Here is a 72089-nt window from a genome sequence, read left to right on the forward strand (position 1 = left end):
CTCTCCCCTTCAAACCCTCAATTGTATTCTAGCCCACAACTCACTAGCGCAGGGATTTTAGATAAGTATCCCTCTATCAGATTCCATTCTGTACTTACCCCATTATAAGGTGGCAGGTAGCATGTCGCTCTACAGCGCCAGTGACTCAGGTTCAAATCTCGCTGCTGTGCGCGTGGATTTCTTCTGAGTGCTCTGGTTTCCTCCCACAGTCCAACAACGTACCGGTTAGTAGGTTAATTGGTCATTGTAAATTGTCCTGTGATTAGGCTGGGGTTAAATAGTGGGCTGCTAGGCGATGTGGCTCATTGGACCAGAAGAGCCTGTTGTGCATAGTATCTCCAAAAAAGTTTTTTTAAACTAATCCATTGCACTCACTCCTGCATCAGTGTCTGTTGTGTTGATACTGTATTGAATAGACTGACCCCAGAATTGTGTCTCCTGTGTTAGGTTCTGTCTGCAGGCGGAGCGTTGCGCACCCTGGCTGCTGAGGACCGCCCAATGGGAGCCGATGGGATGTACAACAAGTTACGGATGTTGAACGTACCACCGGGGAGCTGGGGAGGGCGGTCAGGCTGGTACCAGGGAACCTCAGTGGGAGGACCGGCCAGTGCAGGTAATGCCAGTGACTTGTCACAAGGATATGTCTTCATAAGGTATAAGAGCAGAATTTAGCCATTCAGCCCATTAAGTCTGCCATTCAATCATGGCTGAAATATTTTCCATTTCAACGAACTCCATTTTCTTTCCTTCTCCTCATAACCTCTGATGCCTTTACAAGTCAGAACTTATCAACCTGTGCTTTAGATACACCGATTGTCTTGGCCTCCCTCCACACCCATCTGTGGCACTGAATTCCACAGATTCAACACCCTCCTCCTCATCTCTGTTCTAAAGGGACCGTCCTTGTATTCTGGGGCTGTGCCCTCTGGTCCTAGATTCTCCTGTTATTGGAAACATCCTCACTATGTCCAATCTATCTAGGTCTTTCAATATTCTGTAGGATTCCCTTCATTCTAAGATCCAGCGAGTACAGGTCCAGAGCCCTTAAATACGCCTCTCACGTTAACCCTTTTGTTGCCGAGATAATTATTGTGAAGCCCCTTTGGGCCCTCCAAAGGCCCGCACATCCTTCCTTAGATTATGGGGTCCAAAACTGCTCACAGTACTCCAGATGCAGGCTGTAACTCCTCATCACGTTTAAACAGTTTGAAGAGTGGTGGACCTGAACTTGGGAGGTGGGATTATTGCTGGTTGGAACCTGTTTGCTGGACGTGGGTCTGATAGGCCAGATTATCTCCTCCAGTGATAACATTTCTCTGCTGCCTGTGGACAGAGCAGGTTGTAGTTCTGTTCCTGTTTACTGCAGGTTCATGTCCCATTTCAGAAGCTTGAACTCAAGGTATTTCTCCCTCTCTGTACAGTGCTGTGGGATGCTCCTGTTGGAGATTTAGATGAGAAACAGAGGCCTTGCCTTCTCTCATGGAGGGGGTGGGGGGGGGATCTCCCTGTGTCCTTACCTTCCCCCACAGGGGGAAATCTCCCCGTGTCCTTACCTTCTCCCACAGGAGGAAATCTCCCCGTGTCCTTGCCTTCTCCCACAGGGGGAAAACTCCCGGTGTCCTTACCTTCTCCCACAGGGTGAAATCTCCCGGTGTCCTTACCTTCTCCCATAGGGTGAAATCTCCCGGTGTCCTTACCTTCTCCCACCGGGGGAAATCTCCCTGTGTCCTTACCTTCCCCCACAGGGGGAAATCTCCCCGTGTCCTTACCTTCTCCCACAGGAGGAAATCTCCCCGTGTCCTTGCCTTCTCCCATGGGGTGAAATCTCCCGGTGTCCTTGCCTTCTCCCACAGGGTGAAATCTCCCTGTGTCCTTACCCTCTCCCACAGGGTGAAATCTCCCTGTGTCCTTACCTTCTCCCACAGGGTGAAATCTCCCTGTGTCCTTACCCTCTCCCACAGGGTGAAATCTCCCTGTGTCCTTACCTTCTCCCACAGGGGGAAATCTCCCGGTGTCCTTGCCTTCTCCCACAGGGGGAATTCTCCCTGTGTCCTTACCTTCTCCCACAGGGGTGAAATCTCCCTGTGTCCTTACCTTCTCCCACAGGGTGAAATCTCCCTGTGTCCTTACCTTCTCCCACAGGGGGAAATCTCCCGGTGTCCTTGCCTTCTCCCACAGGGGGAAATCTCCCTGTGTCCTTACCTTCTCCCACAGGGGGGAAATCTCCCTGTGTCCTTACCTTCTCCCACAGGGTGAAATCTCCCAGTGTCCTTACCTTCTCCCACAGGGAGAAATCTCCAGGTGTCCTTACCTTCTCCCAAAGGGGGAAATCTCCCAGTGTCCTTGCCTTCTCCCACAGGGGGAAATCTCCCCGTGTCTTTACCTTCTCCCACAGGAGGAAATCTCCCCGTGTCCTTGCCTTCTCCCACAGGGGGAAATCTCCCAGTGTCCTTACCTTCTCCCACAGGGTGAAATCTCCCTGTGTCCTTACCTTCTCCCACAGGGTGAAATCTCCCCGTGTCCTTACCTTCTCCCACAGGGTGAAATCTCCCTGTGTCCTTACTTTCTCCCATGGGGGGGGGGGGATCTCCCTGTGTCCTTATCTTCTCCCACAGGGTGAAATCTCCCTGTGTCCTTACCTTCTCCCATGGGGTGGGGGGGATCTCCCGGTATCCTTACCTTCTCCCACAGGGTGAAATCTCCCAGTGTCCTTACCTTCTCCCATGGGGTGGGGGGGATCTCCCGGTATCCTTACCTTCACCCACAGGAGGAAATCTCACTGTGTCCTTAACTTCTCCCACAGGGTGAAATCTCCCTGTGTCCTTGCCTTCTCCCACAGGGGGAAATCTCCCTGTGTCCTTACCTTCTCCCATGGGGTGGGGGGGATCTCCCGGTATCCTTACCTTCACCCACAGGGGGAAATCTCCCCGTGTCCTTACCTTCACCCACAGGAGGAAATCTCCCCGTGTCCTTACCTTCACCCACAGGAGGAAATCTCCCAGTGTCCTTACCTTCTCCCACAGGGTGAAATCTCCCGGTGTCCTTACCCTCTCCCACAGGGTGAAATCTCCCTGTGTCCTTACCTTCTCCCACAGGGGGAAATCTCCCTGTGTCCTTACCTTCTCCCACAGGGTGAAATCTCCCTGTGTCCTTACCTTCTCCCACAGGGTGAAATCTCCCTGTGTCCTTACCTTCTCCCACAGGGTGAAATCTCCCGGTGTCCTTACCTTCACCCACAGGGGGAAATCTCCCTGTGTCCTTACCTTCTCCCACAGGGTGAAATCTCCCTGTGTCCTTACCCTCTCCCACAGGGTAAAATCTCCCTGTGTCCTTACCTTCTCCCACAGGGGAAATCTCCCTGTGTCCTTACCTTCTCCCATGGGGTGGGGGGGATCTCCCGGTGTCCTTACCTTCTCCCACAGGGTGAAATCTCCCGGTGTCCTTACCTTCTCCCACAGGGGGAAATCTCCCTGTGTCCTTACCTTCTCCCACAGGGTGAAATCTCCCTGTGTCCTTACCTTCTCCCATGGGGTGGGGGGGATCTCCCGGTGTCCTTACCTTCTCCCACAGGGGGAAATCTCCCTGTGTCCTTACCTTCTCCCACAGGGTGAAATCTCCCGGTGTCCTTACCCTCTCCCACAGGGTGAAATCTCCCTGTGTCCTTACCTTCTCCCACAGGGGGAAATCTCCCAGTGTCCTTACCTTCTCCCACAGGGTGAAATCTCCCGGTGTCCTTACCTTCTCCCACAGGGTGAAATCTCCCTGTGTCCTTACCCTCTCCCACAGGGTGAAATCTCCCTGTGTCCTTACCTTCTCCCACAGGGGGAAATCTCCTGGTGTCCTTACCTTCTCCCACAGGGTGAAATCTCCCTGTGTCCTTACCCTCTCCCACAGGGTGAAATCTCCCTGTGTCCTTACCTTCTCCCACAGGGGGAAATCTCCCTGTGTCCTTACCTTCTCCCATGGGGTGGGGGGGGATCTCCCGGTGTCCTTACCTTCTCCCACAGGGGGAAATCTCCCTGTGTCCTTACCTTCTCCCACAGGGTGAAATTTCCCGGTGTCCTTACCTTCTCCCACAGGGGGAAATCTCCCTGTGTCCTTACCCTCTCCCACAGGGTGAAATCTCCCTGTGTCCTTACCTTCTCCCACAGGGGGAAATCTCCCTGTGTCCTTACCTTCTCCCACAGGGTGAAATCTCCCGGTGTCCTTACCCTCTCCCACAGGGTGAAATCTCCCTGTGTCCTTACCTTCTCCCATGGGGTGGGGGGGATCTCCTGGTGTCCTTACCTTCTCCCACAGGGGGAAATCTCCCGGTGTCCTTACTTTCTCCCATGGGGTGGGGGGGATCTCCCGGTGTCCTTACCTTCTCCCACAGGGGGAAATCTCCCTGTGTCCTTACCTTCTCCCACAGGGTGAAATCTCCCGGTGTCCTTACCTTCTCCCACAGGGGGAAATCTCCCTGTGTCCTTACCCTCTCCCACAGGGTGAAATCTCCCTGTGTCCTTACCTTCTCCCACAGGGGGAAATCTCCTTGTGTCCTTACCTTCTCCCACAGGGTGAAATCTCCCTGTGTCCTTACCTTCTCCCACAGGGTGAAATCTCCCTGTGTCCTTACCTTCTCCCACAGGATGAAATCTCCCGGTGTCCTTACCTTCTCCCACAGGGGGAAATCTCCCTGTGTCCTTACCTTATCCCACAGGGTGAAATCTCCCTGTGTCCTTACCTTCTCCCATGGGGTGGGGGGGTTCTCCCGGTGTCCTTACCTTCTCCCACAGGGGGAAATCTCCTGGTGTCCTTACCTTCTCCCACAGGGGGAAATCTCCCGGTGTCCTTACCTTCTCCCATGGGGTGGGGGGGGATCTCCCGGTGTCCTTACCTTCTCCCACAGGGGGAAATCTCCCTGTGTCCTTACCTTCTCCCACAGGGTGAAATTTCCCGGTGTCCTTACCTTCTCCCACAGGGGGAAATCTCCCTGTGTCCTTACCCTCTCCCACAGGGTGAAATCTCCCTGTGTCCTTACCTTCTCCCACAGGGGGAAATCTCCCTGTGTCCTTACCTTCTCCCACAGGGTGAAATCTCCCTGTGTCCTTACCTTCTCCCACAGGATGAAATCTCCCGGTGTCCTTACCTTCTCCCACAGGGTGAAATCTCCCTGTGTCCTTACCTTCTCCCATGGGGTGGGGGGGTTCTCCCAGTGTCCTTACCTTCTCCCACAGGGGGAAATCTCCTGGTGTCCTTACCTTCTCCCACAGGGGGAAATATCCCGGTGTCCTTGCCCTCTCCCATGGGGTGGGGGGGATCTCCCTGTGTCCTTATCTTCTCTCACAGGGGGAAATCTTCCCATGTCCAATATTTTTCCTTCAGCTGGGAATTGTAAGTACAGATGAATCCAGCCTCCGTCGTGTTTCTGGAAAGCTGCTCTATGCAACAGTCAGAAAAAGATATTGACCGTGGAGTGTTCTCTCTGGGAATGAGAGCATAGGACCTGGAACAGGGCCTTCAGCCCACCGTGTTGAGCTAAACGTATTAAAATAATAAGTAAAGATTTATTTACATCCCTTCTGCCTACACAATGACCACAGCGCTCCATCATCTGCACATTCACGAGCCTATAGAAACATAGAAAACCTCCAGGCCTATTTGATTTTCCAGTTTTGATTTCATATATGTCAAGAGGATCGGAGTTGACGACACTGATGATTTTGTAATTTTGCGAGATATTATAAACAGCCCTTTTTTTCCCTCTTTTTTCTTTTTCTTTTTTTCTCTTTTTTGTTTTTTTCTCTTCTATTAGTTATTAGATTTTTAGATTAGCTTTTTTTGCATAATGATTTTTTTCTTTTTTCCTTTTTCTTTTTTCTTTTTATTTTATATTATGATACACCTAGGTTTGCCTTGTCTATTTGTATATTGTATCATTTACGATGTGGGAATACTCATTTGTACTGTAATCATTGTTCTTGTAATCTTTTATAGTTAGTTGAAATATGTACGTTTGTAATCCCATTATCTATGTACCAATTTTATTTTGTTGTTATTAATAATGATAATAAAAAGATGGGGAAAAAAAAAGAAAACCTGAAGCACAAAACAGTACCTATTGTGGTGAACTACATATACCTGTCTGGACATGCCCCCCCTGCTGACTGCTCCTGTGGCCCCTCCCACAGACCGTCGCTCCTCCCACAGACCCCGGTATAAAGGTGATTGGAGCTTGAGCCCTGCCCTCAGTCTCCAGGATGTAGTATGGTGGTCAACTACTGCTTGTTCCTTCTTCCAGTCAATAAAAGCCGATATCTCACCTCACGTCTCAGAGAGTTATTGATGGTGCATCACCTATCTAAACGTCTCTTAAAAGACCCTATCGTATTCGCCTCCACCACTGTTGCCGGCAGCCCATTCCACGCACTCACCACTCTCTGAGTAAAAAACTTACACCTGACATCTCCTCTGTACCTACTCCCCAGCACCTTAAACCTGTGTCCTCTTGTGGCAACCATTTCAGCCCTGGGAAAAAGCCTCTGACTATCCACACGATCAATGCCTTTCATCATCTGTTACACCTCTATCAGGTCACCTCTCATCCTCCGTCGCTCCAAGGAGAGAAGGCCAAGTTCACTCAACCTATTCTCATAAGGCATGCTCCCCAATCCAGGAAACATCCTTGTAAATCACCTCTGCACCCTTTCTATGGCTTCCACATCCTTCCTGTAGTGAGGTGACCAGAACTGAGCACAGTACTCCAAGTGGGGTCTGACCAGGGTCCTATATAGCTGCAACATTACCTCTCGGCTCCTAAATTCAATTCCACGATTGATGAAGGCCAATACACCGTACACCTTCTTAACCACACAGTCAACCTGCGCAGCTGCTTTGAGTGTCCTATGAACTCGGACTCCAAGATCCCTCTGATCCTCCACACTGCCAAGTGCCTTACCATTAATACTATATTCTGCCATCATATTTGACCTACTTCACACTTATCGGAGTTGAACTCCATCTGCCACCTCTCAGCTCACTTTTGCATCCTATCAATGTCCCGCTGTAACCTCTGACAGCCCTCCACACTATCCACAACACCTCTAAACTTTGTGTCATCAGCAAACTTACTAACCCATCCCTCCACTTCCTCATCCAGGTCATTTATAAAGATCATGAAGAGTAAGGGTCCCAGAACAGATCCCTGAGGCACCCCATTGGTGACCGACCTCCATGCAGAATATGACCCGTCTACAACCACTCTTTGCCTTCTGTGGGCAAGCCAGTTCTGGATCCACAAAGAAATGCCCCCTTGGATCCCATGCCTCTTTACTTTCTCAATAAGCCTTGCATGGGGTATCTTATCAAATGCCTTGCTGAAATCCATATACACTACATCTACTGCTCTTCCTTCATCAATGTGTTTAATCACATCCTCAAAAAATTCAATCAGGCTTGTAAGACATGACCTGCCCTTGACAAAACCATGCTGACTACTCCTAATCATAATACACCTCTCCAAATGTTCATAAATCCTGCCTCTCAGGATCTTCTCTATCAACTTAACAACCACTGAGGTAAGACTCACTGGTCTATAATTTCCTGGACTATCTCTACTGCCTTTCTTGAATAAAGGAACAACATCTGCAACTCTCAATCCTCCAGAACCTCTCCTGTCCCCATTGATGATGCAAAGATCATCACCAAAAGCTCAGCAATCTCCTCACTTGCCTCCCACAGTAGCCTGGGTTACATCTCATCCAGTCCCATTGACTTATCCAGCTTGATGCTATCTGAGAGCCTCTATTGAATTTGTCTCCACCATCATCCCAGGCAAAGCATTTCAGGCACCTCCCACTTTTGGTGGAAAGAACTTTCCTCCCCTACACCCCCAACAGGAAAAATAACTATAAGATTGTTGTCTTTAACAAAAAGTACAAAGAAACTTCACAAGAATGTTGCTGGGTCTTGAGGACCTGAGTTATAGGGAAAGGTTAGGATTTATTTCCTGGAGTGTAGGAGTATGAGGGGATATTTGATAGAGGCGTACAAAATTATGAGGGCTATAAATGCAAGCAGGCTTCTTCAACTCAGGAGGGGTGAGACTAGAACTAGAGGTCATGGGTTAAGGGTGAAAGGGAAACCTGAGAGGGAACTTCTTCACAGAGTGTGGAACGAGCTGTCAGTGGAAGTGGTGGTTGCAGGTTTGATTGCAACGTTTAAGAGAAGTTTGGATAAGTACGTGGAGGAGGTGTATGGAGAGCACTGGTCCAGGTGCAGGTCGATGGGGCTTAGTGGAATAATTTTTCACTTAGTGAAATATTAAGCCGAGGTTAATTTCCCTGAATGTTTCCATGGTGACCCAGCAGCCAATAGAATGTTAGACTGTATGACGTGCCCCTGGACTTCTTTTGCAGCCACAGCTGGACATCACGTGGCCATTAGCTCGATCCACACACCCATCCTCCAGCCTGCCCCTGAATTGTTCAAGAAGCCATTGGACCAGTTCACAGAAACTGCTGGAGACAGAGCAGGGAGCGACGTTGCTACTGGAAACTGGATGATAAGTTCTAATTGTTAATTTTCCAGGTCCTCTGGTTCCAGACTATCTACCACTGTCATTTACAACCCACCTCCCACTTTGCTGCCAAAGGGAGGTGTGGATTATAGTTTGATCGACTTGAGTTATCTGTCCATTCTCCCTCCTATTCTGTATCACAACTTTAAACTATCTTATTTGTCTGGGAGAGGCTGCAACCAGAAACGCTAAACTTTATTTCTTTCTGCACAGATGCGGCCTGACCTGCTGAATGTTCCCAGCATTTTTGTTTTTTTGTTTCAGGTTTCTGGTGTGTGCAGCTTCTTCGTTGTCATTTTAAACTTTGACTAACATTGTCCTGTTGTTTCCTGAATAGTTGCTTTATCTTATTTAGAGATACAGCGTGAAACAGTCCCTTCCAGCCCACCGAGCCGATACCACCCAGCAGCCTGCCTATTTAACCCTCGACTAGTCACAGGACAGTTTACAATGACCAATTAACCTACTAACCAGTGATCGTTTGGACTGTGGGAGGAAACCAGAGCACCTGGAAAAATAACCCACACAGTCATGGGAAGGACCTACAAACTCCTTACAGAGGAAGCCGGAATTGAACTCCTAACTGACGCCCTGAGCTGTAATCGTGTCATGCTACCTGCTGTGTTGCCATGGCGCCCATGGTTACAGGGGTTGTGCTTATTTTGTCTGAGGTTCCTGCACCTTGCGGATGTCCTCTAGCAGTTATACTGTGCACCATGTTGGCCTGAATTGGCTGTCCTGCAGAGGAGTAAGGTGGTCATCTGTGGCCTGACTTTGGCCTCTCCTGCTTTCCCCTGGTCCTGCAGGCTGTGTGTGGTGTGGTGAACTACATATCCCTGTCTGGACATGCCCCCTGATGACTGCTCCTGTGGCTCCTCCCACAGACCCTGGTATAAAGGTGATGGAGGTCTGAGCCCGGCCTCTCAGTCTCCAGGATGTAGTATACATCTTTTATACGGTCACTTTTAGTTCAGTAGGTGACACTCTTACCCCCGAGTGGGCTCCCTCAAGCTTTTCCCAGGGTAGAAATGAGAAGGCATCATTTTAAGGTGATTGGAGGAAAGTACGGGGGTGGGACATCAGAAGTAAATCCTTTACACAGAGAGTGGTGGGTGTGTGGAACACCCTGCCAGAGGTGGTGGTAGAGGCAGATACATTAGGGGCATTTAAGAGACTCTTAGATAAGCACATGCATGATGGACAAGTGGAGGACTACGTAGGAGGGAAGGGTTAGATGATCTTAGAGCTAGTTAAAACATTGTGGGTGAAGGCTAGGAGCTGGACTTGGTTGCCAGAGGCTATTTGAGACACATGCGATTGGGAGCATTCAATAGACACTGGGAGCTTATCCCCACTACTCTCTCCCTGGCTATGACAACATCAAGGAGCCCTAATGTCTGTAATTGTGAAGATTCTGCATGCACAGAAAGAAAAATGGAGGACTACGTGGGAGGGAAGGGTTAGATTGGTCTTGGAGAAGGTCACAACGTCATGGGTCGAAGGGCCTGTATTATTTTGTAACGTTCGGTGCTCTGTGGGACTCTAAAGCCAGAACGCATAGGTTTAAGGTGGGAGTGAGATGATTTAAAAGGAGAACTAGAGGGAAGTTTTTCCACACAGACTGTGATAGTGAGGGCTAAGCTCACAGAGGAAATGGCAGAGGTGGGTACAATTATGTTTAAAAATGTTTGGACGAGGTGCATGCAGAGGGAAGGTTTAGAGGGAAACAGAGGCAAAATGGATTCAGGTAGATAGGTGTCTTGGTCTGCATGGATGAGTTGGGCCGAAGGGCCTGTTTGTGTGCTCTGGGACTCTTTGACTCAAGGGTACACCTTTCATATGTTCATATGTGCAGTTTAAGTCACCCGACTGAAGGTGAATATCTAAAAACAGAGAACACTCGGCAGGTCCGGCAGCATCTGCGGGGTGAGGCAGACAGTCAAAGTTTGGGGTGACCCTTTGTATACATGAGATGTTGAAACTGAGGCTTTCAGGTGGCTGGAAGGCAGTGAACAAGTCATTCTGTAGTGCCCCAGGCCATCTGTATATCTGACGCTCCACTTTGGCAACAGATAGTGCTGCAATCACAACAGTACTCTTAGTGGGATCTTGCTGTGCACACGGTGGCTTCCGTGTTCCCAACTTGGCAACTGAAAGGTTTCAGTGGTGGTGAAGCTCTTTGGAACGTTCTGGGAGGACTTGAGTTACGCTGTTTAAGCACATCTTTCCTTCAGCCAAGGACCAGTATGCTTTAGAGAGCTGCCTTACTTAACCCAAAGGCCAGGGAGCTTCCTGCCAGAAAGACATTGACTCTGCACCCCTCTGTTTTCAAACAGACAGCTGCCAGCAGCTGGAGGTCAGAGGAGAAAGCGGCAGTGGGATCAGCGTGAATGGAGAAGATTCCGATGAGTCCCAGATCCGGCTCCAGCTTAAGAGGAAACTCCAGCGAAACCGCACTTCCTTCACACAGGATCAGATCGAGGCGCTGGAGAAAGGTATGACAGGGCCAAGCGACTCGTGTAGATAAACACAGAGCAAACCTGACCCCAGAACTTTGCCTTTCCCTCGTTGTAGCTTAATCCAAAGCAGTGCATGACCTCACTTCATTCTTCCGAAGATTACAGATTTAAAGACTAGCTTTAACATGTACAGTACATTGAGACATAGAAACATACAGTGAAATGCGTTGTTTGCATCAATGACCAACACAGTCTGAGAATGTGCTGGGGACAGTGCAAATGTTCAGCACCAACAGAGCATGCCCACAACTTACTAACTCCAACTAACCCGTACATCTTTGACCATCTTGGACAACCGAGTCCGCTCTGCCATTTCATCATGGATGATTCATTTTCCCTCTCAACCCCATTCTCTTGGCCTTCTCCTTATAACTTTGCACACCCTGACTAATCAAGAACCTATCGACCTTTACCTTAAATACCCCTAATGACTTGGCCATCACAGCAGCCTGTGGCAATGAATTCCACAGATTTGCCACCCTCTGGCTAAAGAAATTCCTAAATGGACATCCCTCTATTCTGAGGCTATACCCTCTAGTCCTAAACTCCCCCACTATAGGAACATCCTCTCCACATCCACTCTATCTAGGCCTTTCAACATTCAAAATGTTTCAATGAAATCCCCCTCATTCAGGCCCAGAGCCATCAAACACTCCTCATATGAAAACCCGTTCGTTTCCAGAATTATTCTTGTGAACCTGCTCTGAACCCCCTCCAATGTCAGCACATCCTTTCTTAGATAAGGGGCCCAAAACAACTCTCAATAATCCAAGCGAGGCTTCACCAGTGCCTTATAAAGCCTCAACATTACATCCTTGCTTTTATATTCTAGTCCTCTTGAAATGAATGCATTTGCCTTCCTCATCACTGACTCAACCTGAAAGTTAACCTTTAGGGAACATGAGGACTTTCAAGTCCCTTTCCATCTCAGCTTTTTGCATTTTCTTCCCATTTAGAAAATAGACTACACCTTTATTTCTTCTATCAAAGTGCATAACCATACACTTCCTGACACTATATTCCATCTGCCCTTGTTTGCCCACTCACATAATCTGTCAATCTGCTGCCTCAACAGTATCTGCTCCTCCACCAATCTATGTATCATCCATAAACTTGGCCACAAAGCCATCAATTCTGTCATCCAAATAATTGACATACTGTATAATGTAAAAAGAAGCAGTCCCAACACTGAACACCACTGGTCACCAGCGGCCAACCAGAACAGGCTCCCTTTATTCCCACTCTTTGTCTTCTGCCCATCAGTTAATCCTCTTTCCATGCTAATACCTTTCCTGAAATACCATGGGTTCTTATCTTGTTAAGCAGTCTCATGTGCAGCATTTTGTCAAAGGCCTTCTGAAAATCCAAGTATATAACTTCCACTGATTCCCCTTTGTTTAACCTGCTTGTTGTTTCCGCAAAGAATTCCAACAGATTTGTCAGCCAAGATTTTCCCTTGAGGAAACCATGCTGACTTTGGCCTATGTTATCATGTGCCTCTAAGTACCCCAAAACCCCAAAACCACATTCTTAACAATTGACTCCAATATCTTCCCAAACACTGAGGACAGGCGAACAGGCCAATAACTTCCTTTCTGCCCCTCTCCCTTCTTGAAGAGTGGAGTGAAATTTGCAATTTTCCAATCCTCTGGAACCATGCCAGAATCTAGTGATTCTTGAAAGATCATTACTAATGCTTCTATAATCTCTTCAGCCTCTTTCAGAACCATGGGATGTAATCCATATGGTCTGGGTGACGTTTCTGCTTTCTGACTCTTTTAGAACCGTGGGATGTAATCCATATGGTCTGGGTGACGTTTCTGCTTTCTGACTCTTTCAGAACCATGGGGTGTAATCCATATGGTCTGGGTGACGTTTCTGCTTTCTGACTCTTTCAGAACCATGGGGTGTAATCCATATGGTCTGGGTGACGTTTCTGCTTTCTGACTCTTTCAGAACCATGGGGTGTAATCCATATGGTCTGGGTGACGTTTCTGCTTTCTGACTCTTTCAGAACCATGGGATGTAATCCATATGGTCTGGGTGACGTTTCTGCTTTCTGACTCTTTCAGCTTCCCGAGCACCTTCTCTCTAGTAAGAACAACTGCCATCACTTCTGCCCCAACATACTTGAATTTCTGGCATACTGCCAGTGATTTCCACAGTGAAGACTGATGCAAAATGCTTATTAAACTTTTCCACCATTTCCTTGCCTCCTCATTACTACCTCTCCAGTGTTATTTTCCTGTAATCCAACATCTACTCTCAACACTTTCACTCTTTCCATGTCTGCAAAAACTTCTGGTTTCCTCTTTAGAATCTCGAGTGCTGTTTGCCGAAACAGCACCATGTGTTACAGACAGACAGACAGACATACTTTATTGATCCCGAGGGAAATTGGGTTTTGTTACAGTTGCACCAACTAAGAATAGTGTAGAAATATAGCAATATAAAACCATAAATAATTAAATAATAATAAGTAAATTATGCCAAGTGGAAATAAGTCCAGGACCAGCCTATTGGCTCAGGGTGTCTGACACTCCGAGGGGGGAGCTGTAAAGTTTGATGACCACAGGCAGGAATAACTTCCTAGTTTGATGGACACAGGCAGGAATGACTTCCTAATTCTCCATCCACACAAGAGGATAAGCAATTTTCAGCTTAGCGCCTCCACGAGAAGGCAGTACGTTCAGTGGTGCAACACTCCCTCAGTACTGTACTATATTGAAGAGTTAGCTGAAGTTCAGAGTGTTCAAATTTGAGGAGTGGGATTTGAACTCTACTCCCTTCCAACTCAAACTGCAACCGACTGAGCTGTATGCAAAGCACAAGGTGAGAGGCAGAAGGAATGGCTTGAGAAACTGATGATAACCAGTCAGAACAGTCGTGACAGACTCGGGGATAAAGTCCAAGACACTAAAAGAGGGGAGAGGTACTGTAAACACCAAATAGTGTAGTTGCTACGTAACGCTTTACAGCGCCAATTCCCCCTGCAGTTGGTGAGGAGTTTGTACGTTATCCCTGTGACTGTGTGGGTTTTTTTCAGATGCTCTGGTTTCCTCCCACAGTCCAAAGATGTACAGGTGAGGGTTAGGAGTGTGCTACGTTGGTGCCAGAACCTTGCCGACACTTGCAGGCTGCCCAGCACAATCCTTGAAAAACGATGCATCTCACTGCATACTTCAATGTTTTGATTTACATGTGATAAATAAAGCTAAACTTTTAAAAAAATCTTTAAAAATGTAATTGTACCCACCTCTACCACTTCTTCTGGCAGTTCACTCTATGAGTGAAAAAGTTGCCGCTCAAGACCCTTTAATATGTTTCCCCTCTCACCCTAAACCTATGCCCTCTAGTCTTAGACTCCCCTACTCTGGGAAAAAGACAGTGGCCACCCAATTTATCTATGCTGCTCAAAATTTTGTAAACCTCTGTAAGGCCATCCCTCAAGTCTTCTTTGCTCCAGGGACAACAGTTCTAACTGATTCAGTGTCTCCTCACAACTCATAGAATCATAGAGAAGTACAGCACAGAAACAGGCCCTTTGGCCCATCTTATCCATGCCAGAACCAGTTAAACAGCCTACTCCCATTGACCATAGCCCTCTATATCCCGACTATCCAGGTACCTACCCTAACTTCTCTTAAACATTGAAGTTGAGTTCACATGCACCACTTGTGCTGACAGCTTATTCCACACTCTTGCAGCCTTCTGAATGAAGAAGTTTCTCCTCATGTTCCCTTTAAACTTTTCACCTTTCACCCTTAACCCATGACGTTTGGTTGCAGTCCCACCCACCCTCAGAGGAAAAAGCCTGCTTGCTTTTACCCTATCGATACCCGTCTATACTGTAGACAGGCTTTTCCCACTGAGCCTTGGACTTCACTCACCCCCACTACCCAGAAACTCACTTTCAACGACTCTCCATCTCATGTTCTTGATATTTATTATTTACTTATTTTTTATTATTATTTTTCTTTTTGTATTTGTACAGTTTGCTGTCTTTCAGATATTGGTTGTTTTTCCATTGTGTTGTGTGCAATTTTTCATTGATTTTATACTGTTTCTTTGTATTTACTATGAATACCCATCAGAAAATTAATCTCAGGGATATATATGATGACGTAAATGTACTTTGATAATAAATTTACTTTAATTTTGAAGCCCTCCAGTCCCAATAACATCTTTGTGATTCCTTTTTGCTTCTTTCCCAGCTTAACGACATCCTAGAGTAAGTGACTGGAACTGCATGCAATATTTCAAGTGAAGTCTCCCCAATATCATGACATTCCAACTACCTTTAAGACCCTGTTATCTCACTAAGAGCCCTCAATACTCAGTTGTTTACTTGTGTTTAAGTTCCCATCTGTGAGGTTCAACCTCTCACCTCTCAATCAATAGTTCAGCTTTCTGGATAGGAGTCTGTCTTGACTTCTCACTGTCTTGGGTAAGAGGTCAACATAATTAAGGACCCCTTCCACCCTGGTCGTTCTCCCTTGTTCCCTCCTTCCAGAACATGCACTGCCAGCCTTAAGAACAGCTTCTATCCTGCTGTTATAAAACTCTTAAAACGATCTCCCATACGTTAAGAGATGAATTCCCGATCTCTCACTTCACCTTGTCTTGGCCCTTGGACTCTGCTTTCTCTGTAACTCTGGGCAGCATGGCAGTTAGCGCATCATTTTACAAAGCCAGCTCATGATCACCAGTCAGGGTTCAATTCCTGCTGCTGCCTGTAAGGAGTTTGTAGATTCTTCCCATGGCTGTGTGCGCTTCCTCCAGGTGCTCTGGTTTCCTCCCACAGTCCAAAGATGTACAGTTAGAGTTGATGCTCTGAAAATGGCCACACTTGTGGGCTGCCCAGCACAACCCTCACTGATTGGATTTGACACAAACAGTGCATTTCACTGTAAGTTTCAATGTAGATGTGAGAAATAAAGCTAGTCTTTAAAAACCGTAACACTATATTCTGCATTCTGTTAATATTCATTAAGAATACAGAATAGAGTATTACAATTTAAAGATTAAAGAGTATGGGAATTTAAAGAGGATTCTGTTAAGAATACTCTGAAGTCCTTGGGTGTAAGTTTTTCACTGTATCTCCATATATATGATGATAGAAAACCAATTCCATTCCTATTTTCTTTGTGTATTTGAATATGGAATGATCTGCCCGCATGGCACACAAACAAAAAATCTGTACACGTGACAGTAAAAAAACCCCAATTACCAATAGTAAACCAATTCTTTATTTATAAACCAATTAATTAACTTAGCCATGATGCTACAGTAAATTCCTGGACTACAGCTGGATAGGATCTGTGGGAGATGAATCCTAGAGTTAAATGAATTTTACTTTTTCTACAACGGCTCTTGTGCAGGGCACACTGTAAACTTGATTCTCTTTATTTCTTCCTTAAGAATTTGAACGCACTCACTACCCAGATGTCTTTGCCAGAGAAAGGCTAGCGGCCAAAATTGACTTGCCTGAAGCCAGGATACAGGTAACTGGAGAGGGTTGCGTGCCACTTTGAGTATGAATAACTCAGCATTTCTTCAATGAGTTGTCTAATCAAATAAGATCCTTGTTCAAAGTTCGAAATAAATTTATTATCAAAGTACGTAGCTCAGAAGCTACCTTGAGTCCATTTTCTTGCAGGCATTTATAGGAACAAATTACAATAGAATTTACAAAAAAAAGCTATACATTAACAGAGACTGACAAACAACCAATGTATAAAAGAACACAAACTGTGCAAAATAAAAGATAAATACTGAGAAAATAAGTTGTAAAAAGTCCTTGAAAGTGAGTGTGTAGATGGTTCAGATTTGTGGTGGTTGAAGCTATCCACACCAGTTCAGGATGCTGTAGGATTCTGAGCTGCTGAGGATTGTATTTGTTCTACTGTGAATGCCCACAAGAAAATGAATCTCAGAATATGACATATATGTACTTTGCTAATAAATTTACTTTGATCTTTATAAAATGAATACAGGTAACTCTACATTAAATCTTGCCTTGTTATTGTTTTGACCGTGCTGTTAAATCGCCTCCCGTATTAAATGTACCATGCGATGCACGGTCGAGGCAAGTGGAGGTGGAGGTGGGAATGAGGAAAGTCGCGATGTCTGATTGATTTAAGTGCTGGGCTGAAATGTAAAGTTTGGGTACGGGCTGAGTTGTGGCGATGGGATCCAGGCTCCTGAGTAGTCTGAGAGTAAAGACTGACCCAATGTTTTAAGCGCCGGGCTAGATTGAAAAGGCCAGGGTGTCGGGACGGTAGGTGAGGAATGGGCTGCTTCTGCCTGGTTCCAAGATGTTTACTCAGCTCTGTGCTGAACTGAGGCTATGGTCTGCTCCGGCTGCAGTGATGCCCGGCTTTGTGTCTTAAAGCTTCAGTTCTGAACTCTGTTCGCTGGCTTTTATTGTTTGCACGATTTGTGTGCTTTTCCCCCTCTGCTTTGGCAGTCTGTTTTTCAGTCGGTTCTTTTGAGGTTTCTTTGTTTTGTGGCTGCCCGTAAGGAGACAAATCTCAAGATGGTATCATGTATACTGTACAGACTTTGATAATAAATGTACTCTGATGTAAGTGATTTCAGTTTGTAATCCGTGATACACTGCCCATGGGGAGATAGATGCAGTGTAAAGTGAACTGGAATTGGAAAGCATTACAGCAATATGAGGAGACAGGAGAGATACAGCATTGTACGAAATCTTAGGTGCCCTAGATTTTTAAAATAAGTTTTCAGATGGAATGGCCTCCAGAGCCCTGATCTCAATATCATCGAGGATGTCTGGGATTACCTGGAGAGACAAAAGCAAACGAGACAGTCAAAGCCTGCAGAATAACTGTGGCAAAATCTCCAGGATGCTTGGAACAACCCACTAGTCAATTTTCTTATAAAACTGCACAACAGGGAACCCAAGAGGTTGTTACAGTTTGAAAGGAAACGGGTGTTTCACACCAAGTATTGATTTGATTTAGTTTTTCTCTGTTTACTGCTCTTTATAGTAATTTTTTGGTATTTAGAAACTTTTTATTTCATTATTTTTGAAAGCATCGCTTTACAGAATTTCTTTTACATGTGCCAAAGACTTTTGCACAGTACCGTAGGACTGATCAGCTTCCTCTTCAGATGCAGTAAACTTTGCTCAGAGTCTGTCCGAGTGTTAAATAGCTGATCACTCTGTTCAACCATTCATTGAGATTATTATCGATTTTTGCCCTACTCTATCTATCAACTTTAGAACATAGATGTAGGAATTAGCAACAGAATTTCCCCATCTGGCCCTTTGAGTCTGCTTCACTGTTGATGCACCATCAATAACTCTCGGAGACGGAAGGCGAACGATAGGCTTTTATTAGCTGCAAGAAACCACGGTTAGTAGCAAGAGACCACCACACAACATCCTGGAGACTGAGGGAGGAGCCATACCTCCAATCGCCTTTATACCGGGGTCTGTGGGAGGAGCCACAGGAGCAGTCAGCAGAGGGGCGTTTCCAGACAGGTATATGTAGTTCACCACAACTGTCCTACAAGATCATGCCTGATTTTCTGTCAATAAATACCTCAATTCGCATCTTATCCAGAAGTCTATCCATTTCTGTTTTAAATAATCTCAATGAGTGAGTCTGCACAGAGACCCAGGCTAGAGAATTACTAAGGTTCACCAGTCTCTGTTGAAGATATTTCTCCTCCTCAGTTCTTTATGCAAGAGTCCAGACCTGCAGTTAAAAACGTCCACCTGTCACCTCCCAGCTTCTGACATCATTCCCACTCCCCCCCCCCTCACCTGCCTATCATCCTGTCCTCACCTGGATCCACCTATCACTTGGCAGCTCTTGCTCCAGCCCCACCTCAACATTTTATATTTTCTATCCCCCCCCCCACTTCCTTTCCAGTCCAGATGAAGGGTCTCAACCTATTGATTGCTGATTGTTCATCCACAGATGCTGCCTGACCCACTGAGTTCCTCCAACTTTGTGTGCGTGACTCCAGATTTCCAGTAACTGCAGTCTCTGGTGTCAGTGAGTGCGGTCTTGTAACATTACATCTCAATTCTAGTAATCAATGTCCTCAATTCTTCATTCCACAGATTGTCTGCCATATAGCATATATTATAACAATCATTACTCTTCAACACTATCTGCTCAGCTCCCTGGTGTTTTAAAAAGCAGTGAAGAATGATTCAAATATGTGCTAAACCTTTTCAGATTAACCTATGTTACAAAATATTCCTGGCCCTCTTCCTTATTAACTGAGCAATTTAATTCTTTGGGTGACAGGCCGAGAGTCTCTACCAAAGGAGGTGTAAGGTGCTCATTCCCTCTGCTAGCCTGCAGGTCACCCTAGGGCAAGGTATAGCACCTGTTCAGCAAATCCTCACCGATTAGGGTCATGTGAGGCCATGGGAGTAGCCGGTGCAGATCACAAGTCCTGGTTATGCAACCACGGACACCAGGCAGACAATCTCTAAAGAGTATTGAAGTAGTTACGAGGAATGTTGACGAGGGTAAGGCAGTGGATGTAGTCTATATGGACTTCAGCAAGGCCTTTGACAAAGTTCCACATGGAAGGTTAGTTAAGAAGGTTCAGTCGTTAGGTATTAATGCTGGAGTAATAAAATGGATTCAACAGTGGCTAGATGGGAGATGCCAGAGAGTAGTGGTGGATAATTGTTTATCGGGATGGAGGCCGGTGACTAGCGGGGTGCCTCAGGGATCTGTTTTGGGCCCAATGTTGTTTGTAATATACATAAATGATCTGGATGATGGGGTGGTAAATTGGATTAGTAAGTATGCTGATGATACTAAGGTAGGAGGTGTTGTGGATAATGAGGTGGGTTTTCAAAGCTTGCAGGGAGATTTATGCCGGTTAGAAGAATGGGCTGAACGTTGGCAGATGGAGTTTAATGCTGAGAAGTGTGAGGTTCTACATTTTGGCAGGAATAATCCAAATAGAACATACAGGGTAAATGGTAGGGCATTGAGGAATGCAGTGGAACAGAGAGATCTAGGAATAACAGTGCATAGTTCCCTGAAGGTGGAGTCTCATGTAGATAGGGTGGTGAAGAAGGCTTTTGGAACGCTGGCCTTTATAAATCAGAGCATTGAGTACAGAAGTTGGGATGTAATGTTAAAATTGTACAAGGCATTGGTAAGGCCAAATTTGGAATATTGTGTACAGTTCTGGTCACCGAATTATAGGAAAGATATCAATAAATTAGAGAGAGTGCAGAGACGATTTACTAGGATGTTACCAGGGTTTCAGCACTTAAGTTACAGAGAAAGGTTGAACAAGTTAGGTCTCTATTCATTGGAGCGTAGAAGGTTGAGGGGGGATTTGATCGAGGTATTTAAAATGTTGAGAGGGATAGATAGAGTTGACGTGAATAGGCTGTTTCCATTGAGAGTAGGGGAGATTCAAACGAGAGGACATGATTTGAGAGTTAGGGGGCAAAAGTTTAAGGGAAACACGAGGGGGTATTTCTTTACTCAGAGAGTGATAGCTGTGTGGAATGAGCTTCCTGTAGAAGTAGTAGAGGCCAGATCAGTTGTGTCATTTAAGGTAAAATTGGATAGGTATATGGATAGGAAAGGAGTGGAGGGTTATGGGCTGAGTGCGGGTAGGTGGGACTAGGTGAGATTAAGAGTTCGGCACGGACTAGGAGGGCCGGAATGGCCTGTTTCCGTGCTGTGATTGTTATATGGTTATATGGTTATAAAGGCTGGGGTCACCCGTCTTGTAAAGACACTGCCCAGAAGAAGGCAATGGCAAACCACTTCTGTAGAAAAAGTTTCAAAGAACAATCATGGTCATGGAAAGACCATGATCGCCCATGTCATACGACATGGCCCATAACAAACACATTTAATTCTGTTGTTGAAATGTGTTATTTCTTCAACTCTTTCTTTTTGAAGTTCTTTTTGGGATCCGGGCATTGATTGCCTATCTGTATCTGCCACGTTCCAAAGAGATCAGAGGGGAAGGCCAGACTGGTTCAAGCTGACAGTAACTTAAATAACCTCGCATTTCAACAGTGGTGTGCAGAAGATCATCTCTGAGCACACCACATGCCGAACATTGAAGTGGTTGGGCTACAGCAGCAGAAGACCGTGAACAGACACTCAGTGGCCACTTATAAGTTACCTCCTGTACTAAATAAAAATGGCCACTGAGTGTATGTTGTGAAATTTCTTGTTTTGTGGCAGCAGTACAGTGCGAGACATAAAATATACTATAAATTACAATAAGAAATACATAGAAAAATGAAAGAAGTTGTGCAAAAAAGCAGAATTGTTGAGGTAGTGTACATGGGTTCATTGCTGTTCCTGGACTGTTGAGTGTGTGTATTCGGGTCTCTGATGTAGTTATATGAAGAGGGCATTATCACCTCAATGTCCACGAGGCAGACTGCTCACTGGGGCCCCCGTGTTACTCTCCCTTTCTCACCCCGACCAGGTGTGGTTCTCGAACCGCCGTGCCAAGTGGAGAAGGGAAGAGAAGCTTCGGAACCAGCGCAGGCAGGCGTGCAGCGGCCCGAGCCACGTCCCCATCAACAGCAGCTTCTCGCCATCGTTGTACCAGCCAGTCCCGCAACCCACCACCTCAGGTGATTAGACCAGCCCAACCAGTGGGTAAAGGGAGGGGGTGATCATGATAGTAGCACTCTGCTGTTTATAACTGCTCTTACACTCCGCCGGATTCATCCTTCGTATGGATGAGGTGTTCTTGCAAAGGACCCAGCCTGCTTTCAAAATGCAGTCCAGATGAATGGACTCGACTCCAAACCATTTCCCTCCATAGATGAGGTGTGACCTGCTGAGTTCTTCCAGAGATTAAAGATGGCACATCTACATTGAACTATACAGTGAGATGTATTGTTTGTGTCAAATCAAATAGGAAGGATTGTGCAGATCAGCCTGTATTTGTCGTTCCTCTTCTGTTGGCAACATAGCATGCCCACAACTCAGTAACCCGAACCCGTAATGTGCATCTTTGGACTGTGGGAGGAAACCGGAGCACCCGGAGGAAACCCACAGGGTCACGGGGAGAACGTACAAACTCCTTACAGTCAGCGGAGGGAATTGAACAGCTGACGTGCTGTAAAGCGTTGTTCTGGCCGTTATGCTACCGTGAGCAGCTTGGTTTGAGATCCAGATTCCAGCATCTGCAGCCTCTGGTGTGTCCTGTCCGGTAGACAGAGAAAATCGCAGGGCCATTTCGAAGAGGAGTAGACGGCCTCTCACCTCTATCCATCTCTCAGATAGCAACTAAAAACCAACCATTTCTGGAATGTTTTGTGCATGAATAAGCTGGTGTGGATCTTAACTTGCAGGAGTAACTGCTTCATTAGCTAAACAGTGCTCCTGACGTTGTGGAAGGTCTTCCCTCTCTCGAGTGCATTTAATATTCATGCTGATGTTATTTTCTTCACCCCTCCCCGACCCCAGGTCCAATGATGAGCAGGAATGAAGCCTCTCTGACAAACAGCTACAGCGGGCTTCCCCCAATGCCATCTTTTGCCATGGCAAACAATCTCCCTCTCCAGGTAAGCATTACCTTTGCGCGTGGAAGGGTGCCAAATGAGCTTGCTTGACAGCTTGACTGGATAGATGGGAATCTACAGTCCACTCGGACACTTCGTGTAGCTGGGTCTGTGCCTCAGTGCTCCAATCAATGTCCTTACCTTTGGACTTGGAATTAGGAATGGAATCAAATCAGGATCAGGGTTATTGTCACATAATATATAGGTTGTGAAATGTCTTGTTTTGTGACAGCAGCATAGTATAAGATGTGAAAAGGTTGAAAGGCTCATTTTATTATCAAACTATGCAACTTTAAAATTCTTCAATTCTCCGGGTAGCCATGAACCACGTAAGAAAAGAAGAGAAAGGCCCCTTGATCATCAACCCCACCTCCCCACAAAAAAAGAAAGATGCTATAAGTTATAAAAATAATAAATAGTGGAAAGGGTGAAGAATGAGGAAGTGTTCATGGGTTCATAGAGGAGAAGAAGTTGTTCCTAAATCATTGAGTGTGGGTCTTCAGGTCTTCCCGGAGGGTGGTGATAAGAAGGGGGCATGCTCTGGATGGTAAGGGTCTTTAAGAAGCATCTCTTGAAGATGTCCTCGGCGCCAGGAAGCTGGCTGGGTCCACAGCCCTCTTACCATCCTGTGCCTTGGACCAGACAACCATGCCAAAATGCTCTCCACCGTACATCCGTAGAAATTTACCAAAGTCTTTGGTGATAGACCAGACCTCTTCAAACTCCTAATGAACTAGAGTTGCTGACATGCCTCAATGAAAGCAAGCTGATGTCTATCTGGGACACGTCATACAGATAACGATCCATTGGGACCTCTCATGATGTCCAGCATTACTAGAGGTGTGATATTCGATGAATTATCCTGTTTCTTATCACAATTTGCTCACGTACATGGTTCAGCTGTGCCTGTCCCTGCTCTAGCTGGTGACATGCCATTGGATATTTTGACAATGTGACGGATCAAGATACTGTCTGTGTTTAATGATGAGCGATGTGTGAAGTAGTCAAGGTCCGACCGTACCACTGGTAACTGATGGACTTGTCCATCTCATTAACACAAGAGATGCAGGAAATCCACAGTAACACGCAAAACATGATGGAGAAATCAGCAAGTCAGGCACTGATGAAAGGCTTTGGCCCAAAATGTCGACTGTTTATCCATGGCCATAAATGATGCCCAACCTGCTGAGATTCTCCAGAAATTTGTGAGTGTTATCCACTGTTATGTGTAAACTCTTCACTCACATGACAGAAGGTGGGTGACACTGTTGAAGAAATGGAACAAAGGACGACAGTGACCATACACTCGTTTGCTGCTCGCCAGATGATAAATTCCTGCTAACGTGAGAGGGGAGGTTTGGAAAGAAGGGTGGGGGTCGTAGTTCAGAGGATCACCCAGTCCATAATTGACAGAGTGATGCTCCCTCAGCACCGACAGAGTGACTCTCCCTCAGTACCGACAGTGTGACTCTCCCTCGGTACCGACAGTCTGACTCTCCCTCGGTACTGACAGAGTGACTCTCCCTCAGTGTCAACAGTGTGACCCTCCCTCAGTACTGACAGAGTAACTCACTCAGTACTGACAGTGTGACTCACTCAGTACCGACAGTGTGACCCTCCCTCAGTACCGACAGAGTAACTCACTCAGTACTGACAGTGTGACCCTCACTCAGTACCGACAGTGTGACCCTCACTCAGTACTGACAGTGTGACCCTCCCTCAGTACTGACAGTGTGACTCACTCAGTACTGACAGTGTGACCCTCACTCAGTACTGACAGTGTGACCCTCCCTCAGTACTGACAGAGTAACTCACTCAGTACTGACAGTGTGACCCTCCCTCAGTACTGACAGTGTGACTCTCCCTCAGTACTGACAGTGTGACCCTCCCTCAGTACTGACAGAGTAACTCACTCAGTACTGACAGTGTGACTCTCCCTCAGTACCGACAGTGTGACCCTCCCTCAGTACTGACAGTGTGACCCTCACTCAGTACTGACAGTGTGACTCTCCCTCAGTACTGACAGAGTAACTCACTCAGTACTGACAGTGTGACTCTCCCTCAGTACTGACAGAGTAACTCACTCAGTACTGACAGTGTGACTCTCCCTCAGTACTGACAGAGTAACTCACTCAGTACTGACAGTGTGACCCTCCCTCAGTACTGACAGTGTGACCCTCAGTACTGACAGTGTGACTCTCCCTCAGTACTGACAGAGTAACTCACTCAGTACTGACAGTGTGACTCTCCCTCAGTACTGACAGAGTAACTCACTCAGTACTGACAGTGTGACCCTCCCTCAGTACTGACAGAGTAACTCACTCAGTACTGACAGTGTGACCCTCCCTCAGTACTGACAGAGTAACTCACTCAGTACTGACAGTGTGACTCTCCCTCAGTACTGACAGAGTAACTCACTCAGTACTGACAGTGTGACTCTCCCTCAGTACTGACAGAGTAACTCACTCAGTACTGACAGTGTGACCCTCCCTCAGTACTGACAGTGTGACTCTCCCTCAGTACTGACAGAGTAACTCACTCAGTACTGACAGTGTGACTCTCCCTCAGTACTGACAGAGTAACTCACTCAGTACTGACAGTGTGACCCTCCCTCAGTACTGACAGTGTGACCCTCCCTCAGTACTGACAGAGTAACTCACTCAGTACTGACAGTGTGACCCTCCCTCAGTACTGACAGAGTGACTCACTCAGTACCGACAGTGTGACCCTCCCTCGGTACTGACAGTGTGACCCTCCCTCAGTACTGACAGTGTGACCCTCCCTCAGTACTGACAGAGTGACTCACTCAGTACTGACAGTGTGACCCTCCCTCGGTACTGACAGTGTGACCCTCCCTCAGTACTGACAGAGTAACTCACTCAGTACTGACAGTGTGACTCTCCCTCAGTGCCGACAGTGTGACCCTCCCTCAGTACTGACAGAGTGACTTTCCCTCAATACCGACTGTGTGATGCTCCCTCAGTTGAAAGTTCAAAAGTTCTAAGTAAAATTTATTATCAGAGTACATAAACATCACCACCTACAACCCTGAGATTCTTTTTCTGTGGGCATACTTACCAAATCTATGCAACAGTGACTGTAAACGTGATCTGTAAACTGTAAACAAACTCTGCAAATGTAGTTTATAAATAAATAGCAATAAGTAATGAGCATGAAATAACAATATAACACAGTCTTTAACTGAGTACAGTTATCCCCTTTTGTTCTAGAGCCTGCTGGTTGAGGGGTAGGAACTGTTCTTGAACCTGGTGGTGCGTGTCCTGAGGCTCCTGTACTTTCTACCTGATGGCAGCAGTGAGAAAAGTGCACAGCCTGTTACCAGTCATATTCCTGCTGTTTATCTCTGTTCCAGTCCCTTTAGTTTTTCCACAAAGGCAGCTGTATTACAGCTCATTTCAGATCTGTGAGCTCTGGACTTGAAAGTGAGTATTTCCCTCTGTTTTCTTTCAGCAGCCTGTCCAGCCGGTTCCGAGTCAAACCTCGTCATATTCCTGCCTAATTCCAGCCAGCCCTTCGGTCACGGTGCGGAGCTACGACACGTACACCCCACCCCACATGCAGCCACATCTGAACTCCCAGCCCCTGGCTACCACAGGCGCCACCTCCACAGGTGAGGGCCAAAAGCACTCGATGTCGTAAGTGGTTTGGTTATGATGCAGGCTTCAGCAGGACTCCATCTTTAGTGGGAGTTATGAACCGGTGCTGGTAATATGGCTGTCGTTTCTGTGTTTATGTTATGAGCATTTGTATGCTATTCTCCCTTGGAAGGCATTGCACGCGACCTTGTTCACACTAACAACCTCGGACTTCTGAACCAACGTCAGTAATCCCACACGTTTCCTCGTGTAGCTAATACGGGCTGTTGTTGAGCTGATGAATTCACGTGTCTCGAATCGCAAAGTTTTAGGTGTGAACTCTATCTGCTCTGGAGCACACAAGCTGATCTCCATTCCACTGTCATAGAATCAGAGATTAATACAGCATAGAAACAGGCCCTTCGGCCCAACTTGTCCATGCCAGCCCAGGTATGCATCTAAGGTGTCTCACTTGTCAGCATTTGGCCCCTATCCCTCTAAACCTTTCCTAACTGTTGTTAATGTACCTGCCTCTGCCACATCCTCTGGCAGCTCATTCCGTACAGTCTACGTGAAGAAGTTGTCCCTCAGCTCTCTTAAACTTTTACCCTCTCACCTTCAACCTGTTCCCGCTAGACTTTGATTCCTATTCCCTGGGAATAGGATTATGTTATTGATGCACCATCAATAACTCACTCTGAGACGTAAGAAGCGAGATATCAGCTTTTATTGACTGGAAGAATGAACAACACTACATCCTGGAGAATGAGGCTGGGCTCAGGCCTCAATCGCCTTTATACAGGGGTCTGTAGGAGGAGCCACAGGAGCAGTCAGCAGGGGTCTGTGGGAGGAGCCACAGGAGCTGTCAGCAGGGGGTCTGTGGGAGGAGCCACAGGAGCAGTCAGCAGGGGGTCTGTGGGAGGAGCCACAGGAGCAGTCCAGACAGGTATATGTAGTTCACCACAGTTATCACCTCCACAGTTTCGCCCCTCGGTATCCACACTCCAAGAAAGGGAGGATTCGACTGCCAAACCTCTCAGAACTTTGAGCCCTGATAGCTGACTGCAGATGCTGGAAGTCTTCAACAACGTACACAAAATGCTGGAGAAACTCAGCAAGTCAGACAGCGTCTATGGAGAGAAATGACCCCTTGATGTTTCAGGCAGAGACATTCTCATGGATCTTCTTTATATTCTTTTCATCTTAATAACCAAGACTGTGCGCGGTGCACCCTCACCAATGTCTGAGAGGTAGATATGATGTTAATCTACTCAGGCTCACATCTGACAAAGAACAGGGATTTCACTCGTCTCCTGACTAATGGATATTTCTCAGCCATTATCATTGGAAACAGATTATCTGACACTGTTTGTGGGATCTCATTGTGTAACTATGTCAATGGGAAGTTTTCTCACTGGGTCCCTGTGCCCATATCGTCAGCAGTGAGTTGGAGGTGGGGCACGAACAGAGTCTAGGAAAAGAGACCTGCTGAAGGGTTTCGGCCTGAAACATTGACTGCACTCATTTCCTGGATGCTGCTCGGACTGCTGAGTTCCTGCAGCATTTTGTACAAGAGTCTGTTTCAGTAATGCATGGCACCAGAGAGTGATGGAAGTCGTGCACAGCAGCCATCTGAAAACCTGTTTGTGGAATGAATTGCAGAGTCTGTTTGAAATCGTTGGTTTCAGAAAAGAATCCCAGGGTGGAAGAGCACGGGCACAGAGTTGACAAATTTTGTTATATTAGGCCTACTAAAACAAAGATTTAACACCTTCTTAATAGCTTCTTCCCCCAGGCTGTTAATCTGATAGCCCCACCCACCACTATCTATTAATCCTGTCACTGCAATGCGCTGTAAACAGTTTAAATCACCTTACGATACGGTTTACATTGTAAATATATGCTGGTATTTATACATTGATACACATTTTATTCCATATCTGTCAATTAGCCTCTATCTTTATTTTATATAATTCTTTCTTTATTGTTTTTAATTGTTGAATGTTGTTTAAATTGCATGTCAAGCCCTGACCAACACAACACAGCAAGTTCCTCGTGTGTAAATGAATACAGCAAATAGAGTTGGTCCTTGATCCTTGATTTACAGAGAACACAACCAGAGGATGAAACTATGGAAATGTCTCCAAATAACAGCAGGATTATTTCTCCAGCAGTGGAGAATGGAACATAATCAGGTCCAGATCCACTCAGGACCACCCCCCCCGCCCCACCCGATGGCTTGTAACACAGGAGACGTGGAAGATGATTGTTGGACAAAATTAGGCTGTAGTGCTGGTTTTTTGCATCGTCTTTATTGGACTGGTGTTGAACACCAGATCCTGGGTAACTGAGAGACCCAAAAATTGGAGCAAGCACATTTCAGAAAGGAGTTTCCAAGATCAAAGCATTGAGCGTAATGATGAATGAACTAATTCAGAGTAATCACTAATTAATCTGGATTAGTTCCTTCGTTAATACAATGGTTCATTATTCCTTCATTAATTGGCAGGGTGGAGATACATCTCTACCGAAGGAGGTGTTAAGACACTCCTTCCCTCTGCCAGCCTGCAGGTCACCCTTGGGCAAGGTGTAGCAGCTGCTTAGCCCCATGACCAGGAAAATGTGATGCCATGGGAGCAGGTGGTGGGTGGTCATATGAGCAACAAGTCCTGGTTATGTGACCACTGACACCAAGCAGACAATCTCTGAAGAATATTGATAATGGCTGGAGTCACCCATCTTGTAAATTCACTGTCCAGAAGAAGGCAATGGCAAACCACTTCTGTAGAAAGTTTGCCAAGAACAATCATGATCAAAGACCATGATCCTCCACATCATATGACAGGGCACAGAATGATGATGATGAATTAAACTTCGAGAACGATGAAGATACATTATTTTCAAACAGCAATTTGAGGACATTCCACGAAAGATGATTAACATGAGACATTAACTCTGTTTCTCCCTTCACTAGCCTGTTGCGTATTCTCGGAACTTTCTTTTCATGTGTCCTGACTCTCCAGGCCATGTTCGTTTTATTTTATATATTTTGCGTTTTCACACAGGGCTCATCTCCCCTGGAATGTCGGTGCCAGTTCAGGTTCCTGGAGGTGACCAAGAGATGGCTCAGTATTGGCCCCGGCTGCAGTAAGGAGGGGCGGAGGGAGAGCGATGAGTCATGAAGACAAAGTTGAGTTCTCCCCAGATTCTGCCGACAGTGTCTCAGAGGTGTCAGTGCAATATGAATCCACCCAGCTGAGTAAAGTGGAACTCCTTTGGCGTAATCAGGACTGACGGGCTGTTAATTGACAGGACTGTGCAAAAGTCTTAGGCACATATATATATAAGACTTCTGCATCGTACTGTATTTGTCAACGTGGAGCGGAGATCAAGTTTGTAAATCTGGCGGGAGCAAAAGATGTTGGGAATGGCGAGGGTGGAGCACTGCAGGAGGGGTGTGGACAGGTGGCGGAGAAGGAGGCCAAGGGGCGGGTACAGACACACCCAGCCTGAAACGTCAGGCAAGGCCATTCGATTCCAAGCTATTGGTTTATGGATCATTAGTGAATGTCTCTCTGATGCCACCTGCTTGCTCCCCTCTCCCTTCCCCTTCTCCCAACTATGATTCCCCTCTCCCTGCCCTCATCCCACTCTCAGTCCACAATAGAGACCCACCTCAGAATCAGGTTTATCATCACTCACATATGTCATGAAATTTGTTTTTTATTACAGCAACAGTACAGTGCAATACATAAAATTACTACAGTACTGTGCGAAACTCTTAGGCTCTCTGACTATTTATATATTTATATTATGTATAAATATATAAGAAATTGGATTGCTCAAACTACAGAGGTGTTACCCTGCGGTCCACCCCTGGGATGGTCCTCCCCAGAATTCTTTTGGATGGAATCATCCCTGCCATTGCTGAAGGCAACCTCACAGAGTCAGTGTGGATTCAGAGCGAGCAGAGGCACATCCGACGTGGTCTTCATCCTGCCTGCCAGATACAGGAGAAGTGACATGAGTAGAACATGGGACTGTACGTAGTGTTCATTGAGCTGATCAAGGTCTTTGATAGCCTCAAGCTCCCGTGGTCTCTGGAAGGCTCTGTCAAAGTTAGTTGTCCCTGAAATTCCTCCCCAACCTGCAGCAGCTCCATGAAGGCCAAAGTGGTCGGGTTAAACACAACGGCAACCTATCTGACCCATTCCCCATCAGTACCGGCATGAAACAAGGCTGTGCTTTGGCACCAATGCTCTTTGCCATCTTTATCAGCATAATACTCCAGGAAGTGAATGAGACCACCTCAGAGAGCACCTACATTCAGCTCTGCACTGACAGAAATATCTTCAACCTCCGACACCTTCTCGCCCAAACAAAACCAACCAAAAGCCCGTTCTCAGGCTACTATATGCAGTCGACTGTGCTCTCCTTATGCACACAGAAGACACGCTACAGGCTGCAGTCACTCAGTTCACCAAAGCTCCAAGGGCTTTCGGGTTAACAGTCTGTCTGAAGAAAACAATGATCCTCCCTCAGAAGCCCCTTGTGGTGTTTACCACCCACCTCGGGTCACCAGTGATAACTACTCCCTCACCACGGTTGAGTAGTTCACTTACCTGGGCAGCGTCACCTCCATTGACGCTACGGTATTAAGGGGCATTGACAATCGACTCACCAGAGCCGGCAGTGCCCTCGGGCGCCTCCAGAAACGAGTGTGGAAGAGCCATCAGCTGCAGCTGTCCACAAAAATCCAGGTGGACAGGGCTGCCGTCGTCACAGCTCCGAAGCCTGGGTCTTGTACCGCAAGCAAATCCGGTTGCTTGAGCACTTCCATCAGCGTTGCCTTCTGCTCCATCATGGGTATATCAGCTGGCAGGATGGTGTCTCCAACAACGGCGTCGTGGAGAAGGCTTAACCTCCAAGCAGCTCTGCTGGTCTGGCCACGTGTCTTGTACAGACAAGTCCAGGTTATCGAAAGCAGTATTCTACAGAGAACTTCCACAGGATAAGAGAAATCGTGGTGCCCCGCACAAGAGGCACAAAGTCCAAGTTATTAGCAGCTCACTCAGCCAGATATTGAGGTCAATGCGTGGCAGCAGCTGGCTTGTGTGAGAGAACACTGGAGAACGCTGATCTCTGGAGCAGCCAGGAATTTTGAAGAATCCAGAAGAGCGACTGCTGAAGAGAAGAGGAGACGCAGGAAGGATATGACTACCCAAATGCCCGCATCCTAGCTGTTCCCGTGGCCCTACTGTTCCAGAGTCTGCACACCCGGAATTGGCCTCTATAGTCACCAACATCGCTCCTGAGGTCTCTTCTTCACTCCTGATCTTCACAAGCAAAGAACTAGCCGTCACGTGTGCCTAAGACTTTTGCACAGTACTGTAGATCTGACTTTTTTTTAAAGATAAGGGAACTCAATTGCAATGTAGTTATTGTAATCTCCATGTAAAGTTGTATGAAAATGGTGAAGTGGTAAAGAGTTTCATTGTGAAAAGGTGAAATAACTGTGAATGAATGGGAGATGAGATCTTGTCTTGAATCATAAAAGATTTACTTAAAAATTGTAACTGGTACATCCACAAAAGGTAAAAGTGCTGCAGAACTATCATGAAAAGGGAGGGGTAAATAACTGGATTGCACTTGCATAGAGCAAACCTGATTGATGGGCCAAATGGCCTTATTCCTTTCTGCAGTTGTGTGATTTACCAGAGACAGGGAAGGAAAGTTGGCTATGATGGTCCACTTGTTAACCCATCCCTTTCACATGAAGTGTCTCTCATAATCCCCTCTTATCTGTCTCTATTGCTCCCCACACTGTATGCTGGCTCCGGAGATGATCCGTGCCTTTGTGGAGTGCTTCGTGCCCTGGTGCTTCAGTTACTGAGATGCATGCTCAAATCCCACCAAGAAATCTCAATCTCATTAATTAAATAAATCTAGACTTCATTACAAAAAAGGTTTGTCAACCATGGAACCACTGAGTGTTATAAAATCCCATTTTGTTCACCCGCTGTTGTTCAAGAAAGGTAATCAGCCTGTGTGGTTGGATCTTTACTGTCCTTTGATAAAGGTGAGCAAGATATTGAATTCAGAGGTGGAACAAATCAAGATGCTTAGATCACAGAGTGGGGCAATGAAAAACTTGCCACAGGATCTCAGGCAACCACACAGAGCAAAAATTATACAAGACAGCGAAAAAAAAGCAAGACTTTAGAGTAAGGAAAACACAATCAGAGACAAGTCCATGGCAGTGCATCTTGTCATTGAAAATATAAAATCCATTCATTCTTACAGAAGTGTGGGTCTGGTCTGTGTAGATGCTGTTTTGTTTTAAAATAGATGCTGCAGTTTTATCAGATAAGGGTGTATGATTCAAGATAATTTTCTTATAATTAATTAATTAATTGCCTGTTATGCTGCTGGCATTTAGGACAGCAAAAAAAGTTCTCCATTTCTGTCTGTCCTTGACCATAAGACCATGAGACCATAAGACACAGGAGCAAAAGTAGGCCTTTTGGCCCATCAAGTCTGCTTTGCCATTTCATCATGGATGATCCATTTTCCTCTCAGAACCAATCTCCTGCCTTCTCCCCATATCCCTTCATGCCCTGACCAAACAAGAATCGATGAACTTCTGGCTTAAGTATACATAAAGACAGCTGCCTGTGGCAAAGAATTCCACAGATTCGCCACCCTCCTCATCTCCGTTCTCAAACGACACCCCTCTATTCCGAGGCTGTGTCTTCTGGTCGTAGACTCCCCCACCATAGGAAACATCCTCTCCACATCCACTCTACCAAGGCCTTTCACCAATCAATAGGTTTCAATGAGGTCACCCCTCATTCTTCTGAATTCCAGTGAATACAGGCCTAGAGCCATCAAACACTCTTCATATGACTCCTCTGGAAATGACAGCTAATATCGCATTTGCCTTCCGCACCACAGAACCAAATTGAAAATTAACCTCTAGGGAATCCTGCACAAGGGTTCCCAAGTCATTTTACACCTCAGATTTTTCTATTTTCTCTCCATTTAGAAAATAGTCAATCCTTTTATTTATTCCACCAAAGTGCATGACCAGACACTTCCTGACACTATATTCCACCTGCCACTTCTTTGCCATTTCTCCTAATCTGTCTAAGTCCTTCTGCAGCCTCTCTATTTCCTTAAAGCTACCTGCCCCTCCTCCTTTTTCATATTGTCCGCAAACTTGGCGAAAAACCCCCATTAATTCCATCTTCCAAATCATTGACATATAACGTAAAAAGAAGCTGTCTCAATACAGACCCCTGTGGAACATCACTACTCAATGACAGCCTACAAGAAAAGGTTCCCTTTGTTCCCACTCTTTGCTTCCTGCCACTGCTTTATCCATACTAGAATCTTTCCTCTAATTCCATGGGCTCATACCTTGTCCAGCAGCCTCATGTGTGGCACCTTTTCAAAGGTCTTCTGAAAATCCAAATACACAACAACAATCAATTCTCCTTTGTCTATCCTGCTTGTTATTTCTTCAAAGAATTCTAACTGATTTGTCAGGCAAGACTTTCCCTTGAGGAAACCATGCTGACTACAGCCTATGTTATCATGCGTCTCCAAGTACCCAAAACACATCCTTGACAATCAATTCCAACATCTTCCCAACCACTGAGGCCAAAATAACTGGCCTATAATTTCCTTTCTTCTGCCTCTCTCCCTTCTTGAAGAGTGGAGTGACATTTGCAATTTTCCAGTCTTTTAGAACCATTCCAAAACCTAGTGAATCTTGAAAGATCATTACTAATGCCTCCACAATCTCTTTTCAGAACCTTGTGGTGTATGCCATCTAGTCTAGGTGACTTATCTACCTTCAGACCTTTCAATTTTCCAAGAACCTTCTCCCTAGTTATGGTAACTTCACACACTTCATGACCACTGACACCTGGATTTCCCACCATACTGCTAGTGTCTTCCACAGTGAAGACTGATGCAAAATACTTATTCAGTTTGTCTGCCATTTCCTTGTCTTCCATTACCATCTTTCCAGCATTGTTTTCCAGTAGTCCAATATCCACTCGTCTCTCTTTTAGACTTTATGTATCTGAAGAAACTTTTGATATCCTCTTAATATTATTGGCTATCTTAATTTCATGTTCCATCTTTACCTCTTAATGACATTTTTAGTTGCCTCCTATTGGTTTTTAAAAGCTTCCCAATCCCCTAACTTTCCACTAATTTTGCTTTTAAGAGACTCTTAGCTTAGAAAAACAGAGAGCTATGCGGTAGGGAAATTCTAGGCAGTTTCTAGAGTAGGTTACATGGTTGGCAAAAAATTGTGGGCCAAAGGGCCTGTAATATGCTGTAGAACATAGAACATTGATAGTACAGCACATTACAGGCCCTTCAGCCCACAATCTTGTGCCGATCCTCAAACCCTGTCTCCCATATAACCCCCCACCTTAAATTCCTCCATATACCTGTCTAACAGTCTTTTTAACTTCACTAGTGTATCTGCCTCCACCACTGATTCAGGCAGTGCATTCCACGCACCAACCAATCTCTGAGTGAAAAACCTTCCTCTCATTTCCCCCTTGAACTTCCCTCCCTTTACCTTAAAGCCATGTCCTCTTGTACTGAGCAGTGGTGCCCTGGGGAAGAGGCGCTGGCTGTCCACTCTGTCTATTCCTCTTAATATCTTGTACACCTCTATCATGTCTCCTCTCATCCTCCTTCCCTCCAAAGAGTAAAGCCCTAGCTCCCTTAATCTCTGATCATAATCCATGCTCTCTAAACCAGGCAGCATCCTGGTAAATCTCCTCTGTACCCTTTCCAATGCTTCCACATCCTTCCTATAGTGAGGTGACCAGAACTGGACACAGTACTCCAAGTGTGGCCTAACTAGAGTTTTATAGAGCTGCATCATTACATCGCGTCTCTTAAACTCTATCCCTCGACTTATGAAAGCTAACACCCCATAAGCTTTCTTAACTACCCTATCTACCTGTGAGGCAACTTTCAGGGATCTGTGGACATGTACCCCCAGATTCCTCTGCTCCTCCACACTACCAAGTATCCTGCCATTTACATTGTACTCTGCCTTGGAGTTTGTCCTTCCAAAGTGTACCACCTCACACTTCTCAGGGTTGAACTCCATCTGCCACTTCTCAGCCCACTTCTGCATCCTATCAATGTCTCTCTGCAATCTTCGACAATCCTCTACGCTATCTACAACACCACCAACCTTTGTGTCGTCTGCAAACTTGCCAACCCACCCTTCTACCCCCACATCCAGGTTGTTAATAAAAATCACAAAAAGTAGAGGTCCCAGAACAGATCCTTGTGGGACACTACTAGTCACAACCCTCCAATCTGAATGTACTCCCTCCACCATGACCCTCTGCCTTCTGCAGGCAAGCCAATTCTGAATCCACCTGGCCAAACTTCCCTGGATGCCATGCCTTCTGACTTTCTAAATAAGCCTACCATGTGGAACCTTGTCAAATGCCTTACTAAAATCCATGTAGATCACATCCACTGCACTACCCTCATCTATATGCCTGGTCACCTCCTCAAAGAACTCTATCAGGCTTGTTAGGCACGATCTGCCCTTCACAAAGCCATGTTGACTGTCCCTGATCAGACCATGATTCTCTAAATGTCCATAGATCCCATCTCTAAGAATCTTTTCCAACAGCTTTCCCACCACAGATGTAAGGCTCACTGGTCTATAATTACCTGGACTACCTGGACCGTAAATTTCTATTTCTGTGTTCTATATGCCCTCTCTTCAGCATTTATGTTAGCATTGACTTCCCTTGTTAGTCATGGTTGTGTCATCTTTCCTTTAGAATAATTCTTCCTCTTTGGGATGTTATATATCCTGTGCCTTCCGAATTGCTTCCAGAAATTCCAGCCATTGCAGCGAGAGAGACAGAACAAGTCCGGTGACTGTAACCTATCTGTCTTATTAGATGCAGTCGACTCAGGTGTGTTCTACAGTTGAGCATTCAGTATCTGGTCCACATGATGTCTCTATGTCTGATCTCCAACATCCACTGTGTCCATCAATGGTCCAGTTCTTGTAGCTATCCTATTGGGTGTCCAGTTGTCTTTTCAGTAATCATGCGCTAAAACTTTCTGTCCAATCTCGAAGCTCCTTGCTGCTTCACTTGGCAACTGGCTGAATTGTTTATTCTGCACTTCCCTCCATAGATCTGGTCTATGCGAGATCTCAGATTCCTGTTCATGAACAGCATTGCAGGTGTTTGATTTGTCATCTCATGAACAGCGTTCTGATACACAAAAATGAAGTTGTCCACCTTGTGCTGTAGAGAAATGTCTTCCTTGTCCATCACTTTAATGAACTTCTTAAAGGTTTGGATAAACCTTTCAGCGAACCCATTTGTTACTGGGTGGTGAGGAGCTGACTTGAAATATTTGATGCCATTGTTCTTCATGAACAGTCAGAATTCTTCTGACACATACTGTGGTCCATTGTCACTCACAATTTGTTCTGGTAAGCTGCTTCTGGTGAAGATAGTCCTCAAAGCAGAGGCAGTCTTTGCTGAGGTGGTTGACTTCATTGGTATAACCTCCGGCCACTTCGAGTGAGCATCCACAGCAATCGGAAACAAAGACTCATGAATGGCCCAGCAAAGTCAACATGCCCTCTTTGCCTTGGTGATGACAGCCACTCCCACGGGTGTAGCAGTGCCTACAGGGATGCGTTTTGAACTCTTTGGCATTCCGGACAGCTTTTGGACAAGTTTTCAATCTGTTTATCTGTTCCCTTCTCAAACACTTTCTCATTAGCATTAAACAGCGGAGCCAGACTCTGGTTACTGCGACCATTTGGGCTGCCATTACCTGTTGGTGCCACACTGACAACTTTGATTGAGTGCCAGTCTAGTTGGATTTTTCTCAACCATTCACGTCTGAAAAGTATTGGCTCTCTGCTTTTCAATGCATAAAGCTCTAACTGCTGTGTTTGGCCTCCATATGCCACATTCACTTTTAGTTTGACTTTGGGGAACACTTTTTCACATGTGTAGGTCTTTAGCATCACTGAGGTCTTCTCTAATGATACCTTAGAAATCACCTCTGGAATTATAGACAAAGCTCCATTTTCAGTTTTACACCAGCCACATCTATTGTGATCCATATTATATTGTGATCTGCTTTAGTAATACTATGCAGTTCCAGGCATGACAGTTCACCTTTGTCAGACTCTGTGTTGTCTGATTCTGTTTTACATTCGGTAACTTTATGCATTGATTTAGTTTTGTGTTTGAGAGTTTCACTCAGTTGTGCCTTTTGTCTGCCTGGCACACACTCTCAATGTAACCTTGTCTATGATACCTTCTGCGGACTCTTCCTTTGAACCAACAGTCATTTACATCATGGGAGGATTTGCCATGTCAATAACATTTTTGGCTTTTTGCACCATTCAGGGACATTTTGTGAATTTCAAATTCTAACATTCTCTGTAGTTCTGCTGCATCCTTTGCTGCTGTCTCTAATGATATTGCAATACTCAATGCCCATTCTAAGGTTAGGTCTCTTTTGGATAATTGCCTCTTTTGAGTGCTTTGGCTATGCATGCCACATGCAAGCCAGCCCCTTAATGCATCAGAAGGTCTATTGCTAAAGTCACAGCATTGGAAAAGTTTACACAGTTCTGCAATGTATTCAGAAATGCTTTCATCATTTGACTGGTTCCTCTTGTAAAATATAGATCTTTCAGCTATTACCAGTGGTTTAGGGCTCAAGTGATTTTGTAAAATTGTAACAATTTCATTGAGAATCTTGCTTGCTGGCTTTTCAGGGGTTATTAGGTTGCATAAAAGGATTATGTTCTTGGTCCCATTAAGCTAAGAGGCATAAAGGCTTTCTTTTTCTCTTTCACAATTGTGTGTGTTACAATACAGTCCAACCCTCTTGATATACGACTCCCAGCCTCCAGCAGCATATCAAATTCATTAACTTTCCTGACTAAAGCCATTGGCGCGTCATTTTCACTTTAAGTTCAGCGCGTCTTTCACTGTTACTATGCACCTTACTCACACATTTGTTAACGTCTCTGGCAGCCTTCTCGTACTGTTTAACTCTCGCTGTTTTGTCCCGTAACTGTCAGTGCAGTTTGTGATACTCTCTGACATTCACATTCGTGCTCGTCACCAGTTTGTTGTGACTGTGCACAACTACATATCAAGTAAATGAAGGCATGCATGTGAGAGATGGTTTAAACTGGTGTATTCACATTGCAGCAGGAGAGAGAACAATGTACTGTACACGTGTAGACAACAGATCAATACCTAGTGCTAAGGGGGGGGGGGTAATTGCTCTAAAAGAAATAGATCCATACATTTCACCAATCCCTTGCCAAGTTGTTTAAACCCATCCGAACAACTCTAGCCAACCTGCCCACAAAGATATCGGACTCCCTCATGTTCAGGTGTAACCTGTCCTTTTTGTACAGGTCATATCTTCCCCAGAAGAGATTACAATGATCCATAAATCTGAACCCTGACCCCTGCACCAGTTCCTCAGCCACACATTCACCTGCCAAATCATCCTGTTCTTACCCTCACTGGCACAGGCAGCAATCCAGAGATTACTACTCTGGAGGACCTATTTCTCAGCTTTCTACCTCCACCTCTTTTCAGGACCTCCTCACCTTGTTTACCTATGTCATTGGTGCCAATATGCACCAAGACTTCTGGCTGCTCACCCTCACCCTTGAGAGTGCCAAGGACCCAATCCAAGACATCCCTGATCCTGGCACCTGGGAGGTAACATACCATAGGAGTGTCTCTATCACACCCACAGAATCTCGTCTTTGTTCCCCTGACTAAAGAATCTCTTATCATCACTGCAGTCCTCTTCAACTCTCTGCTCTTCTGAGCCACAGCACCTGACTCCGTGCCAGAGACCGGTCACTGTGGCTCCCCCTCCATAGGCTGTCCCCCTCAATAGTGTCTGAAAGTTGTGTACTTATTACTGAGGGGTACGGCCACAGGTGTACTCTTCACTGGCTGTGCATTTGCCCTCTCACTCCTGACAGTCACCCTACAACCTGTCTCCTACAACCTAGGGTAACTGCCTCCCTGTAGCTCTTGTCTAAGACCTCCTCATTCTGCCATATGAGTTGAAGGCCATTGAGCTGCAGCTCCAGTTCTGTAATACGTTCTCCCAGGAGTTGCAGCTTGGTGCACTTGGTGCAGAGGTCTCCCAGGCTTCCCACCTCCCACACACAGTACAATACACTGTCCCTGGAGCCGTTCCCACTATACTGTGCACTAACAGATGAGGAATGAACAAATAATAGAGAGAGAGAGACAATCTACCTCACCCCAATCTGATCTCGCCTAAGCCGATGAGCCAAGGACTGGCACACTCAAAGGAATGGCCACTCCACTTGCACCTGTGCTATTTTCATTGGCCCTTTCTAATGAATCCCCTTTGTGGATTGGTCACGCCACAACTCAGAGAATTTCCTGTGAAACCCTGCCCCTGAAATCTCGATCGCTACCCTGTTTAAAAAGCAATTGTTTTTATGCACCCCTGGTGTGGATTGTCCAACTCAAAGAAAACTGGCTCAAAGCTCTGCTTTTTAAATCTGGAACGTGGACCTGACCGAAAGGTAGCTCTTTTTATGCAATGCCTCTTGCTAATTGGTCTCTCCTCAATTGCCGCAGAACTCCACCTTTAAACTCTCGATCGCCATCCTGATTAAAAGGTAGCTGTTCTTATGCAATGCCTCTGGCTAATTGGTTGTTCCTTAACTCAGAAAAACTGCCACGAAACTCTGCCTTGGAAATCCCGATCGCCACCCTAGTTAAAAAGTAGCTCTTTTTATGCAGCCCTGGTGTAGATTGTCCAACGTCGAAGGATTTTTTTATTGCTATTTCCATAACAATCTTGTTTTACCTGTCAGGGTTGTTAGCCCTGAGCTGAACAGTCGAACTTGAAGGACCACTCTGTTTGGCCTCTATCCATTGACCCATCTGGCATGGGTGACTCTACCAAGAGCCAAAGCACAAAGCCCTTACTCCAGCCAAAACACCTCTCTGGGTCACTGAGGCATGCAAGTTTCCAAACCACAACAAGGTTGTGGTTCTCTTGGAGGTCAAGATTCAAGATTCAAGTTGATTTGTCATGTTTACATTGAAACATTCAGTGAAGTGCATCATTTGTGTTAACAACCAACACACACAACGGTATACTGAGGGCAGCCTGCAAGTGTCGCCACACTTCCCAGCGCCAACAAAGCGTGCCCACAATGTTCAGCAGAAGAACACAACAGAAGAGAAATCAAATTCAATCAAGTTTAATTATCATTCAACCATACATGGATACAACCAAACGGAACAGCATTCTTCTGGGCCAAGGTGCAAAGCATACACAGCAGTTTTAAAATAGTGAGCAGAAGCACGCTTATAGTCCAAGACCCTGAGCAACATGTCCTGCAAATTAATGGTACAGTTCCCAGCAATCCAGCATGTCATTCCACCGATTGAACACTAGATGGCAGCACCAATGAGAGAGACCAGCCCCCCCAACTAGGTATGGACGCCACGCTACACCACCTCTGGTGTCTCCTCACTGCACAGCCCAACAAGCATCAACAGCAGCAAAAACAAGCCCCATTCCTTCCCCCTACCCATGCTCGCTCAGTCAGTTGGACTGAGGTCCATATGTAATGTCTGACAGCATTTTTAAATTACCTGCTACTGATAATACACAGTACACAACTGACCCCTCTCAGTAATTCACTCCTTATGGAAACTTTACCAGCTGAATTAGAGAGTTCAGCACCATTTCATCTGTTCTGCTTTCCAAAGAGCCTGCTTAATTAGTCCTGCTCCCCTGGCCTTTTCTCAGTTCTATGGGACTTCTAAAATAAAACATTCAAACACTGACCTGGTCCTATTTTTAAAATTTTGATTGAATTTCTCTTTCAGCAGTACATTTTGTCATTGCAATCATGAGCTGCATGAAACACAGATTCTCCTCAGATCCATTCTCGCCCCAATGACGATGGTAAATCTGGACCTCTCTAGTTACTAGCCCACGTTTCCTTATGACAAACTCTATTTTGGCCCATTGAGTCAGTGCCAAATCTACTAGTGGATTCAAAAAAGTAATAGAGAGGGCTTTATTTGTCATGTGTACATCCAAACATCGAAGTAAACTGCATTGTTTGCATTAATGACAAACCGTTGGAATATGTGCTGGGAGCAGCCCGCAATTGGCGCCATGCTTCTGGTGTCAACATAGCACACCCACAGCTTTACTAACCCTAACCTATACTTTGGAATGTGGGAGGAAATCGGAGCATCTGGAGGAAACCCACATGGTCATAGGGAGAATGTACAGACAGTGATGGGAATTGTATCCCGAGCACTGGCAGTGTTAACCATTATACCATCCTCTACATTACCATGCCACAATAGACTGAATGCTGTCTGGGTCTAAGCAATGGTTTGCAATGCTTGTTGTGTAATTGATAATAAGAATATGGTCAAATATCAAGGATACACCAAAACACCTTTTGACTTTGATGGAAATACAGACAACTAATGACTCACAAGGAGGTAATTTGTTTCATCGAGTCTGTGACCCAGCCTAATCTGCCATTTGCTCTGTAGCTCCATGGTTATAGGTCTTTAAGGACACAGTCCTCACATTAACTCCTAAATTCGACCTCTATTACCAGTGGCTACTTTAAAAGATACGTCCTTTACCTAATCAAGCGGCTACCGAGTCTATGGTCATGGTCTTCTGCTGCTGTAGCCCTTCCACCTCAAGGTTCAACATGTTGTGCATTCAGAGATGCTCTTCTGCACACCACTGTTGTACACATGGTTATTTGATGTACTGCCACCTTCCTGTCAGCTTGATCCATTCTCCTCTGACCTCTCTCATTAACAAGACATTTTCACCCACAGAACTGCCACTCACTAGATTTTTTTTTGGTTTTTTTGCACCATTCTCTGTAAACTCTAGAGACTGTTGTGTGTGAAAATCCCAGGAGCTCAGCAATTTCTGAGATACTCTAGCAACAACAATCATTCGAACAGTGACCACTGTTGTGTATGGAGTATCATTTAGCTCTCTCTCTGAGCCCCCAGGTTGTACCTTCACTACTTTCTCATACCTTGCTTTTGACTGCTTTGCCCTTGAGTTACTACATGGTGACAGTATTTTAACTGATTGGTTGGTTGTCCATTGTACCTGACAACGATAGGGAAACCTGTTCGGAAGAGTCTTCCATTTGGAAAAGAGGTTGCATTGTGGCAGTTCCACACCCTCAACCTTGGACGTCTGAGTCAAGTTGTACCCATAGTTGTCACAACTGGGGTCTTCCTTGGCTGCAGCTGTTGACCATGACTTCTATTCCTCATCATGCCATCCATCTTCAGCCTTCCTGGTCGTTGGATCTCACTGATTTCTCATGCTAGGACAGCCATGTCCCTATCTCACTGGGAATAAGGTCCCCTGGCTACCCTCACCTGACTTAGCCTGCCTGTTGAAGTGCCATGAAAGGCCCTAGACCTGACACATGAATTCCGCATCTCCTTCCACATGACCTGTTAACTTTCTCCAGCATTTTCTGTTTTTATTTCAGGATTCTTACATTTTTATATTTTCATTTGTCAAACCAAAACTTTTACGACAATCCACCAGGTTCTTCTTAAAGTCCAGATTTACTCAATGCTTGAATTTCAATCCTCTGCCTTCTATGATGGAATTTAAACTCCTGTCTTGGGCTCGAGGACTGGTAGGCACAACTGTCCTTTACTACTGTCCATAATGATGACTACAAAGCTATTGTTCTTTCTTTTAAAACCCCAGTGGTTCCTTTACACAAGGGCATGGAACACAGAACACAGAACAGTACAGTACAGTTGTCCTGACCTTTTAACCTACTCTAAGATCAACCTAACCCTTCCCTCCTACATAGTCCTCCAATTTTCTTTCAGCCATGTGTTTATCTAAGAGTCTTTTAAATGTCCCTGATGGTATCTGCCTCTACCACCGTCCCTGGCAGTGCATTCCACATACCCGGCACTCTGTTTAAAAACCTACTTCTGACATCCCCCCATACTTTCCTCCACTTACCTTAAGATGATGATTTTGCCTCCATATAATAGGGGCATATGACAACAAGAGTGATTGTTGATGGTCCTCTGAAATGATCATGTATGGATAGATTTTGCCTGTTACACCTGCACCCTGTAAATAGAAAACGTTTTCAAACTCAGGGCTCACTCAGTTGGAATTTCTTCACCGGTACCCTGCTGATCCTTAAATGTTGAACATTCACCATTTAAAATGGATGCTGCACTAATTTCGGTCACAAATTTTGAACCATTTTTGATCGTAACATTAATTTTTTTCTCACTAGAAAGAATTCTCCCTCAGGATATTACAGAGAGGTTCCGGGTGCCTTTGAAAGGCTCATGTAGAAAATCAAAAGGCATTGTGTCACAAGTCAGGCCTTTGCCGAACTTCCAGTTCTTCCTCCGGCCTATTGATTCACTGGCTATTTCTAATGCACTCAAACATTATTATAACCATATAAATATAGATACGATTTTCCTACATTCAGTTATACCTTGTGTCATCACTGAACAGCTTGAACAACTCAAAGCTTCTGAGACCTGGCAGGGTTTGTCTCGGTTTGTCAATGGTGGCCTAGTTATATCAACTTCACTGAAGAGTGGGCCTCTGTAATGTCAATACCCATGGTCCTCTGGAGCGGGGGTTCCCAACCTTTTTTATGCTACGGACCAATACGATTAACTGAGGTCCACAGACTCCAGGATGGGAACCACTGCTCTAGAAGCTAGGATTCTATAATTGCACTGGCCTGTTTTTGTCCAGAGAAGATGACTCTCTAATCACACTGGCCTGTGTTTCTCTCGAGGGGAGGACTCTGTAATTATGTGGATTGTTTTTACTGAGAATGTGAAACAGATCTACCTAAACCACTGGAGCTTGAGTCTTATTGACTAGGAGGCTTCAGGTCTTCATAGAGATGTAAAGTTTGTTTAATATAATAAGTGGTAGTCCCAGACCTCAGCTTGCAGTGGACTGTGAGCCAGAGGGGACCACTGGAACTGGCCGCACGATGACCACTGGATCTTGACCAGGGTCACTGGATTGGGAAGACCACTGGAAGTGGTGGATATGGATTTGATTGCAACATTTAAGAGCATTTTGAATAAGTACATGAATGGGAGAGGTATGGACGGCTATGGTCCCAGTGCAGGTCGATAGAACTAGGCAGAATAACAGGATGGAAAGGACCTGTAGTGCTCTATGGCTCTTTGAGTGGATCAGTCACTCAGTTGGGATGGTCAGTAGCTCCCCTAGATCAGAGGCACTAGGTTGCGATGGTTAGTCAGTCTTCTGGACCAGAGTCACTAGGTTGGGATGGTCAGTAGATCTCCTGGGTCAGAGTCACTAGGTTGGGATGGTCAGTAGATCCACTAGACCAGGATCACTAGGTTGGGATGGTCAGTAGATCCCCTGGACCAGAGTCACTAGGTCGGGATGGTCAGTAGCTCCACTAGACCAGGATCACTAGGTTGGGATGGTCAGTAGATCCCCTGGACCAGAGTCACTAGGTCGGGATGGTCAGTAGCTCCACTAGACCAGAATCACTAGGTTGGGATGGTCAGTAGGTCTCCTGGACCAGAGTCACTAGGTCGGGATGGTCAGTAGGTCTCATGGACCAGAGTCACTGGTTTGGGATGGTCAGTAGGTCTCATGGACCAGAATCACTAGGTTGGGATGGTCAGTAGGTCTCATGGACCAGAGTCACTAGGTCGGGATGGTCAGTAGATCCACTAGACCAGAGTCACTGGTTTGGGATGGTCAGTAGATCCCCTGGACCAGAGTCACTAGGTCGGGATGGTCAGTAGCTCCACTAGACCAGGATCACTTGGTTGGGATGGTCAGTAGATCCCCTGGACCAGAGTCACTAGGTCTGGATGGTCAGTAGATCCACTAGACCAGAGTCACTGGTTTGGGATGGTCAGTAGATCCCCTGGACCAGAGTCACTAGGTCGGGATGGTCAGTAGGTCTCATGGACCAGAGTCACTAGGTCAGGATGGTCAGTAGGTCTCCTGGGTCAGAGTCACTAGGTTGGGATGGTCAGTAGGTCTCATGGACCAGAGTCACTAGGTCGGGATGGTCAGTAGATCCACTAGACCAGAGTCACTGGTTTGGGATGGTCAGTAGATCCCCTGGACCAGAGTCACTAGGTCGGGATGGTCAGTAGCTCCACTAGACCAGAGTCACTAGGTCGGGATGGTCAGTAGGTCTCATGGACCAGAGTCACTAGGTCGGGATGGTCAGTAGATCCACTAGACCAGAGTCACTGGTTTGGGATGGTCAGTAGATCCCCTGGACCAGAGTCACTAGGTCGGGATGGTCAGTAGCTCCACTAGACCAGGATCACTTGGTTGGGATGGTCAGTAGATCCCCTGGACCAGAGTCACTAGGTCTGGATGGTCAGTAGATCCACTAGACCAGAGTCACTGGTTTGGGATGGTCAGTAGATCCCCTGGACCAGAGTCACTAGGTCGGGATGGTCAGTAGGTCTCATGGACCAGAGTCACTAGGTCAGGATGGTCAGTAGGTCTCCTGGGTCAGAGTCACTAGGTTGGGATGGTCAGTAGGTCTCATGGACCAGAGTCACTAGGTCGGGATGGTCAGTAGATCCACTAGACCAGAGTCACTGGTTTGGGATGGTCAGTAGATCCCCTGGACCAGAGTCACTAGGTCGGGATGGTCAGTAGCTCCACTAGACCAGAGTCACTAGGTCGGGATGGTCAGTAGGTCTCATGGACCAGAGTCACTAGGTCGGGATGGTCAGTAGGTCTCATGGACCAGAGTCACTAGGTCAGGATGGTCAGTAGATCCCCTAGACCAGTGTCACTGGTTTGGGATGGTCAGTAGATCTCCTGGACCAGAGTCACTAGGTCGGGATGGTCAGTAGATCCCCTGGACCAGAGTCACTAGGTTGGGATGGTCAGTAGGTCTCCTGGGTCAGAGTCACTAGGTCGGGATAGTCAGTAGGTCTCCTGGACCAGAGTCACTGGTTTGGGATGGTCAGTAGGTCTCCTGGACCAGAGTCACTAGGTTGGGATGGTCAGTAGGTCTCCTGGGTCAGAGTCACTAGGTCGGGATGGTCAGTAGGTCTCATGGACCAGAGTCACTAGGTCGGGATGGTCAGTAGGTCTCATGGACCAGAGTCACTGGTTTGGGATGGTCAGTAGATCCCCTAGACCAGAGTCACTGGTTTGGGATGGTCAGTAGGTCTCCTAGACCAGAGTCACTGGTTGGGATGGTCAGTAGGTCTCCTGGACCAGAGTCACTAGGTCGGGATGGTCAGTAGCTCCGCTAGACCAGAGTCACTGGTTTGGGATGGTCAGTAGATCCCCTGGACCAGAGTCACTAGGTTGGGATGGTCAGTAGGTCTCCTGGGTCAGAGTCACTAGGTCGGGATAGTCAGTAGGTCTCCTGGACCAGAGTCACTGGTTTGGGATGGTCAGTAGATCCCCTGGACCAGAGTCACTAGGTTGGGATGGTCAGTAGGTCTCCTGGGTCAGAGTCACTAGGTCGGGATAGTCAGTAGGTCTCCTGGACCAGAGTCACTGGTTTGGGATGGTCAGTAGGTCTCCTGGACCAGAGTCACTAGGTTGGGATGGTCAGTAGGTCTCCTGGGTCAGAGTCACTAGGTCGGGATGGTCAGTAGGTCTCATGGACCAGAGTCACTGGTTTGGGATGGTCAGTAGATCCCCTAGACCAGAGTCACTGGTTTGGGATGGTCAGTAGGTCTCCTGGGTCAGAGTCACTAGGTTGGGATGGTCAGTAGGTCTCCTGGACCAGAGTCACTAGGTCGGGATGGTCAGTAGCTCCACTAGACCAGAGTCACTGGTTTGGGATGGTCAGTAGGTCTCCTAGACCAGAGTCACTGGTTGGGATGGTCAGTAGGTCTCCTGGGTCAGAGTCACTAGGTTGGGATGGTCAGTAGGTCTCCTGGACCAGAGTCACTAGGTCGGGATGGTCAGTAGGTCTCATGGACCAGAGTCACTGGTTTGGGATGGTCAGTAGATCCCCTAGACCAGAGTCACTGGTTTGGGATGGTCAGTAGGTCTCCTAGACCAGAGTCACTGGTTGGGATGGTCAGTAGGTCTCCTGGACCAGAGTCACTAGGTCGGGATGGTCAGTGTGTCTCCTGGGTCAGAGTCACTAGGTCTGGATGGTCAGTAGATCCCCTAGACCAGAGTCACTGGTTTGGGATGGTCAGTAGGTCTCATGGACTAGAGTCACTAGGTCGGGATGGTCAGTAGGTCTCATGGACCAGAGTCACTAGGTCGGGATGGTCAGTGTGTCTCCTGGGTCAGAGTCACTAGGTCGGGATGGTCAGTAGATCCCCTAGACCAGAGTCACTAGGTCGGGATGGTCAGTAGGTCTCCTGGACCAGAGTCACTAGGTCGGGATGGTCAGTAGGTCTCATGGACCAGAGTCACTGGTTTGGGATGGTCAGTAGATCCCCTGGACCAGAGTCACTAGGTCGGAATGGTCAGTAGCTCCACTAGACCAGAATCACTGGTTTGGGATGGTCAGTAGGTCTCCTGGACCAGAGTCACTAGGTCGGGATGGTCAGTAGGTCTCATGGACCAGAGTCACTGGTTTGGGATGGTCAGTAGATCCCCTGGACCATAGTCACTGGTTTGGGATGGTCAGTAGATCCCCTGGACCAGAGTCACTAGGTCAGGATGGTCAGTAGGTCTCATGGACCAGAGTCACTAGGTCAGGATGGTCAGTAGGTCTCATGGACCAGAGTCACTGGTTTGGGATGGTCAGTAGATCCCCTGGACCAGAGTCACTAGGTCAGGATGGTCAGTAGGTCTCATGGACCAGAGTCACTGGTTTGGGATGGTCAGTAGATCCCCTGGACCAGAGTCACTACGTCGGGATGGTCAGTAGATCCACTAGACCAGAGTCACTAGGTCGGGACGGTCAGTAGGTCTCATGGACCAGAGTCACTAGGTCAGGATGGTCAGTAGATCCACTAGACCAGAGTCACTGGTTTGGGATGGTCAGTAGATCCCCTGGACCAGAATCACTAGGTCGGGATGGTCAGTAGGTCTCATGGACCAGAGTCACTGGTTTGGGATGGTCAGTAGATCCCCTGGACCAGAGTCACTAGATTGGGATGGTCAGTAGATCCACTAGACCAGAGTCACTGGTTTGGGATGGTCAGTAGATCCTCTGGACCAGAGTCACTAGGTCGGGATGGTCAGTAGATCCCCTAGACCAGAGTCACTAGGTCAGGATGGTCAGTAGATCCACTAGACCAGAGTCACTAGGTCGGGATGGTCAGTAGGTCTCATGGACCAGAGTCACTAGGTCAGGATGGTCAGTAGATCCACTAGACCAGAGTCACTGGTTTGGGATGGTCAGTAGATCCCCTGGACCAGAATCACTAGGTCGGGATGGTCAGTAGGTCTCATGGACCAGAGTCACTGGTTTGGGATGGTCAGTAGATCCCCTGGACCAGAGTCACTAGGTCGGGATGGTCAGTAGATCCACTAGACCAGAGTCACTGGTTTGGGATGGTCAGTAGATCCTCTGGACCAGAGTCACTAGGTCGGGATGGTCAGTAGATCCCCTGGACCAGAGTCACTAGGTCGGGATGGTCAGTAGATCCCCTGGACCAGAGTCACTAGGTCGGGATGGTCAGTAGATCCCCTGGACCAGAGTCACTAGGTCGGGATGGTCAGTAGATCCCCTGGACCAGAGTCACTAGGTCGGGATGGTCAGTGGGTCTCATGGACCAGAGTCACTGGTTTGGGATGGTCAGTAGGTCTCATGGACCAGAGTCACTGGTTTGGGATGGTCAGTAGGTCTCCTGGACCAGAGTCACTAGGTCGGAATGGTCAGTAGGTCTCATGGACCAGAGTCACTGGTTTGGGATGGTCAGTAGGTCTCCTGGACCAGAGTCACTAGGTCGGGATGGTCAGTAGGTCTCATGGACCAGAGTCACTAGGTCGGGATGGTCAGTAGGTCTCATGGACCAGAGTCACTAGGTCGGGATGGTCAGTAGGTCTCATGGACCAGAGTCACTAGGTCGGGATGGTCAGTAGCTCCACTAGACCAGAGTCACTAGGTTGGGATGGTCAGTAGCTCCACTAGACCAGAGTCACTAGGTCGGGATGGTCAGTAGGTCTCATGGACCAGAGTCACTAGGTTGGGATGGTCAGTAGATCTCATGGCAGAGTCACTGGTTTGGGATGGTCAGTAGCTCCCTGCATCGATAGACCACTGGTTTGAGAGGATGCCAGATGCTCTCCAAGTCACAGTTTCACTGTAACCAAGCCAGTGTTCTCCCTTTTCATTCCTGGATCCTAGATCAGAACGGTTAGGTAATGGATGAATTGGTCTTGTTGATTTGATTGTCTAAATATCCGACAGGAAACATGCCAGCCCATCGCTCCTGTGTTCCCGCCGAGGAAGGACGAACCTGGCAGTGTGGTTGCTGGATTCTCATTGACAGGGGTAAGGTGGGGAGAGGATGTCATTTTCTTTGCAGAGGGAAGTTTGCATTGCAATGCATTTCCGTTTGAAGCCTTGCAGCCTGGTTCCAATCTGTGGATCACAGTCCCACTCCTGGACTTGAGCTCGGTGAATCACGTGATTTCTCATTAGCTTTCGTCGTCCGAGAATGAAATACATCATTTGTGTCGAGGACGTGCTGGAGAAAGCCAAGCTTCTGGTGCTAGCATAACAGAGATCAAATCTCATGGCCTTTGGGCGGGGCAGGGATCCATCTCAGAGACACAGGTGGCCCTCAGAGAGACCCACATGGCGAAAGTGCGAAGTTCCCAGAGCAGATACACAAAATTGGCCAGACCGGGGGCTAAGGGGAAAGGATTCATAGTGCGTGACCTTAGTGGATTGACAACCAGAGTTTCGAAGTGATGCAGCCAGGGAACATTGTGGACAAGTTTCACCCTCCCTCTAGTTGTAATGCATGGAACCGTACTTCCAGCAACTAGTCACACCATCGTGTTGTCTGTTCCAAGCCAATGAAGTGACACCTCATGTGTTTGACACCAATATATGTCTGTGAATATTATAATACGTGGAAATTAGAGAGTGGTAACATTTTAATTCACAAAGAAATGCTAATAAAACTTTAACTAAATGACCTAATATCATTCTTTGTTTCCTTTCCCAGAGACCCAGTAAAGTAAGTTATTGTCATGTTCATTTTCTTTTTCTCTGACACTCCCCGAAGGAATTGATGATTGCCTCAGGTAAAGTTCCACAGTAACTGTCAGCTCACCAACGCGGCAGGCTCCCTGTGTTACCAACAGCAATGTCTGTCAACAGTCTGCTACCCCGTGGTGACCGCAGAGACATGAAAAACGAGGAGGTCAATCCGTCCCCCGAGCCTGTTGCAACACTCTGCCAACCACAGGCAGCAGAGGGCCAGAGAAGTTCAAGCGTCCTCATGGACAACGGTGAATCTGTGAAATTCACTGCTGCGGACGGATGTGGAGGCCGAGCCATTGGGTATACTTAAAGCAGAGGTTGATGGGTTCTTGGTCAGTAAGGGTGTCAAAGATTAGGGGGAGAAGACAGGAGAATAGGTTTCAGAGGGATAATAAATCAGCCATGATGGAATGGCAGAACAGACTCACCCCCGGGACGGGCATTTCCCCCAGCCTGCTTCACCAACAAGTAACCTGACCTAGGGGTCAACTCTACTTGCTTTTCCCCATAACCTCTATAGTTCCATAATCCGTCGATCTTGGCTTTGGAATATATTCTATTTCAGACTGAGATTCATTTATTGATCACACGTACATCAAACATACAGAGAAATGGATCGTTTGTGTGTTAACAGTGAACACAAGCTAAGAAAGTTCTGGGGGCAACCCACAGGTGTCGCCACACATTCCGGCGTCAATATAGCATGGCCACAATGTTCAGCAAAAGAAGCCCTTTCCCTCCCTCCCACCCACCCCCGCAGACAGTTCTCCAACCCCAGAATAGGCTGCCTCCAGGCCTTCAGCTCTCATTGGACTTGCAGACATTGGGCCTCTAACTTCCCCAGGCCCAAGGCTTCAGAGTTCAAAGGTCAAAGGAAATTCAGTATCAAAGTAGGCACATGGCATGATTCAATATCTCCATCTCCACAGTTGTCGGGGACAAAGGATTCCAAAGATTCACTACCTCATGAGAAGAAATGTCTAAGTATTCTGGTTTTGGATGACCTATCCCTTTTCTTGGAAATAACTCCAGCTTTTTGAGATTCTCCCACATCATATTCCCCTGACATGTCCCTGGGGATCTTCTATGTTTCAGTAATGTCACTCCTCATTCACCTAAACTCAAAGGAATACTTACTCATTTCTCTTCCAGAACAAGCCTCTAATCCAAGGAATTAGCCTGGTGATTCTCCTCTGGAATGCTTTCAATGTTAGAGTCATAGAGCGTTATAGTACAGGAAAAGGCCCTTCAGGCCATCTCAACTGTTCTTCTTTATCCCTCCTGCAGCCCATCACCCCTTCTGTGGCATTGACCGCTGACAGTAGCTCACCAGAATCCTCTATCCTGGCCAGTCTTTAGATCACATTCCAAGCACCTACCTCTTTCCTCTGATATCCCCTTATATTTTCCTCCAAATACTTTAAAGGTTTGCCCATTCCTATTAGCCATTTCCACCCTTGAAAAGAGTCTATGGCTGTCCTCTGTATTAAAGCCTCTTAGCATCTTGTACCTCTCTGTTAAATCACCTCTCATCCTGCTTTGTTCCAAAAGCCCTAGCTCACTCAACCTACCCTCATAAAGATGTGCTCTCTAATCCAGATGGCATCCTGGCAAATCTCCCCTGCACCATCTCTAAAACTTCCATATCCTTGAGACTCCTGGATAGGTACATGGAGCTTAGAAAAATAGAGGGCTATGGGTAAAGCCTAGGTAGTTCCAAGATAAGGACATGTTTGGCACAACTTTGTGGGCTGAAGGGCCTGTATTGCGCTGCAGGTTTTTCTATGTTTCTATCCTTACTATAATGAGGTGACCAGAACTGAACACAATATTCCAAGTATTACAGTTGCAGTAACACTTTCAATCCCCTTGAGACAAGGACCACCTTGCACACGTTCATTATGTGCCACGTCATATGACATGGGGGATCACAGTGACCATGACCATGATTTATCTTAACAAATTTTTCTACAGAAGTGGTTTGCCATTGTCTTCTTCTGGGCAGTGTCTTTCCAAGTTGGGTGACTCCAGCCATTATCAATACTCCTCAGAGATTGTCTGCCTGGCGTCAGTGGTTGCATAACCAGGACTTGTGATGTGCACCAGCTGCTCATTCAACCACCCACCACCTGGTCCCATGGCTTCTCCTGACCCTGATCGAGGGGTGTGGGAGCTAAGCAGCTACTACACTTTGCACAAGAGTGACTTGCAGGTTAGCGGAGGGAAGATGTGCCTAACACCTCCATTGGTAGAGATGTATCTCCACCCCACCACCCTTGCATTAGCTTTCCCTATTAAGTGCTATTTTTTTTCCTCTTTGCCATGCAAAGGCCTTGAACCCTCACTGTGCACTGATTTTTAAAAAAAATTATCATTTAAATCATGTTTGTTTATTTCTCTTCCAAATAATCTTACATTTTAAACCTTGACTATTAGATATAGGAGCAGAATTAGGCCATTTGACACATTGAGTCTGCTCTGCCATTTCATCATGGCTGATTCCATTTTCCTCTCAGCTCCAATCTTCTGCCTTCTCCCCGTATCCCGTCATGCCCTGACCAAAGCAGAATCTATCAACCTCTGCACTAAATATCCATAAAGACTTGGCCTCCACAGCTGCCTGTGGCAAAGAATTCCACAGATTCACCACTCTCTGGCTATAGAAATTCCTCCTCATCTCAGTTCTAAAAGGTGCCCCTCTATTCTGAGGCTGTGTCCTCTGGTCTTAGACCCTCCCACCGTAGGAAACATCCTCTCCACATCCACTCTATCAAGGCCTTTCACCAATCAATAGGTTTCAATGAGGTCACCCCTCATTCTTCTGAATTATAGTGAATACAGGCCCAGAGCCATCAAACAACAAGCTATTCAGACCTGGAATAATTTTCATGAATCTCCAGTTTCAGCACATCCTTTCTAAGACAAGGGGCTCAAACTTGTTTACCTTACTCCAAGTGAGGCCTCACCAGTGCTCTATTAAGTCTCAGCATTACATATTCTCTAGTCCTCTTGAAATGAATGCTAACATCACATTTGCCTTCCTCACCACAGACACTACCTGCAAATTAACCCTTAGGGAATCCTGAAGAAGGACTCCCAAATCCCTTTGTGCCTCAGAATTTTTGTATTTTCTCTTCATTTAGAAAATAATCAACCCTTTCATTTCTTCTACCAAAGTGCATGACCATATACTTCCTGACAGTATTTTCCATCTGCCACTTCATTGCCCATTCTCCTAATCTGTCTAAATCCTTCTGTAGTCTTCCTACTTCCTCAAAACTACCTGCCCCTCCACCTATCTTTGTATCATCTGCAAAGTTTACAACAAAGCCATCAATTCCATCATCCAAATCATTGACATATAATGTAAAAAGAAGTGGTCCCAACACAGACTCCTGAACACCACTAGTCACTGGCAACCAGTCAGAAAAGCTCCCTTTGTTCCCACTCTTTGTCTCCTACCAATCAGCCACTGTTTTATTCATGCTCGAATCTTTCCTGTAATATCACAGGCTTGTTAAGCAGCCTCATGTGTGGCACCTTATCAAAGGCCTTCTGAAAGTACAAGTATACAACATCAACCAACTCTTCTTTGTCTATCCTGCTTGTATTTCTTCAAACAATTCCAACAGATTTGTCAGGCAAGGTTTTCCCTTGAGGAAACCAGGCCGACTATGGCCTATTTTATCATGTGCCTCCAAGTACCCTAAGTATGCTGAGACCACATCCTGAACAATCGACTCCAACATCTTCACTGAGGTCAGACTAACTGGCCTATAGTTTCCTTTCTTCTGTCTCTCTCCCTTCTTGAAAAGTGGAGTGCCATTTGCAATTTTCCAGTCTTCTGGAACCATTGCAAAACCTAGTGATTCTTGAAAGATCATTACTAATGCCTTTACAATCACTTCAGCCACCTCCTTCAGAACCCTGGGGTGTATACCATTTAGTCCAGCTGACTTACCTACCTGCAGATCTTTCAGTTTTCCAACAAATTTCTCTCTAGTAATGGTAACTTCACACACTTCATGCTCCCTGACACCTGGAACTTCCACCATACTGCCTGTGTCTTCCACAGTGAAAACTGATGCAAAATACTTATTCAGTTCATCTGCCTTGTCCTCATTACTACCTCTTCAGCATCGTTTTTCAGCAGTCCGACATCTACTCTAGCCTCTCTTTTACACTTTCTGTGCCTGAAGAAACTTTTGGTATCCTCTTTAATATTATTGGCTAGCTTATTTTCGTATTCCATCTTTACCTTCTTAATGACCTTTTAGTTGTTTTCTTTTGGATTTTAAAAGCTTCCCAAGCCTCTAACTTCCCACTAATTTTTGCTCTATTATATTTCCTCTCTTTTGCTTTTACGTTGGCTTTGTCTTGTCTTGTTTACCATGGTTTTGTCACCTTGCCTTTAGAATACTTCTTCCTCTTTGGGATGTATATATCCTGTGCCTTCTGAATTGCTTCCAAAAATTCCAGCCATTGCTGCTCTGCCATCATCCCTACCAGTGTTCTTTTCCAATCAATTCTGGCCAACACCTCTCTCATGCCTCTGTAATTCCCTCTACTCCACTGTAATACTGATACATCTGACTTTAGCTTCTCCTTCTCACATCTCCCACATTACACTCCCAATGTGCTTTCCCGCCTACTTTTGTGTCATTGTCAAACTAACTACCGTAAATTCACCAACCATATCTGAGTCTTCAATATACACCAAGTGGCCACATTATTTAGTACACCTGTACTTCTGCTTGTTAATGCAAATATTTAATCAGCCAATCATGTGGCAGCAACTCAATGCATAAAAGCATGCAGACATGGTCAAGAGGCTCAGTTGTTGTTCAGAGCAAACATCAGAATGGGGAAGAAATGTGATCCAAGTGACTTTGACAGTGGAATGATTGTTGGTGGAAGAAAGGGTGATTGAGTATTTCAGAAATTGCTGATCTCCTGGGATTTTCACCCACCACAGTCTCTAGAGTTTACAGAGAATGGTGCAAAAAACAAAACAAATCCAGTGAGTGGCAGTCCTGTGAGTAAAAACACCTTGTCAATGACAGGTCAGAGGAGAATGGCCAGACTGGTTCAAGTTGACAGGAAGGTAACAGAAACTGAAATCACCACACGATACAACAGCGGTGTGCAGAAGAGCATCTCTGAATGCACAACACGTCAGACCTTGAAGTGGATGGGCTACAGTAGAGGAACACCAAAACCGATGCCCAGTGTATATTGTGAACAGTTGTGGTCCAGCACTGATCCTTGAGATTTCACATTGGTTACAGATCACCAAACTAAAAATGATGCATCTCAACCATTTTGCTACTCACCTGCTAGTCAATTCTCTACCTATTTTATCTCTTTAATTTTATCTTTACTTGAACAATTCAGACCAACACAAGCAAATAAAGGTTAGCTTTATTTGTCACGTATACCTCGAAACATCAAAGCATACAATGAAAAGTGCCATTTGCATCAATGACCAACATACTCCAATGATATGCATGTCCATAACTTACTAACCCTAACCCCTGCCAGCATATTCCATGCACCCACCACTCCCTGTGTGAAAAACTTGGCTCATAAATCTGTACATAATTTGCTCCCGTAAAAGGCCATTTCATTGGTACCAAGTGCCTAAGATGATATTATAATACTGTGGAATCCAAGGCCTTCCATTTGTCAGGGTTGATCATTGATGTTGCATTCGACCTGTATCTGTGATACACAAAGCAGAGTTTTCCTTCTCCTAGATGGCTGACGAGGCCCATCTGCCCAGAACAACTGGTTTTAAGGCCCCTTCTCCTGTCATTAGAAATGGTTTTGCTAGGCTTAGTAGCTAAACCACAGGCCAGGAGCTGAACTCGGTTGTCAGAGGCTATTTGAGATACGCATCGTTGAGAGCATTTAATAGGTAGTGAGATCTGGTCTCCACTACACACCCCCTACCTCCCTCTCCCACCCAGCCCCTTAAGGCTATGACAACCTTAAGAAACCACACTGTGAGATATGTACTGACAAACTACCTGTGTGACTATAACCAGATTGCCCGTTGACTGGCATAAATGTTGACTAAAGGGGAGGCCCCCAGTCCCTGAAGTAAAGATTAAAGATCTTAATCTTTATTCAAGATTAAGTTCAAGTTCAAGTTTAATTGTCATTCAGCCATGCATCAATACCCATGAATGCATCCAAATGAAGCATGTTCCTCCAGGGCCAAGGTGCAAAGGGGAGTACCAACAGACCAACAGTCACAAACAGCACAAGGCATATTTAGCATGTATAAGGCATCAGTACAATATAGTCACACAAACACATACAGTCCAAATCCCCAAGTCCACAAACATTGCAGCAGTCTGCAGTTCAACACAGTACAGCTTGTCATCTGCTGAGTGAACACTGGGTGGCAGCACTGACTCTGGCATGATCACCGTGACTCGCCACCTTCGCCACCCTGGTGGAGGGCACTGATCCGGCACGGTCACAGTGATTCAACACCTTCGCCACCCCGGTGGAGGGTACTGACTCTGGCACGGTCACCGTGATTCACCACCTTCCCTACCCCAGCAGAGGGTACTGACTCTGGCACGGTCACCGTGATTCACCACCTTCGCCACCCCGGTGGAGGGTACTGATCCGGCACGGTCACCGTGATTCACCACCTTCGCCACCCCGGTGGAGGGTACTGATCCGGCACTTCTCTTTGGGGCAGCGTGGCTTGGGGTCTAGTCCTTGCTACTACCAAGGCCACGCAGATCTCCTGCCGCCTTCCCCTTTTCGATTGCCAATAAACCAGTGAATTGGACTTGCAGCGTTCCCATTAATGATGTCCACTAGGGTCTTGCGTTCACAAGAAGAGCGACTAAGATGATCACCCGCTGTTAGAATGTGCGCTGCCTTTGCACAGCCACTTCGATCCCCCTCTGATGCAGGCAGCGCCACGATCCGCGCCGCCCAGCTCCTTCAGATCCTCCGCCACTGAGCAACTCGCTGAAGGGGTAAACCTACAGTACTGTAAGTTCTTAATGTTCAGCAGAGTCTTGTGTACATAAAAAATACATATGAAAAAGACAATAAAAGACCTTTGGTTAGCCCCATAGAAGCCATTGTCTTTCTGAATTAGCTTTACTTGTCACACGTACAAGGAAGGTGGAGATACGGGTTTACCAAAGGACGTACCTCCTCCCCTTATCAGGGTCATGTGAAGCTATGGGAGCTGGTGGTGGGTGGTTATATGAGCAGCCAGTGCATATCACAAGTTCTGGCGACCACTGATGCCGGGCGGACAACCTCTGTGGAGTATTGATAACGGCTGGGGTCACATATCTTGTAAAGGCACTGCCCAGAAGAAGGCAATGGCAAAACACTTTTGTAGAAGAATTTGCCATGGTCATGGAAAGACCATGATTGCCCATGTCGTTCGACAAGGCACATAACAAACGAATGATCGAACGAACATCGAAAGATACAGTGAACTGCATCTTTTGCGCAAACAGCCAACACAATCTGAGAAGGTGCTGGATGAGCCAGTGTCACCATGCTTCCAATGCCAAAATAGCATGAAAACAACTTCCTGATCCTAACCCGCACAGCTTTGGAAAGTGGGAGGAAACTGGAGCACCCAGAGGAAACCCACACGGTCACAGGGAGGACGGACAAACTGCTTACAGACAGCAGGGGGAGACACTTACAGACAGCAAGAGGAGACACAGACAGTGGGGGGAGACACTTACAGACAGCAAGAGGAGACAAAGACAGCGGAGGGAGACACTTACAGACAGCAAGAGCAGACACAGACAGCGGGGGGAGATACTTACAGACAGCAAGAGGAGACACAGACAGCAGGGGGAGACACATACAGACAGCAAGAGGAGACAAAGACAGCGGGGGGAGACACTTACAGACAGCAAGAGCAGACACAGACAGCGGGGGGAGATACTCACAGACAGCAAGAGGAGACACAGACAGCTGGGCGGGGGAGACATTTACAGACAGCAGGGGAAACATTTACAAACTACGGGGGTGGGCACACATACAGACAGCAGGGGGAAATCTCTGCCAGTCCATTTTTTTAAGTCCAGTAAAAGGTACATTTATTTGAAGTCCTTTGTCTACCATGGCTACTGTGCCTCATTGATTCAAGGAGATTGTCAATGAGCCGTTGGGATGGAATGTCAATGAGGGTGTTGGGAAGGATTGTCAATGAGGGTGCTGGGATGGATTGTCAATGACGGCGTTGGAATGGATCTTCAATGAGGTTGTTGGGATGGATTGTCAATGAGGGTGCTGGGATGGATTGTCAAAGAGTGCGCTGGGATGGATTGTCAATGAGGATGTTGGGATGGATTGTCAATGAGGGTGTTGGAATGGATTGTCAATGAGGGTGTTGGGGTTGATTGTCAATGAGGGTGTTGGAATGGATTGTCAACGACGGCGTTGGGGTGGATTGTCAATGAGGGTGTTGGGATGGATTGTCAATGAGGGCATTAGGATGGATTGTCAATGAAGGCGTTGGGATGGATTGTCAATGAGGATGTTGGGAGGGATTGTCAATGAGGAGGTTGGGAGGGATTGTCAATGTGGGTGTTGGGATGGCTTGTGAATGAGTGCTTTGGGATGGATTGTCAATGAGGGTGTTGGGATGGATTGTCAATGAGTGTGTTGGGATGGATTGTCAACGAGGGTGTTGGGATGGATTGTCAACGAGGGCGTGGGATGGATTGTCAATGAGGGTGATGGGATGGATTGTCAAAGAGAGAGTTGAGATGGATTGCCAAAGAGTGCGTTGGGATCGATTGTCAATGAGTGTGTTGGGATGGATTGTCAATGAGGATGTTGGGATGGATTGTCAATGAGGGTGTTGGGATGGATTGTCAATGAGGGTGTTGGGATGGATTGTCAACGAGCCATTGTGATGGATTTACAATGAGGGTGTTGGGATGAATTGTCAATGAGTGTGTTGGGATGGATTGTCAACGAGGGCGTTGGGATGGATTGTCAATGAGTGATTTGGGATTGATTGTCAACGAGCCGTTGGGTTGGATTTACAATGAGTGTGTTGGGATGGATTGTCAATGAGTGTGTTGGGATGGATTGTCAACGAGGGCGTTGGGATGGATTGTCAATGAGTGTTTTGGGATTGATTGTCAACGAGCCGTTGTGATGGATTTACAATGAGTGTGTTGGGATGGATTGTCAATGAGTGTGTTGGGATGGATTGTCAACGAGGGCGTTGGGATGGATTGTCAATGAGTGTTTTGGGATTGATTGTCAACGAGCCGTTGGGTTGGATTGTGAACGAGCCATTGGGATGGATTGTCAATGACAGTGTTGGGATGGATTGTCAATGAGGGTGTTGGGATGGATTGTCATTGAGGGCGTTGGGATGGGTTGTCAAAGAGGGCGTTGGGATGGATTGTCAAATAGGGCGTTGGGATGGATTGTCAACGAGGATGTTGGTATGGACTGTCAATGAGGGCGTTGGATGGATTGTCAACGAGGTCGTTGGGATGGACTGTCAATCAGGGTGTTGGGATGGATAGTCAATGAGGGCGTTGGGATGGATTGTCAAAGAGGGCGTTGGGATGGATTGTCAACGAGGGCGTTGGGATGGATTGTCAACGAGGATGTTGGTATGGATTGTCAATGAGTGTGTTGGGATAGTTTGCCAATGAGGGTGTTGGGGTTGATTGTCAATGAGGTTGTTGGGATGGATTGTCAACGAGGGCGTTGGGATAGATTGTCAATGAGGGTGTTGGGGTGGATTGTCAATGAGTGTGTTGGGATGGATTGTCAATGAGGGCATTAGGATGGATTGTCAATGAGGATGTTGGGAGGGATTGTCAATGAGGAGGTTGGGAGGGATTGTCAATGAGGGTGTTGGGATGGCTTGTGAATGAGTGTGTTGGGATGGATTGTCAATGAGGGCATTAGGATGGATTGTCAATGAGGATGTTGGGAGGGATTGTCAATGAGTGTATTGGGATCGATTGTCAATGAGGGTGTTGGGAGGGATTGTCAGTGAGGATGTTGGGAGGGATTGTCAATGTGGGCGTCAGAATGAATTTTCAATGAGGGCATTGGGATGGACTGTCAATGAGGGTGCTGGGATGGATTGTCAATGACGGCGTTGGAATAGATTTTCAATGAGGTTGTTGGGTTGGATTGTCAATGAGGGCGTTGGGAAGGATTGTCAATGAGGGTGTTTGGATGGATTGTCAATGAGAGTGTTGGGATGGAATGTCAATGAGGGCGTAGGGATGGATTGTCAATGAGGGCGCTGGGATAGATTGTCAATGAGGGTGTTGGGATGGATTGTCAATCAGGGTGTTGGGATGGATTGTCAATCAGGGTGTTGGGATGGATTATCAAAGAGTGCGTTGGGATGGATTGTCAACGAGGGTGTTGGGATGGATTGTCAATGAGTGTGTTGGGTTGGATTGTCAACGGGGGTGTTGGGATGGATTGTCAATGAGTGTGTTAGGATGTATTGTCAATGAGGATGTTGGGAGGGATTGTCAGTGAGGATTTTGGGAGGGATTGTCAATGAGGGCGTCAGAATGAATTTTCAATGAGGGTATTGGGATGGATTGTCAATGAGGGTGCTGGGATGGATTGCTAATGAGGGCGTTGGGATGGATTGTCAACGAGGGTGTTGGGATGGATTGTCAACGAGGGCGTGGGATGGATTGTCAATGAGGGTGTTGGGATGGATTGTCAAAGAGAGCGTTGAGATGGATTGCCAAAGAGTGTGTTGGGATGGATTGTCAACGAGGTCGTTGGGATGGATTGTCAATGAGGGTGTAGGGATGGATTGTCAATGAGGGTGTTGGGATGGATTGTCAACGAGCCGTTGTTATGGATTTACAAGGAGGGTGTTGGGATGGATTGTCAATGAGTGTGTTGGGTTGGATTGTCAACGGGGGTGTTGGGATGGATTGTCAATGAGTGTGTTAGGATGTATTGTCAATGAGGATGTTGGGAGGGATTGTCAGTGAGGATTTTGGGAGGGTTTGTCAATGAGGGCGTCAGAATGAATTTTCAATGAGGGCGTTGGGATGGATTGTCAACGAGGGTGTTGGGATGGATTGTCAACGAGGGCGTGGGATGGATTGTCAATGAGGGTGTTGGGATGGATTGTCAATGAGTGTGTTGGAATGGATTGTCAACGAGGGCGTTGGGGTGGATTGTCAATGAGTGTGTTGGGATGGATTGTCAATGAGGGCATTAGGATGGATTGTCAATGAGGATGTTGGGAGGGATTGTCAATGAGGAGGTTGGGAGGGATTGTCAATGAGGGAGTTGGGCTGGCTTGTGAATGAGTGCTTTGGGATGGATTGTCAATGAGGGTGTTGGGATGGATTGTCAATGAGTGTGTTGGGATGGATTGCCAACGAGGGTGTTGGGATGGATTGTCAACGAGGGCGTGGGATGGATTGTCAATGAGGGTGTTGGGATGGATTGTCAACGAGGATGTTGGTATGGATTGTCAATGAGTGTGTTGGGATAGTTTGCCAATGAGGGTGTTGGGGTTGATTGTCAATGAGGTTGTTGGGATGGATTGTCAACGAGGGCGTTGGGATAGATTGTCAATGAGGGTGTTGGGGTGGATTGTCAATGAGTGTGTTGGGATGGATTGTCAATGAGGGCATTAGGATGGATTGTCAATGAGGATGTTGGGAGGGATTGTCAATGAGGAGGTTGGGAGGGATTGTCAATGAGGGTGTTGGGATGGCTTGTGAATGAGTGTGTTGGGATGGATTGTCAATGAGGGCATTAGGATGGATTGTCAATGAGGATGTTGGGAGGGATTGTCAATGAGTGTATTGGGATCGATTGTCAATGAGGGTGTTGGGAGGGATTGTCAGTGAGGATGTTGGGAGGGATTGTCAATGTGGGCGTCAGAATGAATTTTCAATGAGGGCATTGGGATGGACTGTCAATGAGGGTGCTGGGATGGATTGTCAATGACGGCGTTGGAATAGATTTTCAATGAGGTTGTTGGGTTGGATTGTCAATGAGGGCGTTGGGAAGGATTGTCAATGAGGGTGTTTGGATGGATTGTCAATGAGAGTGTTGGGATGGAATGTCAATGAGGGCGTAGGGATGGATTGTCAATGAGGGCGCTGGGATAGATTGTCAATGAGGGTGTTGGGATGGATTGTCAATCAGGGTGTTGGGATGGATTGTCAATCAGGGTGTTGGGATGGATTATCAAAGAGTGCGTTGGGATGGATTGTCAACGAGGGTGTTGGGATGGATTGTCAATGAGGGCGCTGGGATAGATTGTCAATGAGGGTGTTGGGATGGATTGTCAATCAGGGTGTTGGGATGGATTGTCAATCAGGGTGTTGGGATGGATTATCAAAGAGTGCGTTGGGATGGATTGTCAACGAGGGTGTTGGGATGGATTGTCAATGAGTGTGTTGGGTTGGATTGTCAACGGGGGTGTTGGGATGGATTGTCAATGAGTGTGTTAGGATGTATTGTCAATGAGGATGTTGGGAGGGATTGTCAGTGAGGATTTTGGGAGGGATTGTCAATGAGGGCGTCAGAATGAATTTTCAATGAGGGTATTGGGATGGATTGTCAATGAGGGTGCTGGGATGGATTGCTAATGAGGGCGTTGGGATGGATTGTCAACGAGGGTGTTGGGATGGATTGTCAACGAGGGCGTGGGATGGATTGTCAATGAGGGTGTTGGGATGGATTGTCAAAGAGAGCGTTGAGATGGATTGCCAAAGAGTGTGTTGGGATGGATTGTCAACGAGGTCGTTGGGAAGGATTGTCAATGAGGGTGTAGGGATGGATTGTCAATGAGGGTGTTGGGATGGATTGTCAACGAGCCGTTGTTATGGATTTACAAGGAGGGTGTTGGGATGGATTGTCAATGAGTGTGTTGGGTTGGATTGTCAACGGGGGTGTTGGGATGGATTGTCAATGAGGGTGTTGGGATGGATTGTCAATGAGTGTGTTGGGATGGATTGCCAACGAGGGTGTTGGGATGGATTGTCAACGAGGGCGTGGGATGGATTGTCAATGAGGGTGTTGGGATGGATTGTCAACGAGGATGTTGGTATGGATTGTCAATGAGTGTGTTGGGATAGTTTGCCAATGAGGGTGTTGGGGTTGATTGTCAATGAGGTTGTTGGGATGGATTGTCAACGAGGGCGTTGGGATAGATTGTCAATGAGGGTGTTGGGGTGGATTGTCAATGAGTGTGTTGGGATGGATTGTCAATGAGGGCATTAGGATGGATTGTCAATGAGGATGTTGGGAGGGATTGTCAATGAGGAGGTTGGGAGGGATTGTCAATGAGGGTGTTGGGATGGCTTGTGAATGAGTGTGTTGGGATGGATTGTCAATGAGGGCATTAGGATGGATTGTCAATGAGGATGTTGGGAGGGATTGTCAATGAGTGTATTGGGATCGATTGTCAATGAGGGTGTTGGGAGGGATTGTCAGTGAGGATGTTGGGAGGGATTGTCAATGTGGGCGTCAGAATGAATTTTCAATGAGGGCATTGGGATGGACTGTCAATGAGGGTGCTGGGATGGATTGTCAATGACGGCGTTGGAATAGATTTTCAATGAGGTTGTTGGGTTGGATTGTCAATGAGGGCGTTGGGAAGGATTGTCAATGAGGGTGTTTGGATGGATTGTCAATGAGAGTGTTGGGATGGAATGTCAATGAGGGCGTAGGGATGGATTGTCAATGAGGGCGCTGGGATAGATTGTCAATGAGGGTGTTGGGATGGATTGTCAATCAGGGTGTTGGGATGGATTGTCAATCAGGGTGTTGGGATGGATTATCAAAGAGTGCGTTGGGATGGATTGTCAACGAGGGTGTTGGGATGGATTGTCAATGAGTGTGTTGGGTTGGATTGTCAACGGGGGTGTTGGGATGGATTGTCAATGAGTGTGTTAGGATGTATTGTCAATGAGGATGTTGGGAGGGATTGTCAGTGAGGATTTTGGGAGGGATTGTCAATGAGGGCGTCAGAATGAATTTTCAATGAGGGTATTGGGATGGATTGTCAATGAGGGTGCTGGGATGGATTGCTAATGAGGGCGTTGGGATGGATTGTCAACGAGGGTGTTGGGATGGATTGTCAACGAGGGCGTGGGATGGATTGTCAATGAGGGTGTTGGGATGGATTGTCAAAGAGAGCGTTGAGATGGATTGCCAAAGAGTGTGTTGGGATGGATTGTCAACGAGGTCGTTGGGATGGATTGTCAATGAGGGTGTAGGGATGGATTGTCAATGAGGGTGTTGGGATGGATTGTCAACGAGCCGTTGTTATGGATTTACAAGGAGGGTGTTGGGATGGATTGTCAATGAGTGTGTTGGGTTGGATTGTCAACGGGGGTGTTGGGATGGATTGTCAATGAGTGTGTTAGGATGTATTGTCAATGAGGATGTTGGGAGGGATTGTCAGTGAGGATTTTGGGAGGGTTTGTCAATGAGGGCGTCAGAATGAATTTTCAATGAGGGCGTTGGGATGGATTGTCAACGAGGGTGTTGGGATGGATTGTCAACGAGGGCGTGGGATGGATTGTCAATGAGGGTGTTGGGATGGATTGTCAATGAGTGTGTTGGAATGGATTGTCAACGAGGGCGTTGGGGTGGATTGTCAATGAGTGTGTTGGGATGGATTGTCAATGAGGGCATTAGGATGGATTGTCAATGAGGATGTTGGGAGGGATTGTCAATGAGGAGGTTGGGAGGGATTGTCAATGAGGGAGTTGGGCTGGCTTGTGAATGAGTGCTTTGGGATGGATTGTCAATGAGGGTGTTGGGATGGATTGTCAATGAGTGTGTTGGGATGGATTGCCAACGAGGGTGTTGGGATGGATTGTCAACGAGGGCGTGGGATGGATTGTCAATGAGGGTGTTGGGATGGATTGTCAAAGAGAGCGTTGAGATGGATTGCCAAAGAGTGTGTTGGGATGGATTGTCAACGAGGTCGTTGGGATGGATTGTCAATGAGGGTGTAGGGATGGATTGTCAATGAGGGTGTTGGGATGGATTGTCAACGAGCCGTTGTTATGGATTTACAAGGAGGGTGTTGGGATGGATTGTCAATGAGTGTGCTGGGATGGATTGTCAATGAGTGTTTTGGGATTGATGGTCAACGAGCCGTTGGGTTGGATTGTGAACGCGCCATTGGGATGGATTGTCAATGAGAGTGTTGGGATGGATTGTCAGTGAGGGTATTGGGATGGATTGTCATTGAGGGCGTTGTGATGGATTGTCAAAGAGGGCGTTGGGATGGATTGTCAACGAGGGCGTTGGGATGGATTGTCAATGAGGGTGTTGGGGTGGATTGTCAATGAGGCTGTTTGGGTGGATTGTCAATGAGTGTGTTGGGATGGATTGTGAATGAGGGCATTAGGATGGATTGTCAACGAGGGCGTTGGGATGGATTCTCAATGAGTGTGTTTGGATGGATTGTCAACGAGGGTGTTGGGATGGATTGTCAATGACTGTGTTGGGTTGGATTGTCAACGGGGGTGTTGGGATGGATTATCAATGAGTGTGTTAGGATGGATTGTCAATGAGGATGTTGGGAGGGATTGTCAGTGAGGATTTTGGGAGGGATTGTCAATGAGGGCGTCAGAATGAATGTTCAATGAGGGCATTGGGATGGACTGTCAATGAGGGTGCTGGGATGGATTGTCAATGACGGCGTTGGAATGGATTTTCAATGTGGTTGTTGGGTTGGATTGACAATGAGAGTGTTGGGATGGATTGTCAATGAGGGCGTAGGGATGGATTGTCAATGAGGGCGTTGGGATAGATTGTCAATGAGGGTGTTGGGATGGATTGTCCATCATGGTGTTGGGATGGATTGTCAATGAGAGTGTTGGGATGGATTGTCAATGAGGGCGTAGGGATGGATTGTCAATGAGGGCGTTGGGATAGATTGTCAATGAGGGTGTAGGGATGGATTGTCAATCAGGGTGTTGGGATGGATTGTCAATGAGGGCATTAGGATGGATTGTCAATGAGGATGTTGGGAGGGATTGTCAATGAGGAGGTTGGGAGTGATTGTCAATGAGGGTGTTGGGATGGCTTGTGAATGAGTGTGTTGGGATGGATTGTCAATGAGGGTGTTGGGATGGATTGTGAATGAGTGCGTTGGGATGGATTGTCAATGAGTGTGTTGGGATGGATTGACAATGAGAGTGTTGGGGTGGATTGTCAATGAGTGCGTTGGGATGGATTGTCAATGACAGAGTTGCAATGGATTTTCAATGAGGTTGTTGGGTTGGATTGCCAATGAGGGCATTGGGAAGGATTGTCATTGAGGGTGTTGTGTTGGATTGTCAATGAGGGTGTTGGGATGGATTGTCAACGACGGCGTTGGGATGGATTGTCAATGAGAGCGTTGGGATGGATTGTCAAAGAGTGCGTTGGGATGGATTGTCAATGAGGATGTTGGGAGGGATTGTCAATGAGGAGGTTGGGAGGGATTGTCAATGAGGGTGTTGGGATGGCTTGTGAATGAGTGCGTTGGGATGGATTGTCAATGAGGGTGTTGGGATGGCTTGTGAATGAGTGCGTTGGGATGGATTGTCAATGAGTGTGTTGGGATGGATTGTGAATGAGGGCATTAGGATGGATTGTCAACGAGGGCGTTGGGATGGATTCTCAATGAGTGTGTTGGAATGGATTGTCAACGAGGTTGTTGGGATGGATTGTCAATGACTGTGTTGGGTTGGATTGTCAACGGGGGTGTTGGGATGGATTATCAATGAGTGTGTTAGGATGGATTGTCAATGAGGATGTTGGGAGGGATTGTCAGTGAGGATTTTGGGAGGGATTGTCAATGAGGGCGTCAGAATGAATGTTCAATGAGGGCATTGGGATGGACTGTCAATGAGGGTGCTGGGATGGATTGTCAATGACGGCGTTGGAATGGATTTTCAATGTGGTTGTTGGGTTGGATTGTCAATGAGAGTGTTGGGATGGATTGTCAATGAGGGCGTAGGGATGGATTGTCAATGAGGGCGTTGGGATAGATTGTCAATGAGGGTGTTGGGATGGATTGTCCATCATGGTGTTGGGATGGATTGTCAATGAGAGTGTTGGGATGGACTGTCAATGAGGGCGTAGGGATGGATTGTCAATGAGGGCGTTGGGATAGATTGTCAATGAGGGTGTTGGGATGGATTGTCAATCAGGGTGTTGGGATGGATTGTCAATGAGGGCATTAGGATGGATTGTCAATGAGGATGTTGGGAGGGATTGTCAATGAGGAGGTTGGGAGGGATTGTCAATGAGGGTGTTGGGATGGCTTGTGAATGAGTGCGTTGGGATGGATTGTCAATGAGGGTGTTGGGATGGCTTGTGAATGACTGCGTTGGGATGGATTGTCAATGAGTGTGTTGGGATGGATTGTCAATGAGGGTGTTGGGGTGGATTGTCAATGAGGGCATTAGGATGGATTGTCAATGAGGATGTTGGGATGAATTGTCAATGAGGGTATTGGGATGGATTGTCAATGAAGGTGTTGGGATGGATTGTCAATGACAGAGTTGGAATGGATTTTCAATGAGGTTGTTGGGTTGGATTGCCAGTGAGGGCATTGGGAAGGATTGTCATTGAGGGTGTTGTGTTGGATTGTCAATGAGGGTGTTGGGATGGATTGTCAACGACGGCGTTGGGATGGATTGTCAATGAGAGCGTTGGGATGGCTTGTGAATGAGTGCGTTGGGATGGATTGTCAATGAGGGTGTTGGGATGGATTGTCAATGAGGAGGTTGGGAGGGATTGTCAATGAGGGTGTTGGGATGGCTTGTGAATGAGTGCGTTGGGATGGATTGTCAATGAGGGTGTTGGGATGGCTTGTGAATGAGTGCATTGGGATGGATTGTCAATGAGGGTGTTGGGATGTATTGTCAATGAGGGTGTTGGGGTGGATTGTCAATGACAGAGTTGGAATGGATTTTCAATGAGGTTGTTGGGTTGGATTGCCAATGAGGGCATTGGGAAGGATTGTTATTGAGGGTGTTGTGTTGGATTGTCAATGAGGTTGTTGGGTTGGATTGTCAATGAGGGCGTTGGGATGGATTGTCAATGAGGATGTTGTGATGGATTGTCAATGAGGGCGCTTGGATGGCTTGTCAAAGAGGTCGTTGGGATGGATTGTCAATGAGGGTGTTGGGATGGATTGTCAATGAGTGTGTTGGGATGGATTGTCAATGAGTGTTTTGGGATTGATTGTCAACGAGGGCGTTGGGATGGATTGTCAACGAGGATGTTGGTATAGATTGTCAATGCGTGTGTTGGGATAGATTGTCAATGAGGGCGTTGGGATGGATTGTCAACGAGGGCGTTGGGATGGACTGTCAATGAGGGTGTTGGGGTGGAGAGTCAATTAGTGTGTTGGGATGGATTGTGAATGAGCGCTTTAGGATGGATTGTCAATGAGAGCGTTGGGATGGATTGTCAAAGCGTGCGTTGGGATGGATTGTCAATGAGGATGTTGGGATGGATTGTCAATGAGTGTTTTGGGATTGATTGTCAACGAGGGCGTTGGGATGGATTGTCAACGAGGATGTTGGTATAGATTGTCAATGCGTGTGTTGGGATAGATTGTCAATGAGGGCGTTGGGATGGATTGTCAACGAGGGCGTTGGGATGGACTGTCAATGAGGGTGTTGGCGTGGAGAGTCAATTAGTGTGTTGGGATGGATTGTGAATGAGCGCTTTAGGATGGATTGTCAATGAGAGCGTTGGGATGGATTGTCAAAGCGTGCGTTGGGATGGATTGTCAATGAGGATGTTGGGAGGGATTGTCAATGAGGAGGTTGGGAGGGATTGTCAATGAGGGTGTTGGGATGGCTTGTGAATGAGTGCGTTGGGATGGATTGTCAATGAGGGTGTTGGGATCGCTTGTGAATGACTGCGTTGGGATGGATTGTCAATGAGTGTGTTGGGATGGATTGTCAATGAGGGTGTTGGGGTGGATTGTCAATGAGGGCATTAGGATGGATTGTCAATGAGGATGTTGGGATGAATTGTCAATGACAGAGTTGGAATGGATTTTCAATGAGGTTGTTGGGTTGGATTGCCAATGAGGGCATTGGGAAGGATTGTCATTGAGGGTGTTGTGTTGGATTGTCAATGAGGGTGTTGGGATGGATTGTCAATGAGAGCGTTGGGATGGATTGTCAAAGAGTGCGTTGGGATGGATTGTCAATGAGGATGTTGGGAGGGATTGTCAATGAGGAGGTTGGGAGGGATTGTCAATGAGGGTGTTGGGATGGCTTGTGAATGAGTGCGTTGGGATGGATTGTCAATGAGGGTGTTGGGATGGCTTGTGAATGAGTGCGTTGGGATGGATTGTCAATGAGGGTGTTGGGATGGATTGTCAATGAGGGTGTTGGGGTGGATTGTCAATGAGTGTGTTGGGATGGATTGTCAATGAGGGCATTAGGATGGATTGTCAATGAGGATGTTGGGATGAATTGTCAATGAGGGTATTGGGATGGATTGTCAATGAAGGTGTTGGGATGGATTGTCAATGACAGAGTTGGAATGGATTTTCAATGAGGTTGTTGGGTTGGATTGCCAATGAGGGCATTGGGAAGGATTGTCATTGAGGGTGTTGTGTTGGATTGTCAATGAGGTTGTTGGGTTGGATTGTCAATGAAGGCGTTGGGCTGGATTGTCAATGAGGATGTTGTGATGGATTGTCAATGAGGGCGCTTGGATCGATTGTCAATGAGGGCGCTTGGATGGATTGTCAAAGAGGTCGTTGGGATGGATTGTCAATGAGGGTGTTGGGATGTATTGTCAACGAGCCGTTGTTATGGATTTACAAGGAGGGTGTTGGGATGGATTGTCACTGAGTGTGTTGGGATGGATTGTCAATGAGTGTTTTGGGATTGATTGTCAACGAGGGCGTTGGGATGGATTGTCAACGAGGATGTTGGTATAGATTGTCAATGCGTGTGTTGGCATAGATTGTCAATGAGGGCGTTGGGATGGATTGTCAACGAGGGCGTTGGGATGGATTGTCAATGAGGGTGTTGGGGTGGAGTGTCAATTAGTGTGTTGGGATGGATTGTGAATGAGCGCTTTAGGATGGATTGTCAATGAGAGCGTTGGGATGGATTGTCAAAGAGTGCGTTGGGATGGATTGTCAATGAGGATGTTGGGAGGGATTGTCAATGAGGAGGTTGGGAGGGATTGTCAATGAGGGTGTTGGGATGGCTTGTGAATGAGTGCGTTGGGATGGATTGTCAATGAGTGTTTTGGGATTGATTGTCAACGAGCCGTTGGGTTGGATTGTGAACGAGCCATTGGGATGGATTGTAAATGAGGGTATTGGGATGGATTGTCATTGAGGGCGTTGGGATGGATTGTCAAAGAGGGCGTTGGGATAGATTGTCAATGAGGGCGTTGGGATGGATTGTCAACGAGGGCGTTGGGATGGATTGTCAATGAGGGTGTTGGGGTGGAGTGTCAATTAGTGGGTTGGGATGGATTGTGAATGAGGGTGTTGGGATGGCTTGTGAATGACTGCGTTGGGATGGATTGTTAATGAGTGTGTTGGGATGGATTGTCAATGAGGGTGTTGGGGTGGATTGTCAATGAGTGCGTTGGGATGGATTGTCAATGAGGGCATTAGGATGTATTGTCAATGAGGATGTTGGGATGAATTGTCAATGAGGGTATTGGGATGGATTGTCAATGAAGGTGTTGGGATGGATTGTCAATGACAGAGTTGCAATGGATTTTCAATGAGGTTGTTGGGTTGGATTGCCACTGAGGGCATTGGGAAGGATTGTCATTGAGGGTGTTGTGTTGGATTGTCAATGAGGGTGTTGGGATGGATTGTCAACGACGGCGTTGGGATGGATTGTCAATGAGAGCGTTCGGATTGATTGTCAAAGAGTGCGTTGGGATGGATTGTTAATGAGGATGTTGGGAGGGATTGTCAATGAGGAGGTTGGGAGGGATTGTCAATGAGGTTGTTGGGATGGCTTGTGAATGAGTGCGTTGGGATGGATTGTCAATGAGGGTGTTGGGATGGCTTGTGAATGAGTGCGTTGAGATGGATTGTCAATGAGGGTGTTGGGATGGATTGTCAATGAGGGTGTTGGGGTGGATTGTCAATGAGTGTGTTGGGTTGGATTGTCAATGAGGGCATTAGGATGGATTGTCAATGAAGATGTTGGGATGAATTGTCAATGAGGGTATTGGGATGGATTGTCAATGAAGGTTTTGGGACGGATTGTCAATGACAGAGTTGGAATGGATTTTCAATGAGGTTGTTGGGTTGGATTGCCAATGAGGGCATTGGGAAGGATTGTCATTGAGGGTGTTGTGTTGGATTGTCAATGAGGTTGTTGGGTTGGATTGTCAATGAGGGCGTTGGGATGGATTGTCAATGAGGATGTTGTGATGGATTGTCAATGAGGGCGCTTGGATGGATTGTCAAAGAGGTCGTTGGGATGGATTGTCAATGAGGGTGTAGGGAAGGATTGTCAATGAGGGTGTTGGGATGGATTGTCAACGAGCCGTTGTTATGGATTTACAAGGAGGGTGTTGGGATGGATTG

The 72089-nt window shown here is 46.6% G+C and overlaps 1 protein-coding gene across 2 annotated transcripts; it reads left to right on the forward strand.

The window, feature by feature from the left end:
• Positions 1–446: 446 nt before the first annotated feature.
• Positions 447–32462, forward strand: LOC140719489 (paired box protein Pax-6-like). 2 transcript variants are annotated; one of them, XM_073034200.1, is made up of 7 exons: positions 447–613; positions 10894–11052; positions 16498–16580; positions 21541–21691; positions 22533–22630; positions 26102–26258; positions 29289–32462. In XM_073034200.1, the coding sequence occupies exons 1-7, from the start codon at positions 499–501 to the stop codon at positions 29372–29374; spliced, it is 849 nt and encodes a 282-aa protein (XP_072890301.1). In that variant the 5' UTR covers positions 447–498; the 3' UTR covers positions 29375–32462. The 2 variants fall into 2 exon arrangements, with proteins under 2 accessions (XP_072890301.1, XP_072890300.1); XM_073034199.1 differs by having other exon boundaries at positions 468–613; positions 26099–26258.
• Positions 32463–72089: the final 39627 nt, after the last annotated feature.

This window comes from Hemitrygon akajei, chromosome 31, assembly GCF_048418815.1.
Source record: "Hemitrygon akajei chromosome 31, sHemAka1.3, whole genome shotgun sequence".
In the NCBI taxonomy this organism is placed as follows: domain Eukaryota; kingdom Metazoa; phylum Chordata; class Chondrichthyes; order Myliobatiformes; family Dasyatidae; genus Hemitrygon; species Hemitrygon akajei.

Coding starts and splice junctions, on each gene's coding strand:
- LOC140719489 (XM_073034199.1), top strand. CDS start 499: ATGGGAGCCGATGGGATGTACAACAAGTTACGGATGTTGAACGTACCA. Junction 16,581..21,540: donor TGCCTGAAGCCAGGATACAG/GTAACTGGAGAG, acceptor CACCCCGACCAG/GTGTGGTTCTCGAACCGCCG. Junction 21,692..22,532: donor CCCGCAACCCACCACCTCAG/GTGATTAGACCA, acceptor CCCCGACCCCAG/GTCCAATGATGAGCAGGAAT.